This window comes from Crinia signifera, chromosome 5 (assembly GCF_055691185.1).
Source record: "Crinia signifera chromosome 5, ASM5569118v1, whole genome shotgun sequence".
Classification (NCBI taxonomy): Eukaryota; Metazoa; Chordata; class Amphibia; order Anura; family Myobatrachidae; genus Crinia; species Crinia signifera.
Window position 1 is genome coordinate 46,263,244 of NC_139221.1, and position 63,197 is coordinate 46,326,440.

The 63,197-nt window shown below is 46.0% G+C and overlaps 2 protein-coding genes across 2 annotated transcripts; one reads left to right on the top strand and one right to left on the bottom strand.

Annotated features, from left to right (window-relative positions):
• Positions 1 to 28,654: 28,654 nt before the first annotated feature.
• PFDN4 (prefoldin subunit 4) lies at positions 28,655 to 39,564 on the bottom strand. The gene is made up of 4 exons (XM_083187139.1): positions 39,361 to 39,564; positions 39,094 to 39,201; positions 37,565 to 37,702; positions 28,655 to 28,863 (listed from the first exon to the last, which is right to left on the bottom strand). The coding sequence occupies exons 1-4, from the start codon at positions 39,388 to 39,390 to the stop codon at positions 28,732 to 28,734; spliced, it is 408 nt and encodes a 135-aa protein (XP_083043265.1). The 5' UTR covers positions 39,391 to 39,564; the 3' UTR covers positions 28,655 to 28,731.
• Positions 39,565 to 39,590: 26 nt separating this feature from the next.
• On the top strand, positions 39,591 to 60,703 carry SDCBP (syndecan binding protein). Its single transcript, XM_083187138.1, has 9 exons — positions 39,591 to 39,777; positions 45,284 to 45,345; positions 47,399 to 47,483; positions 48,772 to 48,872; positions 50,587 to 50,748; positions 53,114 to 53,289; positions 56,636 to 56,807; positions 58,815 to 58,906; positions 60,103 to 60,703. The coding sequence occupies exons 2-9, from the start codon at positions 45,295 to 45,297 to the stop codon at positions 60,155 to 60,157; spliced, it is 894 nt and encodes a 297-aa protein (XP_083043264.1). The 5' UTR covers positions 39,591 to 39,777; positions 45,284 to 45,294; the 3' UTR covers positions 60,158 to 60,703.
• Positions 60,704 to 63,197: the final 2,494 nt, after the last annotated feature.

Below are 63,197 nucleotides of genomic sequence, written 5' to 3' on the forward strand. Positions count from 1 at the left end.
CTGGTGCTGGTTTACGGCTGTGGGGGGGACCCCACGCCGTTTTTTTTTTAATTTATTTCTTTTTCTTTTTTTTTTTACACCTTGCAGCCTGCACGGATCTGACTGATCCGTGCAGACTGCTAGAAATAATTCGTATTAGCAGCCGTATATACGGCCGCTAATACGAATCATTACACCATCGGAGGGTTACAAAGCAGTCGTATCTGACTGCTTTGTAACTGACCCTCCGGAACACGAGTTTGCATACGACTTAAACAGTCGTATGCAACCGTAGGGAAAATACAAATACGAAAAACTAGGTTTTTCATATTGGTAAATTTCCCCCTTAATGACAGTGCTGGACTTAACGACAGTACCACTGGACTTAACGACAGTTCCACTGGACTTAAACGGCAGTATCACTGGTTTTAACAGCAGTACGACTGGAGTTAACAGCAGTACGACTGGAGTTAACTGCAGTGGCGTAACTACTGTAAGGCAGCCCCAGCAGCCGCTTGGGGGAGCAAGCAGCAGCAGGGTCTGTGTGGGCGCCGGCACCACTCGACGCACTGCTGCCTGCCGCTGCCCACTCACGGAGCACTGGACACGAGTCAGCTGCAGCACGGGTGGGGCCATGGCAGAGATGAAAAATTCCCCCACTGATTCAATTGACTGTACATAGAGCCGGCTATTGGCTACTGTGTACAGGATGGGCGGGCGGATGGGCGTGCTAGGGTGGTCTGGGATGCGTCGGAGCCAAGCGAAGCAGCAGTGTCTGCTGGTCTCTCTTCCTCTCTCCTGCTTCAGTTTCTCTGTTATGCGTGTGACATCATCACGTCACAGGCTGGGGAAACATGCTGGAGAGGAGCCTGGAGGGGGGGCGGCACACACTTTTTGGCAGGGGGGAGCAAAATGTATAGTTATGCCACTGGTTAACAGCAGCACTAGACAGCAGCACAGCACCACTGCATGGACTATAGTAGCACCACTGCATGGACTATAGCAGCACAGGACCATAGGACTGGACTGCACTAGACTGCACAGGACACAACAGGGGGCCACGGATATTTAAGCGGCCATTGCCCCTGCCCCGTCCCCCGGCCTGAGGGAGCTGCTGCAGCATGCAAGCCCCTCTCACTGCCAGGCATTACTGTTCCCATGGGACTTACTGCTAAACGGTGCTGCAGCCGGGCTGGCCGGACTCCCGGAGGCAGTGACTGAGTGCATGCAGGTCAGGGGTGGCGGCAATGGTGCGGTGGTGCAGCCAGGCTGGCCGGACTCCCGGAGGCAGTGACTGATGGCATGCAGGTCAGGGATGGTGGCAATAGCGCAGTGGTGCAGCCGGACTCCTGGAGACAGTGGCTGATATGCAAGGCCCGGAGCAAGGCCTCCCCCCCTCCCCAATTTTTAGTATGCGGGGCTCTTGCGCGGTGATAAAGGGTGTGTGGCCTAACATTATACAGTAATGCCCATTGCACATTTTTGTGAACTTTGTAATAGCCATTACACATAAAGCCACATGCCATAATGCCAATTACACATAAAGCCACACATGATGCCCATTCCATACTATATAACAAATCGTAATGCCCATTACACATTTGACACATAAGTGCCAAAAAATAGTGGGTACCTGGGACCCCTCCGTCCAAAAAATGGGGTCATAACTGTCTTTTTCTGAGTCCCACACAATAGTGCCACTTGTGCACAGAGGCACCTTGACCTACTGTGCCAGGATTACGCACACCAGTGCCGTCTTTACCATTAGGCACAATGGGCAGTTGCCTAGGGGCCCCAAGGATTCTAGGGGCCTACCCCAATGGCCAAGACGGCACTGCCCCAGGGATCTGCTGTGACTGGAAGCTTATTTGCCGGGTGTCGGGCAGGAAGCACCAGGCAGGCATCAGCCGCAGCCGCTTACTGAGACCTATACATGTTCCTGCAGTGCACAATGCACATCAGCCGACCCAACCTAAGATCTATAAGAGGGGGCGGGGACAGCAGGCTAAGCCACCAGCAGCGGTCGGACCTCTGTGTTGTGTCCCTGCCCTGCTTCTCACTGATAGCTGCCCTCCTGTCACTCTGCTCCCAGCTGCAGCCCTCGGTCCATGGCCCTGCCTACCTGGGGTCACTCTACTGCCACCACACTCGTCACCATTACACAAACAGTGTAACGTGACACAGAGCTGTCAGCAGGGAGATGATGGTAGCCACCATGGAGACTCCCAGCCTCTGCCACTAAAGGTGCCCAGCTCTCACATGTCGTACACACGTACACTGCCAGGGTGCATGCCTGTCTCCCAGCCACTGCTGGAAGCCGACGGCTGGAATCCTGTAGCTGTAGCGCTATTTTGCCCGGCAGCGGGAGGCGCTGCTGATTTTGAAAAGACATGCCGGACACTGATTAGCTGAGAGAATTCAGCCAACCAGCGTCTGGCCAGTCTTTTCAACATCAGCTTCCCGCCCGCCGCCCTGCAACTAGCGCGGTGCTACAAGCTCAAAGCCCGGGGCAGCGTGCGGCAATGAATAGGCACCGGGGTGGGGGTGGTTCTGGCCACTGACCTGACAATGCTGCTGTCCTCCCCATCTGCCACTCCTGGCTCCCCCTCCCAGCCGGTGACTCCTGCGCCGCCATGTTCCCGCGAAGCTGCCGCCCAGGAATCCATGTCGATCCTGCTAGTGCCCGACCAATCAGCGTGGGGCGTGTCCCAGGGGACCCGCCCATTTTTAAAAATAGAGTCCCTGGTCAGATCATGTATGAGTTCATGTGTCCGGGACTCCAGCCGGCACAGCGGGGAATGACGAGCGGGCGAATTGGGGGAGCAGCGCGGGGGAGCCGGCAGCAGAGTGCACGGCTCCGGCGCCAGGTTATATTACAGCGCCCGGAGCAAGTGCTCCGCCTGCTCCACCCTAGCTACGCCACTGCTCACCTGCCCTCCTAACTCTCCCTAGCAACCTAATCCTACCCCCCATGCAGCCTGACCCTATTCCTCCCCTTAAGTGCATAACCCTGCAGCCTAAATCTACCCCCTTCTCCCTGCTCCTCAGCCTATCCCTATGTCCCCTCACTAGTGCCTATCCCTAACCTCCATTCCCTGGGCGCAAGCTAGCAATCCCCACATACTTACTAATCGGGATGCAGGCTGTCAGGATTCCGTTGATGGCATCCTGATGGCTGGTTATATGAACGCAGTAGGGAAGCTGGCATACACTGAACGCCGACACCCTGACCACCAGGATTCTGACCTTATCCCATACGGAACCCCCTCCCATGAAAATCCTGCGTTTGCCCCTGCATAGCCCAGGACCTACTCGGTGGCTGCGATACAAAGAGGCTGTTCTGGACCGGAGCTGAGATGGCAATAGCCCATTGTATCCTATGGCTATGGGATTGCACTGCCTGGGCTGCAGTGCGTTTGGCGGGGGGTCAGCGCTAACCGCGCAAGCGCAGACCCCCTGGCACCCGGCTCCGGACATCGCAGGGACGGACTCTTTTTGGAGCCCTGTCCCTGCGCCCTCAGGGATGATACATCCCGGTGATGTGTTTACAATGCGATCCTGGGTGGTAATATTCAGCCCAGATTGCATTGTAAATGCGATCAATAATAAATGGGCCCCTTAGTCACCACCCAGTCAGAGGGAAATCCTGCCCTGAAAATGGCTTGTGAAAATCACATCAATCAGCGAATAGCTGGGTTTTCAGTCTGTGCAAAACCCAGATCCTACTGTGCGACAGAGACAGACTGATTGAGGCCGGAGCTGATGTCACAGGACCCTCCCTAAAATGTTTGGGCAGGCCAGTGGTTTCCCAGATAACGGCTGGGTGACACCCCCCAACATCGGCTTCCTGCCAGTCATATAGCGATGAAAAGAAATGCTAATTTTTGTTGCTGTTTGGCTACAGGCAGGCGTACTGTGATCCATATGCACTTGCACAATGCTGAGGTCTGAATACCCCCAATGTGCAGGGCATAATTGTGAGGGGCTTAATGTGCAGGGCAGTACTGTGTGGGCAATACTGTGTGGGCAATACTGTGTGGGCATTATTGTGTGGGCAATACTGTGTGGGGCATTATTGTGTGGGCAATACTGTGTGGGGCATTATTGTGTGGGCAATACTGTGTGGGCAATACTGTGCGGGGCAGTACTGTGTGGGGCATTATTATGTGGGGCAATACTGTGTGGGGCATCATTGTGTGGGCAATACTGTGTGGGCAATACTGTGTGAGCAATACTGTGTGGGGCATTATTGCGTGGGCAATACTGTGTGGGGCATTATTATGTTGGGCAATACTGTGTGGGGCATTATTATATGGGGCAATACTGTGTGGGGCAATACTGTGTGGGGCATCATTGTGTGGGCAATACTGTGTGGGCAGTACTGTGTGGGGCAATACTGTGTGGGGCAGTACTGTGTGGGGCAATACTGTGTGGGGCATCATTGTGTGGGCAATACTGTGTGGGCAATACTGTGTGAGCAATACTGTGTGGGGCATTATTGTGTGGGCAATACTGTGTGGCTCATTATTATGTTGGGCAATACTTTGTGGGGCAATACTGTGCGGGGCATTATTGTGTGGGCAATACTGTGTGGGGCAATACTGTGTGGGGCAATACTGTGTGGGCAGTACTTTGTGGGGCAATACTGTGTGGGCAATACTGTGTGGGGCAATACTGTGTGGGGCATAGTTTGCAGGTCATTGCTGTATAGGACATACTGTAGGACCTAATTCGGCATGGATCACTAATATGAGAAGTTGCAGATGACTGTGAGTAGATTGCAGCTGCCAGGGGCGTAACTAGAGCATTCAGGGCCCCATAGCTAAATCCCCCCCCCATTACAATGCCTCTGGGGGGGGGGGTCAGAAAGTCATAGAGGATTTCATGGAAAAAGAGGGAGAGTAAGAGAGAGGTGGGGTGGTGTGAGAAAGAGGCCCTTATTCTGATCGGTGCGGATATATCCGCGTGCGTTCGGCCTGCCGATGTTTTGTGTCTGCGCATGTGCAGAGGCGTCTCTGCGCATGTGCGAGCGGGGCGTACGGCCAAATCCCGCATGATCTGTGAACACTCCGAACAGGGGGTGGAGATGGGCGTGAAGGGCTATTTGGGCTCATTACCATATGCATACGCCCCGCGTTTCATGGGTGTTCCCATGCAAACGCTGGGCGTACGTATGGTAATGCGGTCGTGACGCACGTGTAGGGGGCGGACATATGACATCACCGGATGTCAGCTGCCCGCCCAGATCCCTGCTTTTGCACGGAAACATGTCCGTGTGGTCTGAGGTTGCGGGAGCTGGTGGAGCATTCGGTCCTGCGACCATCGAATGATGGGGGAGGTTCCCTTAGATGGAGGAGGCGTATTCCGTGAAAAATACACGTGCGGTCCGTTCGGCCAGCTTCTTACCGCGTACGGACGGAGTTGGCGATCCGTATGGAAGGCGGGGTTTCGCACGCACGGTCCTGGCCGCATATTCGGCTCCGGCCGCACCGATCAGAATAAGGGCCAGAGAGAGGACATCAAGGAGAGAGACAGGGTGTCAGAGAGAGACGGAGGGATGCGACGAGTGAGAGAGAGAGAGTGCATAACAGAGGGAGAAAGAAAAAGAGGGGAGCAAGAGAGAAGGAGAGAGAGAGAGGATGTCAGTGACACAGACAGTGCGATTCAAGGAGGGAGAGAGAGATGGGCAGCGTCGGGGAGGGAGAGAGAGATGGGCAGCGTCAGGGAGGGAGAGATGGGCAGCGTCAGGGAGGGAGAGAGAGATGGGCAGCATCAGGGAGGGAGAGAGAGATGGGCAGCGTCAGGGAGGGAGAGAGAGATGGGCAGCGTCAGGGAGGGAGGGAGAGATGGGCAGCTTCGGGGAGGGAGAGAGAGATGGGCAGCATCAGGGAGGGAGAGAGAGATGGGCAGCATCAGGGAGGGAGAGAGAGATGGGCAGCGTCAGGGAGGGAGAGAGAGATGGGCAGCGTCAGGGAGGGAGAGAGAGATGGGCAGCGTCAGGGAGGGAGAGAGAGATGGGCAGCGTCGGGGAGGGAGAGAGAGATGGGCAGCATCAGGGAGGGAGAGAGAGATGGGCAGCGTCAGGGAGGGAGAGAGAGATGGGCAGCGTCAGGGAGGGAGAGAGAGATGGGCAGCGTCAGGGAGGGAGAGAGAGATGGGCAGCGTCAGGGAGGGAGAGAGAGATGGGCAGCGTCGGGGAGGGAGAGAGAGATGGGCAGCATCAGGGAGGGAGAGAGAGATGGGCAGCGTCGGGGAGGGAGAGAGAGATGGGCAGCATCAGGGAGGGAGAGAGAGATGGGCAGCATCAGGGAGGGAGAGAGAGATGGGCAGCGTCATGGAGGGAGAGAGAGATGGGCAGCGTCAGGGAGGGAGAGAGAGATGGGCAGCATCAGGGAGGGAGAGAGAGATGGGCAGCGTCAGGGAGGGAGAGAGAGATGGGCAGCGTCAGGGAGGGAGAGAAAGATGGGCAGCGTCGGGGAGGGAGAGAGAGATGGGCAGCGTCGGGGAGGGGGAGAGCGATGGGCAGCGTCAGGGAGGGAGAGAGAGATGGGCAGCGTCGGGGAGGGAGAGAGAGATGGGCAGCGTCAGGGAGGGAGAGAGAGTTGGGCAGCGTCAGGGAGGGAGAGAGAGATGGGCAGCGTCAGGGAGGGAGAGAGAGATGGGCAGCGTCTGGGAGGGACAGAGAGATGGGCAGCGTCGGGGAGGGAGAGAGAGATGGGCAGCGTCGGGGAGGGAGAGAGAGATGGGAGAGTTGGGGAGACACAAAAAGTCATGAAGAAAGAGAAAGAGTCAGTCAGGGGGCAGGCATAGACGGTGCAACAGAGCACGATATGGAGACATAGATGGACAGACATGCAAACAGACGAACAGATGGGTGGGATTCGAGTCTCACATTATTATTATTATTATTTATTAACAATTTCTTATATAGCGCACACATATTCCACAACGCTTTACAGCATCGCTGACTGTTCCGCACGAAGCCGGGTTTGGCTTCGCCACCATCAGGCTGGCGAAGCCCTATCTAAACAGCAGGGACAGCGCTGTCCCTGCTGTTAGGTCTGGGCTGCGCTGGAGATCTCGCGTGAACAGCGAGATCCCGCGCATGCCCAGTGCGGCCGGCCGGGGGACAGGAGACATCGCATCAGTATTAACTGATGCGCTATCTCCAGAAAGGGACATCGCCGAAGGGGGGAGTTAACGCTCCCGCTTCGGCAGACAAGATGTTAATACATCTTGTCGATGTCCCTTCCTGCTTCGCCTCGCTATTGAGGCGAAGCAGGAAGTATCATAGCGGCGCGATAAGCGCTGCTATGATACATCTGCCCCTTAATTCCCTACCACATGCACACACAGACATTCTAGGGTTAATTTTTTTGGGAGACAATTAACCTGCCAGTATATTTTTGGATTGTGGGAGGAAACCGGAGTACTCGGAGGAAACCCACGCAAGTACGGGGAGAATATACAAACTCTGCACAGTTAGAGCCATGGTGAGAATCAAACCCATGACCTCAGTGCTGTGAGGCAGTAATGCTAACCATTACACCATCCGTACTGCCCAACTACATACATATACTGCCTTCCTCATACATACATACATACATACATACATACATAAATCCACTGACTCCCTCATAAATACTGAACAAACATTCATTCACTGCCTCCCTCATACATACATACATACATACATAAATACATACATGCATACATACATATATACATACACTGTCTCACTCATACATACATACAGATGGGTCTTGTCCCATCCTTGCTGGCGGGTCGCCAGAACGTACGCGCTGGCGACCCGCCAGCAGCCTCGCCAGCGAGGAGACTGAGACGCGCGTGCGTCTCACGCGCACGCGCGTCTCAGTCTCCGTCGCTGGCGCGACGGAAACCCTGTCCGTCTCCGCCTCAGGGAGACGGACAGGGTTAGGGGGGGTTAGGGGGGGGTGCGGGCAGGCGGCGGGGACCCCGGGTTACCGCCGGCAAGCCGGCGGGGACCCGGGGGAACGGATCGAAGCGCCGTCGGAAGGGGACGCGCGCGCCGCTCGTGCGCGCGCGTCCCCTTCTCACCATCGCCATGGCGCTGGCGGGGGATGGCGGCTGGCGACGCCAGCGCCATCCCCTGCAAAGATGGGACAAGACCCATCTGTACATACTGTACATACATACGTACATGCATCCATACATACATACATACATACATTGTTTCCCTCATACATACATACATACAGTACATGCATATATACATACATACATACATACAGTACATACACTGTCTCACTCATACATACATACAAACAAACATACATACTGTACATACATACTGTACATACATACATACATGCATCCATACATACATACACTGTCTCCCTCATACATACATACATACATACATACAGTACATACAAAGTACATACATACACTGTCTCCCTCATACATACATACATACATACATACATACACAAACTGTATCCCTCATACATACATACATACATACCTACATACATACAGGGCCGGCGCTACCCACTCAGCTGCTCCTGCAAAGAGGGAGGCACCATGCTGAAAAGGTGCTGTCTCCCTCCCTGCTCTGCTAAAGCTGCCTCAGCCCTCACTGTCACTGCCTCCAGCAGGCCGCCACAGCGCCTGTCTGACAGCGGGCAGGTGGCAGTATAAAGAGCTGCTCCCTGCACCGCGAGTGCACACAGCCTGCACGCCGCCCGCAGTGCCTGTCTGACAGCGGGCGGCAGTATGGAGAGGCTGAGCAGCTCCCTGCACTGCGCACACACTGTCCTCCTCCTGCGACCTGCCCCCTCTTCCTCACGGACACTTGCGCTGAGGCATGTAGCGCTGTCTGTGAATGCCTGGATGACATGTCATGTCCGGATCCGCCCCCTACCCATTGCTCCCTGCGCCTGTCAGCTGTCAATCAAAAGACGAACAGACAGCAGCCCCGCCTCCCTCTTCTTCCATTTCCTCCTTCTCTCCCCTCCTTACCCCCTCAGTCACGAGGTGTAATGGCGTCCTCAGAGTCCTGCCTACGCAGATAGAAGAGGAGGGACTGCACAAGAGTTAAACAGCAAAAGAACAGTGAGTCTTTTATTATACATGTTTATAACAATTTTTTTAATAATTGTAGTTTTTTTTATATTCATTTAGACACTTTTTAAATAATGGGCTGGGTTATGTGCCTAAAGGTGCCCATACACGCTGCGATGCGATGTGCGCCTCTGCGGGCATCGCAATGCACAGTACAAAAAGTATGTGCTGCAAACACGTTTTTGTACTGCTTTCGGATCGCATGCCGTGCGATGCGATGCGATCTAGCCCATAACGTATGCGATTCTCGTGTAGTGCCTGAAACATTTTGCAGACACAGCACTGAGATGGTGTATGCATACATGTACATGCACCTGAGATCCTCCATAGGATAGCATTTGGCATACGCTCCCACAATCGGGCTGCAGCTTGTTGCAATGGCAATGTGAAAGGGCGCAAAATTTATGGTTTGAAGGAAGGCCCGGACACCCTAGCACCAGCCCTGCATACATACATACACTGTCTCCCTCATACATACATACATACATACATACATACACACACTGTATCCCTCATACATACATACATACATATATACATACATAGTCTCCCTCATACATACATACATACATACATACATACATACACTGTCTCCCTCATACATACATACAACATACATACACTGTCTCCCTCATACATACATACATACATACATACATTCATACAGTACATACATACACTGTCTCCCTCATACATACATACATACATACATACATACATACTGTACATACATACATTCATACTGTACACTGTCTCCCTCATATACATACATACATACACATATTACATCCTATAGATTGTAAGCTTGCGAGCAGGGCCCTCCTACATTTTGACTGTCTGTATCCCTGTCTTCTTTGTAAAGTGGAACGGAATATGCTGCGCTATATAAGAAACTGTTAATAAATAAATAAATGGTACTTGTTTCCTAGCACGGCACCAGCGATTTTAATTGCATTGATCGGGACCTAAAAAATCGCGTTGATCGCATCACATGCAACCAAATGGCATGCGATGCAATTGACGCGATCGTGGCGAGCGCAGCGAGCCCCGTGAGCGGACGCGCATTACTTCACAGGTATTATGCGGCCCCTCGCGGGGCTCGCCACGCTTCGGGTACTTTATAATGTCAACTCCACGCTGACGTGGATAGTGGGGTTATGAAAAGGTCGGAGGACACGTACCGCCGCCCCTCGTGGCCTCGCTGCGCTCGCCACGCTTCGGGTTGGCGTCAATAGTGGGGTGGCGTTAACAATGTGGGGCCATTTCACATACTTAATACCCAAAAATCGGGCCCATTGGGCCATTTCATATTGTTCCATACATGTATGTAAACTCGCGTTGATCGCGTCGGTCGCATTGCATGCCATTATAATGGCATGCGATGGACGCGATGAACAAGATTTTATCCATGCCGGCAATAAAGGCTAAAAATAGCCTAATATTGCATCGGTCGCGTCAATCGCATACCTTAAGTTACCTTAATTTAAGGTTTGCGATTAACCACGACGGGACCCGTGCTAGAAAACAAGTACCAAATAAATAAATAAACTGTCTCCCTCATACATACATACATACATACATACATACATACACTGTCTCCCTCATACATACATACATACATACATACATACAGTATATACGTACATCCATACATATATTCAATATCTCCCTGTACATGCATGCATGATATGATCTCCCTATATAGTCGGCAATGTCTGGGGAACACATGGGCAGAATTCCATGGGTGGCAGACAGTACCCCCCCCCCCCCTCCCTCCATTAGGGTCCATGGCACTAACACCACCCCCCCAGGAGGCTCCATTGCAGACAGTAGCCCCCCCGCCCCCAGCTAGGGGTGCGCTGTAGTTGCCGGCTCTGCTTTTCATAGGACCCCGTGCTCCTGTCCCTTATTTGCAGGTGGGCGGAGCGGTTGTAAGCAGCCAGCACCATGAATGTGACTGTGTGTATCTTCCGGTGCTGCTGCTGCCGACCCGCCGGCGGAGAGACAGGGATGGGAGGGAGCCACAAAAGACAGGGCAGTGCTTCTCTTAGCAAGGAGTACTGCTAACACCCGGCTACACCGCGGTGGTGGATAAAAAAAAATACTTGGTGCAGGGGGTTCCTTGCTGTGCCCACGGTCACGGGCCCCCTTAAATGGCAGGTGCACCCCCTGCACCTTCTATCATTACACCACTGGCTGCTGCCTAGAAAGAGAACCCACCCCGTGCAAGCCTGCAAATGAATTATCAAAACTACCGCAAAATACTATTTTCCATTAACATCTAAAGGATTTTGCCATATGCAAATGTGAGAAACTCTGAGGCTTCACAGAGTGATAATGTCTCAGAGTGATGATGTCACAATGCACTACTGATCACATGGTCTGAGCTGTTTGGCTCTGGGCTCATATCTTCACGGAAACTGGATGAAGGAAGACGTTATCCGTGAAGATGGGCTGTTGTCTGACCAAGTGTTGTGATGACGATGCTGATGTGCAGTGCGCTGCACCTGTGAGATCCCAGAATGCTGATGTCTGTGTCAGAGATGGTGATTTCCCAACTGAGGATCAGAGAAATTTGTTATGGAAGTGGAAGATAATTTCCACACCACCGGCATTTAGCTGCAGAAGGAGCAGATGGCTCAAGCGCCATAGGTTTACCACTAGAAAGAGCAGAAGGCGCAAGCTCCCCAGGTTTACACCTACACTGACCCCCATAGAGGAGGAGGAGGAGCCTGAGTTACTGTTGGCCAGGGTATTGGCAACTTGGCGCCTGACATCGGGCTACCAGAAGTGGAGGGATTTGTATCCTATAACATCATTATATTGATGCTTATGATGAACTGCCTAATCAGACTGTATATACATATATCCGTACTGCTGCTGGTCGGTGGTGACATGGACAGTATATACCTTTGTGTATATTTGTATATATGTAAATTTGTAAATATTGTAAATATTGTACATAGTTATAGATAGATCTATCTATCTATCTATCTATCTATCTATCTATCTATCTATCTATCTATCTATCTATCTATCTATCTATCTATAGATAACCAATGTACAATAAAACTCTGTACAATAACAGTCCGTGTGTGTGTGTGTGTGATGTGTGTGACACAACCCTGGTGCTCACGCTGCTGGCGCATACCTACACATATCCGATATCACACTAAGACCAGTCACTACCTTTGCTGTGCAGTGCTTCTCAGTGTCAGTAGTGGCGTAGAAGGGAGTGTGTGTGTGTGTGTGTGTGGGGGGGGGGGGGAGGAGTGGGTACTTTCTACCTGGGCCTGGGCTTGTTGGAGAGTCCTGCTCCTCCTCCTTCATTGCAGGTTGAGAGAGAACCAACTGTCACTGCAACTGCCTCTCTCCCCAGCTCAGCACATGCTGCTCAGTACTATGTCCTGAGCTGGGGAGAAAGGCTGCTGCAGCGCCCCTGAGTGTCAGTCCCCAGGGTCGTAGCAGTGCATGTTTTCCTCAAAGCCTAGCCAGCATACTTACCTACCATCTCGGAATGTCTGGGAGGGTCCCAAAAATCAGGTCCCACTCCCGGAGGGCGAGGCTAAAATGACGCAAATTGCATCATTTATTACCACCCCCTCCTCGAAGAGCGGCAAATCACGGCATTTACGGCACGGCATCTGCCCCCCAGACAAGCTGCAGAGAGTCTCATCTCCGGGCTTTTCCCAGAGAGGAGACAGCTGTGGTAGGCAAGTATGCTAGCCAGTACACAGGTGTAGTCATTACTAACTAACACCATATTCTGGGGAAGATGTATGAAGCAGTGATAAGGGGGGAGAAGTGAGCCAGAGGAGAAGTGGCCCATGGCAACCAATCAGCACTTAAGTCACATCTTTTATTTGCATAATATGAAATTATACAGAGCAGCTGATTGGTTGCCATGGGCTACTTCTCCTCTGGCTTATGTTATCTCCCTTATCATTACTTCATACACCTACCCCAATATGTGCTGCATTCATTCCTAACTGACATACTGTAAAGATCCACAAGTGGTCTGTAGATCATTATGGGGCAGATGTACTAACCAGAGTTAAGTGCAGAAATGCACTGAACGCTGGTTAACTGGGGGCAATTACGTTTTCCATAATGTATTACTAGTGCACCTAATGTGCGCTGGTGACAGCCCGCCGAGTTACGCTCAGCGTGGCTGTCCCCTGAAATCCCCCCCAGTGATTAGCGGCTGGGGCGATGTATTGACAGCCGCCTAGGCGGCCCAGTCGCTTCGCCAGCTCAGGGCTAGCACTGTCCTATCCCCCACTGTGGGGACAGCGCTAGCCCTGCTGCTGGCTCCAAGCTGCGCTGGAGATCTCATGATAAAAGTGAGATTTTGCGCATGCCCATTAGAGCCGGCCCTGGGGAAAGCATGAGTGCACATGCACTTGGCCGCCAGGGCTGCCGACAAGGATTTAATACTCACAAATGGTGACAGGATATCAGACATATATGTGGGTGAGAACCTGGGATCCAGTGATCATCAAGCAGTATGGTTTAGTATCAAGGCAGGGTCCAACTCCAGTCACACAAAAACTAAGGTGTTGGATTTTAGGAAGGCTGACTTTGCAAAAATGGGGAGATGTTTTAGCGATTCATTAGCGGATTGGAGGAACTTGAAAGGAGTGCAGGAGAGGTGGAAAAAATAAAAAGTGCAATACTAAAAACAACGGACCTTTGTATCAAAAGGCTCAATATAGTATCAAGGGTACTATAATGGAAACTACTGAGGAGGAAAGAGATCTAGGAGTCACTATTTCAAGTGACTTAAAGGCAGGAAAGCAATGTAGCAATGCAATGAGGAAGGCTAGTCAGATGCTTGGTTGCATAGGGAGAGGAATCAGTAGCAGAAAAAAGATGAAATAATGCCACTTTATAGGTCATTGGTACGGCCTCATCTGGAATACTGTGTCCAGTTCTGGAGACCATATCTTCAGAAGGATATAAATACATTAAAGTGTACAAAGAAGGGCAACTAAAATGGTGCATGGCCTACATCACAAAACCTACCTAAAAGACTAAAAGATCTTAACATGTATAGTTTGGAGCAGAGAAGGGAAAGGGGGGACATGATAGAAATCTTCAAATATATCAAGGGTTTTAACATAGTACAGGAGGGAAATTTTCTTCAAAGAAAAAGAAGTAATATAACACAAGGACATGCACTGAAACTGGAGGGAGGTAGGTTCAGGGGAAATGGTAGAAAGAATTACTTCACAGAAAGGGTAATGGAATAGCCTCCCATCAGAGGTGGTAGAGGCTAAGACAGTAGAACAATTTAAACATGCTTGGGATAGGCATATGAATATCCTTACAAAGAAATAAGGATTAAAAAGGGTTGAGATTACCTGAAGGGTAAAAAAGGGGCAGACTAGATGGGCCAAATGGTGCTGATCTGTCGTCAAATTCTATGTTTCTATATTTCTAAGTAGAGCCATTAACGCTGGGCATAACGGCTCTCCTTATTGGCTGGGGGGGTCAATACATTTCACCATAACGGGTACCTGCTTCTCCACGTTATGCAGGACCCGTTATTTTAAAAACGTTATAGCCATCTTAATACATCTGCCCCTACAGTATGTAACTAGAGGCAAACTCACAGGCTGGGCCTCCTATTTAATGTCTTGAAGCTCTTAGGTCTACATGTGTAGCTGCAGCCATGTAAGATCCAACGGAGTCACACCGGGAACCGACAGATGAGGAGGGAGCTGTACAGAATGCTGGTCAGAGGCACCCATCATAAATACATCACTGGCTGCACTGCACCCAGATGTGATGATCCATTGGAATGGCCCTAGAGCCGGCCCTGGTCATATTGTTCAACAATGGAAACTGATTCGCAACATGATGAGTTGGTGAAGCTGGCATACAGTCTGAGACACCTAAACTGCAAACTATGGCAGGGCATGCTGGGATGTGTAGTTCCACAGCAGATGGCGGGTCGCTTACACTAAGTGCAGTGTATTTGGCCAATGAGTAGACAATCCTATCCAATGATACAATACAAATCTGTTGGACAGGGCGGGATCCCCAGCAGCCAATGGTGCACATCGTGGTATGTACAGCATCACTGGTCTATCAGCTAGAGGAGAATAATGTGTATAACTGGCCACGGCCTCACAGCCAGATACACCACTAGGTATGGGGAGAAGTGGCAATAAGGCAGATGTATAGATCTGCGGGTCTATGGTGGTATATAGAGGTGTATGGCGGTATATGAGGGTTTATGGGGGTCTAAGGTGGTATATAGAGGTGTATGGCATGTATGGCGGTATTTGAGGGTTTATGGGGGTCTATGGTGGTATATAGAGGTGTATGGCAGTATATGAGGGTATAATGTGGTATATAGAAGTGTATGGTGGTATATGAGGGTTTATGGGGTGTATGGTGGTATATAAAGGTGTACGGCGTATATGGCGGTATATGAGGGTTTATGGGGGTGTATGATGGTATATAGAGGTGTATGGCATGTATGGCAGTATATGAGGGTTTATGGGGTGTATGGTGGTATATAGAGGTGTATGGAGGTATTTGGGGGTATATTAGGGTATATGGGGGTGTATGGGGTATATGGGATCTCCTGCCAAAATATAACACTAGTGAGGAACCACTTCCAGCCACTGTGACCACCAGAGGTTTATAGAATGCCGGGAAGACCTCAGGTAAGACAAAGACATGAAGTAGCCTATCGTGTCATACTCTATGGGGGACATTTACTAAGATGGGAGTTCTATTTCAGATGGAATATTGCTCTGGGAAACCAATCAGATATTTTCTATTATCTTCTAGAAAAGAGGTGGGCAACAGGCGGCCCGGCCCGCGAGACACTTAGGTCTGGCCCGTCGCACTGACATATATTACTATGACAAGCGGCCCGACTATAGCCGCTTGTCAGCGCCATGACAGACATAACATAAGCTTTGCAATATGATTACTTTTTTACTGCTGCCGCCGCCGTTAATGCCCTTCTGTGCCTGCCGCGCACAGCATTACTGGAAGCGTGGGAGGGGACGGGGCGACGCGGCAGCCGCCTCTCCGCCATTGGTTGGCGCGGCCGCGTCACCGCGTCCCCTCTCACGTTCCCGGCAGACACAGATGGACATTAACGGCGGCAGCAGTAAAAAACTAATCATAATGCAAATGTTATGTCTATCCTGGCGCTGACAAGCGGCTATAGTCGGGCCGCTTGTCATGTTAACGGTGGTGGCAGCAGTAATAAAGTGTCACCGTGTCCCCTCCCAGGCTCCCTGAAATTCTGTGCAGGGTGGGTGCAGTAGGGTTTTGGCCGGCAAATCTTTGAGGCGGCAAAACGGCTGCTACGCAGTAACGCAGCTCTCTCCTGGCTTCCCCCTCTCAAGGAACACCACACCGCACCGCACAGAGAATTAATAATAAATAAAATCAAAGTAAGGAACAGGCAATTATTTTATGTGTATCAGCCTGATGACAATGTTTGATGAGCATTGAAACGTTGCTGACAAGCCTCAGTGTCTGAGTATTTAATTTCTTTGAGTGTCCGTATGAAGCTGTCGGAGTGCTGGGATATATTACCGCTGTAATGTGGATGACATGCTTCGGACCAAGTTGTGTTTATTGAGCAGAGTGCCGGCTGGATATATACACACACACACACACACACACACACACACACGTGTAACATTGTATGTACGTACGTGTACACAAGTATGTATAGATGTGTATATATATATATTATATATATATATATAATATATATATATAATTTCGCAGATGAGGCGGCACTCACAACAGCAAGAAAGTAGTCGACAGCCTTTATGTCGTCATCAGCGTTTTGAGATTTTATTACTTATCTCTTCTTCAGGATACAAATCACAAAGTGAATATAAGCATCTTAAATACCCCACACCACGTGCAAACAGCCACTGCCGTTGGAGTACGTCAGGGGACACCCACAATGACGTCACTCCTGAGCGCTACGCCAGCACGGCTGCATCTAATTACAACTAGATACAACAAAAACAAATACAACATTTACAAAAGTTTTAAAATACGTAGAGAATTACAACATCAGTACCGGGCATATGCATTTATAGATATATATAACACACCTCATATGTTGCTAATCCATAATGCAACAATTATACATTTAATCATTAAATACGCCCATTAAAGATAGATAATCCAGACAGCTATTATAGGGTATATATTATAATGTGCTCAATTTACTATACGCAATACAAACATTGCGCAAACTGGCAAGGTACATCCTGGCTGTACTGTTAGATACTTCATATAAATCAGTGGAGTCCAGCATACTCATTAAGACCGCCCGGGGACAATGTCCCCAACCTGTGGATCCACATTGATTCACGCTGCAATAATTTCAGTCCCCGATCACCCCGTCGCAGACTGCTGGGAATGTTGTCTATTATAATGTATCGTAGTACTGCCATGCTGTGTCCAGCCTCGGCAAAATGCCTTGCCACAGCCTGGTCACTGGTACCCTTTTCCAAGGCCTTTTTTATCGCGGAGCGGTGGCCCGCCATCCGCTCTCGCAGGGTACATTCAGTTCTGCCCATGTAGCATAAGCTACATGGGCAAATTATCATATATATATATAATGAATTTGGTTTGGCATGATACCCTATACCTGATGTTAATAGGCTTACCACTGCGGGGGTGATTGAAGCTGGAGGCGGCAATGAGTGATCTACATGTGTAGTACACATCCCTGCATATCTCAAATAACAGGGCCCTAAATACACGGCATTGCGCTTAAGGTTTGGGTACAGCTGCATCATCGACAAGGGCATAACTAACATAGGTGCAAGCGGTGCAGCTGCTATGGGGCCCAGAGATGAAGGTTGCCCATCTTTAGTATGCATTTCCAGGCTCGCCCACAACAGTAATATGTTTTACATACATTTATTACCATCAGTTACTAAATAGGGGGCCCTTACAAACGTTTGCTATGGGGCCTACGAATATCTAGTTACGCCCCTGACCATTGCCAAGGGCAACAGAACTATTCTTAGGCAGCAATAAGGCCAATGTTACTTTCCCTTCAATGTGACCAACATAGATAGAAGCTCACAGATCCCTCCACCGTTGACTTTTCCCTCCTCTGCCATGAGCCTGATTCAGATCTGCTCACATGACAGTGAATTAGTAGCACGGTGCTAACAGTTAGCCGCCACCTCACCAGAGTATAATCCCTCTCTTCGCAAACCTGTGAATGGGCAGCTCACTCACCATCAAATGATTTCACCACAATGGGCAGCCTGTGCGTAGCCCTGGACTCAGCGGCTGCAAGGAAATCAGCCTGATCGAGGCCAGAGCTAACGTCACACACCCTCCATTCAAACGCCTCGAAACACCTGCTTTTTCCCTAGGCACGCCTGCGTTTTTTCTGGCACTCCCAATAAACTTCTGCGGCTGAGTGGGCCCGATGGACAACAAGCACTCCCCTGCACCATGCTTAAGTTTTTTTTTTTAAGAGAGCCGCGGCCGCCTGTATGGGGCAGCTCGCCAGAGGGGAGAGTAAGGACTGGGAGGAGCCGGGCGGGGGGATGGGAGGGGGCGCGAGTCCGGAAGAGAGACGGTCTGCGAGGAGGAGGGATTGTCTTGTCTCCGAGTCTGCCTAGCTGCCTCTGGCACGGCAGTGGGGGACTGACAGTGAGGGGCAGCCAAGGGAGGAATCCTGACAGTGAATTGTGATGGCAGTGTCCGACACAGCCACTCACCACGGTCGCCACCTCCCCCAGCCTCCTGCCGGCTGATGGGGAAACCTTCCCCGCCGCCTCCACATGCTGCGGTCCCCGGCAACCACCCCCTCCCCTCCAGGCTCCTCTGCTCCCCAGTAGTGTCACACTTGTAGAAACAGGGCAGCAGCATTTTGAATCTACTGCTGTCAGTGAACTAATCCCTGCTCGCAGATCGGCAGTCGCTCCTGATTGGCTGCCGGTCCGCGAGCTGCGATTTACTTCAGGAGACCTGCAAATTCAAAATTCCGCAGCGCTGTCTCAATAATACCCCTTTCACACTGACTGTCTGACCCATGTAATTGCTAGGACAAGCTGGTGCATCCCTTGTCCTGGCTCAGCATGAAAGAGTTTACCCAGTCGTACGGAATGGGATCATTCGTCAGACTGCATTTAGGTCTACAAGCATTAGGTCCACACCATTAGGTCGACTTGCATTTAGGTCGACCTGTCTGAAGGTCGACATTGGTTAGGTCGAAAAGGTCATTAGGACGACAGGTGTTAGGTCGACAGGGTCATTAGGTCGACAGGTATAAGGTCGACAGGATCATTAGGTCGACAGTGGAAAAGTCGACATGTTTTTTTTTTTTTTCGGCACACTATTTTATTCTCCTACCACGCCCTAGTGGATTGTAGGGCATGAAATACTGCCTGTCGGCACATGTCGGCTCAAAAAAAGTCAAATGATCCCATGTCGACCTTTTGCCTGTCGACCTTCCCCATGGCGACCTAATGACCCTGGCGACCTAAGTCATGTCAGGATTAAAAGGATTCAGTCATGTCAGTGTGGTATACCCATCTCTAGTCGAGAACATTTGAACAGACCGTCACTACAGTATATCATCCTGAAATACTGACACTAATAGTTGCCTGGAGATCACACTATCAATGGCTTTACCACACACAGCCTGGCAGCCATTGGTGATGAGATAAAGCGAGGGCTGCCTAAGCCAGAGCGTACTTAAGAGGATTACATTTTTTGGGTTGGCAGGAAAGAGTTAATGACTGCTAGTTGCCTAAAGTTAGTTTCAGTTTTGTGGTCAGACTATGGGAGAGCTTAGGGGCGTGAGCTTAGGAGAGGGGTATATAGGCAGGTCCTTACAGGAAATACTTCCTCTTGGAAAAGTTCTTCAGCCCCACCCACCCTCCCTTGCCTTTGGCATTTCAAATTTATAGTCAATTCATTGGTACATTTACCATTATCAGAACTGGGGCGGTAGGTCGTCACAGTCCAGCGGTCACTTGTGGCATGAGAGGGCGCTGGGAGGCACTACCCCTGGGAAAGACGGCGGGGTGTCCTGCCTTTGTGGGGGGGCGCTGTGGGCACTTCGTCAGCGGAGTGTCCACACGAGCCAGAGAAGGGGTGGTGAGACTTCCCAGCGTTAGGTTGTGCCTTAGTCGGATGGGGCCGTCTCAGTCGTCCCCATGTTAATATCAGTCAGTTGGGGCGTTTAAGTCGCCGCCATTTTTGATGTGACTAGAGCTGGGCGCCGTGACGCCTTATTGCCAGCCCTTTACGAAGAAGGGTCATACCACATAATAAATATACTATGCCCTTTAAATCTAATTGCTTTGGTGTCCGTGTCTTTATTGTGTCAGTGTGAGTTATTCTTTAGTTAAGCTAGCTTAAAGTGTATGCTAAGGTTCAAGCCAAATAAATGTATAGACACCTTATAGTGATTACCATGTACCACAAACAGCCATACATGGTAATCATCATCATCATCATCATCATCATCAATGGCTGCCAGGCTGTGTACTGTACTAGCAGGATATATCATCAATTTCTGGGGGTACAGTGTGTATTACAATTATATGATTTCCTTCCTTTTAAATTAAGGGGGTAAAATCTGGGTATCTAAATATATTTTGGGGTAAAAGGTAAAAAAGTCCCCTGATTCCCTGTTCTGAAGAGAACAGTATGTGATTCGTTGTCCATAGCAACATATCATCTTAGTAAATGAACCTGTGTTTGTCCCAGTCATGTGGATGGTAAAATATGAAAAAGATAAAAAAAAGGGTACTTGTGTATTATCACGGCGCCCACAATTTCCATCGTAGGACATTGTACAAACAAAAATCGCGTTGCATCGCATGCGATGCGATTGGACCCGATTTTTAATTGTACAGGCACCCAGATGGATAATGACTATGTTAAATGCCCCCCCATTGTTAACGCCACCCAACTATCAACGCAAACCTGAAGCGTGGCGAGTGCAGCGAGCCTGCGAGGGGCGGCGGTACGCGTCCTCTGACCTTTTCATACCCCCACTATTCACGTCGGTGTGGAGTCGAGGAAGACTTCACATATATTGCGCGTCCCCTTGCGGGGCTCGCCTTGCTGCACTCGCCACACTATATAAAATCAACTCCACGCCGACGTGGATAGTGGGGGTATGAAAAGGTTGGAGGATGCATACCGCTGCCCCTCGCGGGCTCTCTGCGCTCACCACACTTCGGGTTGGTGTTGATAGTGGGGTAGCGTTAACAATGGGGAACATTTAACATACTCATTACCCATCAGGGTGGGGATACAATTAAAAATCAGGTCTGGGGGGGCATTTAACATGGGAATAAGCCCAAATTTGGCATGATCGTGTTGCATCGCATCGCATGCCATTATATTGGCATGCGATGCAACGCGATATTAAAATTGTATACTCAGCCCGGGGAAAGTCTGAAATCGGGTCCCATCGCATTCCATCGCATACCTTAATTAGTGGTATGCGATGGGCTCCATGATAATACACAAGTACCAAAGAAAGACCCTCGTGTTGACATTTCATGTGTCAACCATAGCCATGTCAGCATTTTGTGTGCACCAAAGTTGTCAACATATGTATGGCAACCTATTGACTGTTAATCTAGACCAGGGGTGGCCAAACCGGTCCTCGAGATCTACCAGCGGTCCACGTTTTCCAGGTTACCTAGCTGGTGCACAGCTGTAGTCATTACTAACTGTCACATTATAAAACATGGGTCTTCAAACTGTGGCCCCCCAGATGTTGTGGAACTACATGCACCAGCTAGGTAACCTGGAAAACGTGGACCGTTGGTAGATCTCGAGGACCGGTTTGGCCACCCCTGCTCTAGATTAACAGTCAATAGGTTGCCATACATATGGTGACAACTTTGGTGCACACAAAATGCTGACATGGCTATGGTCAACAGTTTGAAGACCCATGTTATAAAACCTGCTGCATTCATTCCTACTATAGATCCACAGGTTGTCTGGAAAACATGCACCGTTGGTAGATCTCGAGGACAGGTTTGGCCACCCCTGATCTAGACCATAGGTTCTTAAAGTCGGTCCTTAGGACCCCACACAGTGCACGTTTTCCAGGTCTCTCGGAAGGCGCACTCATTAATCAGACATATTTTAGATGATCCACAGGTGGAGCTAATGATTTCACTTGTGATTCTGTGTGGAGACCTGGAAAACGTGCACTGTTGGGGGTACTTGAGGTCAGAGGTTGGGAACAACTGCCCTAGATGGTTTATAATTCCATAATGTGTAATATTAATAGGGGTGAGGAATTCCCTTTATACTGTATTCCTGAATGCAGTCCCTATTTTAGAAGGGAAAGGGAGGGCTAGTTGCCTGCACCACACTTATTTTGCACTAGATAAAAGCCCATCACAGTGACAGCTTCTGCAATGTACTTTCACTTTGAGCTGTGACAGTTTTTAGCCCACAAAAGCTCCACCCAACCCCTAGTCCCTATCTGCTCCTACCTCCAATCTGTCCTCACAGCTCCCTCTCTCCATATCCAGTTTGAAACAGATCAGCGTCCCTGCAGAAATTGCTTTCAGTTTCTGTTTACCTATTTTAGCACACAAAGGAGTAATTTGGTCCGTCTAGCGACCTCTAATGGTCATTGACAATACTTATCCTTATAGAGGTGAGGCATAGTTAGCCTTTATTATAGATCTTAAAATAATATACCACACTTGTTGCAATGATAAAAGCATTATCTTTATTAATTGAAATAAATCCTTATTAAGGCAGTAGCACTGTATTTATCTCATGATGTAAGGGTTCATTAAAGATAAGTAATTACTTGAATGTAAGCTAGTCCCTATAATGCTCACACATGCCGAATAAATGCGTCCACTGTCACTATGCTCAATCACATGATACTGTATATATTACTGTAGGTCACATTTAACAATGTATATATTTTTTGTATTGTCATTGTATTGTCAATGTCATCTCTGGGTCCCTCAGCCATGTGTGTGGGAATTTGTGAGGGATTACATTTATATAGCTAAACCAATTGCCTGGTACAAAGGCTGATTTTTCATTTCAATGGAGACCGTGATCAGAGTTTATATTTACAGATCTCAATTAGCGAAGTGCCTCAAGTAAAACACAAATCTATCCATTTAACAATTGATGTTTCTATACCAGGCATGTCCAAACTGTGGCCCCCCAGCTGTTGTGAAACTACAAGTCCCAGCATTCCTTGCCACAGTTTTGCTATTAGAGAATGCTAAAACTATTGCAAAGCATGCTGGGATGTGTAGTTTCACAACAGCTGGATGGCCGTAGTTTGGATATGCCAATTCTATGCTATCCACATGTGCCATTAGCACTAGACGTAATCAACCACCTATTTTAGGACAGTCTTTAATTGTCAGACTACTTCCATTACTTGTGTATTATCTGGGCGCACAATTTTTTCATCTCATGCCACTAACTAAGGCATGCGATGGGACCCGATTTCAGGGGTTTTAAAACCCGAATGTACAATTTTTATAACGCGTGGCATCGCATGCGATGCAATCATACCCGATTTGGGCTTATTCCAAATGTTAAATGCCCCCCCAGACCAGATTTTTGATTGTACACCCACCCTGATGGGTAATTACTATGTTAAATGCCCCCCCATTGTTAACGCCACCCCACTATCAACACCAACCCGAAGCGTGGATAGTGCAGTGAGCCCGCGAGGGGCGGCGGTACGCGTCCTCCGACCTTTTCATACCCCCACTATCCACATCGGCGTGTAGTTGATTTTATATAGTGTGGCGAGCGCAGCAAGCCATCGAGCCCGAAGTGTGGCGAGCGCAGCAAGCCCCGCAAATATATGTGAAGTAATCCGCGTGCGCTCGCCACGCTTTGGGCTCGCCACACTATATAAAATCAACTCCACGCCGACGTGGATAGTGGGGGTATTAAAATGTCAGAGGACGTGTACCGCTTCGCTCGCCACGCTTCAGTTTGGCGTTGATAGTGGGGTGGCAATAACAATGGGGGGCCATTTAACATAGTCATTACCCATCAGGGTGGTTGTACAATCAAAAATCGGGTCTGGGTGGGCATTTACCATAGGAATCAGGCATCTGGGTGCCTGTACAATGAAAAATCGGGTCCAATCGCGTCGCATCGCATACCATGAGATGCGACCGATTTTTGGGTGTACGATGACAAAATCGGGCGCCCAGATAATACACAAGTACCCTACTTCCTGATCACATCACATGAACTACTGATACAGACTATATAGTCCATATCGCACTGTGTGTATACAGTCGGGTCGGTTCTCAAGAAAAAAAACAGACAATTTTGACTAGAAAGTGTACAATCTATAGTACAATCTAGTCAAAATTGTACATAAACAAATTCGTACCTAGTCAAAATTGCAGAGCGTGTAATGTCATTATCAGTGGTGTAGTCCGTATCAGTGGTTATGGCCTCTGGGGCGTTCCATGGAAATTGTTCATAGCCAAAGTCGCACTGTGTGGTACGTACGGACCTCAAGACCCTGTTGTTCATTAAGATGATAGGTCAACCATTCATACTTGGGTTAGTAAATACCGAGTGCACTGGTAATAGCTTACAATGATTAACCCTATATGTCACTAAACAATAAAAATAAAAATGGGTAAACTATTCCTAATGCTTCTCATATACTGTATATGCTACAGTACAGAATATGGAGACCTCGGATCATCATGTATGAACAATCTAATGCAAGGGCTCCCAGTACGGTCATACAGTTAATAGACATTATAAAATAACGGGCATATCAACAAGGTCATTTCCTTTTCTCTAGATGGCACTCATGCAAGGGGAACGATGTTCCATTCATTCTCCAATAGCTAAAATAATCAAAAACAGTGAGATGGACACAATGTACATGCAAATGTTGTGAGGGTTACAGTAAAAATAGACATCAATGAAAACTTTAGTTCTGCCTACAATAGGTAGCTGTAGAGCTACATCCAGCCTGGGGGTACACATTGCCAATGGGCTTGCAATATACAGTATAACAGACGTGCACTTGAATGGGCGATGTGTCTGTCATTGTGTACCCAGGTTAAAGGTCATGTGTTGATGATGGACCTTATTCTAGTTCACTCGCAAAGGCAAATTTCTTCTCAAATGGACAAAACCATGTGCACTGCAGGTGGGGTAGATGTCACTTGTGCAGATAGAATTAGATTTGGGTGGGGTTTTACTTCAAAGTGAGATCTATATTGCAGTGTGAAAATAAAGCAGTCAGTATTTTCCCTGCACAGAAACAAAATAACTCACCCAAATGTAACTCTCTCTGCACATGTGACATCTGCCCCACCTGCAGTGCACCTGGTTTTGTCCATTTGAGAAGGAATTTGCCTTTGCAGAATAAGGGCCGATCACTCTTTGAAGCGCCTGTCACCAATATAGAAAGACTAGGCTAATTACTGTTCCACAATTGTTGTACATCGATGTGATACATTACAGTAGCGTATGGGCACCTTAAGGTTCTACTGTAATGAAGAACCATGTTGTATGGTACTGGTGCAAAGCAATGATGGGAAAGTCAAACATATAAAAGGATGTATTGTTAAAAAAAAAAAGCTACACAGTATGCAACAGCCAAGTAGTCGCTAACAATGTACATGGTTGGTAAATAAGCACATATGGCAGATAGAATGGACAAGTTACCCCTATTTTAGGGAATTAGGAGTGCTGGTATTCGAAGGCACCATTCGGGTACCTTAGATTAAAGGATAACAGGATATTATAAAAACATTCCACGTATAGTGGGGTGTAGATCTCCAACCTGCACTAACACCAAAGAGTAGTTACATATCAAATAAAATATCAATACCATAGTCATGCCCCCTTTCCCACTGCAGCTAAAAAACGGTAAATTGCCGATTTTCAGCGCAATTTACCGTTTTAAGGCTGCAGTGGGAAAGTGCCAGAGTTGAAATACCGTTTAAAGTTAAATGGTATTTCAACCCGTTTTTAAAGCAGAGTCCTACACGTTAAAATAAAGTTTAAGAGGCAGTGGGAATGCCTCTTAAACGTTATTTAGCCTCCAGGCAGTCCCAGTGCCTGATGAGACCTAGTAGTTCTCACTTTGTGCATGTGTAATGAGTGCACGTGCATAATAAAGAGCCGCTTATTACATATGCGCAAAGTGAGAACTATTAGTTCTCATCAGGCACCGGGACTGCCTGTACCCTGCATGGACCCCCGCTGCCAGCATCCCCGTGCAGGTAAGTACAAGGGTAGGGGAGGTGGGGGCACAGGGCAGGTATGGGGGGTTAGGCACTGTTTACACCTTTTTTTGGGGGGGGGGAATTAGGCGCGCTTTACACTGGGGGGGGGGGGGGTAGGCACTCTACATTTTACACGGTTCACTGCAATGGGAATGGTACTTAAATGGTATTTAAAACGGTAATCTGCTGCAGCAGGAATGCTAATACCGTTTTAAATACCATTTAAGATTACCAGTACTTTAAACGGTACTCTTTACCTAGAACGGCGCCCATCGCGGTGATCGCGGCATCGCGGGCAGTACATAAACGGCCGCGACGCCCGCGATCACCGCGATTTTCCCATAGGGAACAATGTTAAAAAGCCTGATTGACCGCGATTTTGCATTCAATGCCTCAATGCCCGCGATTTTCCCATAGAAATCAATGTTAAATGGGCTACAGAGCCCAAATAGGCACAATTAACCCTTAAATGTCCCCCCAATTTTTGTACGCCACCCCACGATCCACGCCAACCCGAAGCGTGGCGAGCGCAGCGAGCCCGCGAGGGGCGGCGGTACGCGTCCTCCGACCTTTTCATGCCCTACTATCCACGTCGGCGTGGAGTTGAGAATAGAATAGTGTGGCGAGCGTAGCGAGCCACCGAGCCCGAAGCGTGGCGAGCGCAGCGAGCCCCGCGAGGGGACGCGGATACCTTCACAGGTAAACGCGCCCCCTCGCGGGCTTCACAGGTGTCCGCTTTTCGCCACGGATACCTGTGAAGCCCGCGAGGGGACGCGTATAACTGTGAAGGTATCCGCGTCCGCTCGCCACACTATTCTATTCTCAACTCCACGCCGACGTGGATAGTAGGGCATGAAAAGGTCGGAGGACGCGTACCGCCGCCCCTCGCGGGCTCGCTGCGCTCGCCACGCTTCGGGTTGGCGTGGATCGTGGGGTGGCGTACAAAAATTGGGGTGACATTTAAGGGTTAATTCTGCCTATTTGGGCTCTGTAGCCCATTTAACATTGATTCCTATGTGAAAATCGCGGGCATTGAGGCATTTTAAAGTAAAATCGCGGTCAATCAGGCTTTTTAACATTGTTCCCTATGGGAAAATCGCGGTCATCGCGGGTACACGATTTTTATGTACCCGCGATGCCCGCGATTTTTTACCCCCGACGCCCGCGATTCTAATCGCGGGCGCCGTTCTAGGTAAAGAGTACCCTTTAAACTGGTCTGCAGTGGGAAAGCAGCATCATACAATAATGTTTACCTATCAAAAAATAAATAAAAAAAATAAAACTGTCCAAAGCAGCCCTCCCAATTCCCATAACCCCCCACCCTGTGTAATCTATCCCCAACTCAGACATACCTGGATCCCATCTTACCCCTAACCCCACTATCTATACTAGCTAACTTACCCCTCCCACCCACAGACCCCCCCCCCCCTCCCCCATATAGAAATGGGGCAAAAGCTGGGTGTACCTAATGACCTGTAATGTTTACCTTATATAGGAAATATAATCTATTTTTGATTTACATTTTAAATAACAAATGTGGATGACGTTGGCATTTTTAGCAGATATTTTGCACATCTTTCATAGATGTTTGCACTCAAAGGGTTAATAGTATCCCAGCAGGGTGTAGTGAGGGTTTTTAAATGAAATTTAAAGCAAGATTTTATACGGCTATTTGTCAGGGCTTTTATCTAAAACAATAAAAAAACACACAAAAGAGGATAGAAGGATCTGTAGGTTTCTTCCTGCCGATACATTCTTTGTTATCATTGCTATGACAGGTGTTTCAAGGATTGATTGGCCATAGCCTCAGAATGATTGTCTCTGAGAACTAACTCATCTTTTGATGTCAGCACATTGGAGATACAGGTTGAGTAACCCTTATCCAAAATTCTCGGGACCAGAAGAATTTTGGATAACGGACTATTTCTATATTTCAGAATATTTTTATATTTCAATGATCTTGCATTTATGTTGTACAAACATATCAAACACACGAAACGCACAAATAAAATATATTTGTGTGTATAAAACAAGGTTTCAAATCATGAAACAAAGTTTGTGTACAATTTCAGACACTGAATACCAACCAGTCATTTCCTTGCAGATATTTAGTGCCAGTTTCATATCATGTCCCCAGTAGTGCTGTTACACATGTCCCCAGTAGTGCTGTTACACATGTCCCCAGTAGGTTTTCAGCAAAAAAAAAAAAAAAAAATCTGGAATGCATAGTTTTCGGAGTAAATTGGATAAGGGATACTCAACCTGTAACAAGCTTTTAGGCAGAAGCACTAGTCATACAATCCCACAGACACAAGAAGATCAGCTATTCTTTTTTTATTTGTGTATGATCAATAAAAGAGGAATAAATAAAAGAAAAAAAAAAAAAACACTTTATTTAGCTCTCATCTGCCTCCAGGTTGATATTGTTTCCAAACTTGGCGTAAAGATGCACTTTCAGATCTGCAAGAACTCGAAGTATAGATTCTACTTTCGACTGCAAAGATTTTATTTCTTCCTCCAATTCTTTCTGGTATAGAAAGAAAGAAAATAAAATGTTAACACACACCGCTTAATTTACTTAGATGGGATGTTGCTATGGACAGCCAATCAGATACCATAATCTTCCAGATCTTAAAAGGTGTAGAGCTGGGGAACCACTGGTAGATAAATCTGCAGATATATCTACAGAACAATTGGGCAGTGTGTTCTCCATACATTTGCATGCGCTTGCCCACTGAGCCAACAATCACCAGCAGCTCCCGGGCAGCTGTAAGGGCAGTCGGTGGATCGCCCATAAAAACAGCAGGATGCGCCTAGATCTTCAGATATAAATCGGGCATAGGCTGTGTTGCACATCTGACACGATATATCTGTGGACGCCGCCGTTCACAGATATATCGCTTGTACAGTGTGTACACACCTATAGGAGTTAATAAAAGTGAGAAATCAACAGGATTTTGCTTATTTATGCTCCAAGCTATGCGAGGCATACATAGGAAACAATGGTCCAAATGTAATAGGGTGTGAGAATCAGAAAGGGTGTGAGAATCAGAAAGGGAGAGTTTGAGAAAGGTTTTCACATTTCTTTTAAAGCAGCAATCATTTACACTGATAAACCAGATGGATTTTGCCATGTAATTGATTGCCGCTTTAAAAACAAGAGGGAAAGCGCTCCCAAAATCTCTCACTTTTCTGATTCTCCCACCCATTACATTTGGTGCAATGTTTTTCTACCCTGCATCATGTAAGGTTCGGTTAGTACCTCATGGTGAACTGTCCATAAAAGAGTATATGGAGCCTTCCCCTTCATAGTAATCTATTGTTCAGCTTATTTGCAGTTTATCATTGTCCTTAGATGCAACAGATCTGCAGGGTAGGTACAGTTATCTAATGTATGGAAAGTATCTTATCTGCTAAGCAACAAAAGAAAACACATCTGACATAAAAGCATTCTGCAAAGTTGGAGTTCACCTTTTAGTAGAATGGTTATTAACTGGTAATTCCAGGTGAACAGAGTGTGAGTCTGTGTACAATGCAATAGAGAACAAGGTCGGCATGCAATGCTGTCACAAGCATAGAAAATAAAGCAGGGATGGCCATCGATGATTCTAAATCATCAATGGTTCATGGCCGATGTCGAATACTTTAGCCATCGATGGGGGAGAACCAGATGATTTCCATCCATCGATGGAACAGCAAAACGATGTTTTGCCTTTTTTTTTTTTTTTCAAAGTGCCGGGACACGGAGCATAGCTCCGCCCCTGACACCCACAAAGCCCAGCCCCCATGTTTTAATTGCCCCACAGACCAATCAATCGAACACAATGGATGACCATCGATATGTAAAAATATCGATGGTCATCCATAGCATAGTTTAGCACTAATCGATGGTCAGTTGCAGAATTGCCATCGATGGCAATGGCAACGATGGCCATCCCTAAAATAAAGTACATTTCCAAATAGTATAAACATTTGTATTGCTTCTACCGTATATTGATGCAACTTATAAGATGGTATAAGGAAAGTATGGGAATGGTTGGGAAGTTGAAAAAAAAAATTAGGAACTGAGAAAAAAATAGTCAGGGTGCGAATAAGAACAGAAAGGAAGTGAGAGGAGGGGCATAGTCAATAGCCCCGATAATATTTCAAGAGAAATAAGAGATGCATGTGTTTTTTTTTTTTTCTTTTCATGATTTTTGTCTGATTCAATTAATTCAATAAACCCAAATTTTTGCCCAGGGCAGAAAAAAAAAAAATCCTAGATGACTGCTAGCATCACTGGCAATTGTAAATTACCACGGGCAACTAACCTCATCCCACAGCCTAAATTCAGTAAGTATTTTCTATGACCATGGCTTTCTTAAGGGCCCCATACATCAGCAATTAATTGTGACAATTTTCAGATATGGAGAGGATTACCACAATTAACTTTAGATGTGTGGGCTCCCCCTTTTGGCAATCCCAATCAAAATCGCCAATCGATTGCTTAATCAGGTTTTTAAACATGCTTAATAATCTGGTATTATCATCTGCAGATCTTTTTTATATGTGTGGGCATTCCCAATTCGTCTTCTTCATCTATTTACATTATGAACAGCTGAAATGACAATCGATTGGGGCAATTTCCAGATATGAAGATGCAATCTTTAGATGGAAAAATCTGCCGATCACTGAAATAAATCTGTAATGTGTGGGCAGATAGATTGTAAAATCCATTTATCTGGCCAAAAAATCCCTATATCTGAAAATCCATTAATTGTGATTGCTGATGTATGGGGCCTATTAGAGACACCGGTTGATATTGTAAAAGTCTTTGGAAAATGAAGCCAATGGAATTTTGGCATTGACCATCATGTCAGAGCAGTTTTTATTTTCCTCTATCCTTGGTAACACCTTCCTCAGATAAAGCCTTCATGTTAAATGTTTCAGTCAGTGCTGGTATATGTAGGTCTATCGCTAGAACTAAAACAGGTTTATTCAGATACGCATACTCTGAGAACGAGTCAGCAGTAAAGCAGATTTCCAATACAAAGAATAATACCCTTTTTTTACTGACGACCTGGGAAAATGCCTGGTTTTATAAAGCTGGAAAAACTCCGGGTCTCAGTCTGACCCCAGTGAAGAGCAGGGTTGGGAACTTGACTAGTTTTCATATAGAGTGGGAATATAATAGTGTGCCTGAAGCATGAAAAGTGCAGAAGTCACACACTTATACGGTGTCCATGTTGACAGACACCAAAAATAGTGAAAAACTCATGTCGACCTTTTGTCAATGTGTCGACCTAGACATTTTCTACCATTTATAACATGACCCTTTAGTGTATAAAGGGATTTTTGTAAGAACTTACCGTTCGAATCCCTTTCTCTGATATGGTCCTGGTGACACAGCTCAACACTGGGATGTAGGAGGGTCCGAAGGAGCCAGGCACCTATCCTAAAGCTTTAGAGGGTAGGCTCCTCCCCTACTGCATCCCTGGACTCTTCAGTTCATCTTTCAAAGCCACTGGAATACATTAACTCAGTACAAACGCCTGCACATATTATATGCACATTTTATAACAGAAAACTGTTAACTTTTAACCATTTTAACATGAACATCATGAAACTTCTGGCATACTTACTGAGCGTAAGGGAGGGATCGCTGTGTCACCAGGACCATATCAGAGAAAGGGATTCGAACGGTAAGTTCTTACAAAAATCCCTTTTTCTCTTTCAATGGTCCTGGTGACACAGCTCAACACTGGGACGTTCCAGAGCCGGTCCTTTGGGAGGGTACGCTCAGGTCTGCAGCTCTCAGCACTGCTCGCCCGAATGATGCGTCCTCCGACGCGAACTCATGGAATCTATAGAATTTGGCAAATGTGTGAACAGATGACCAAGTGGCAGCTCTGCAAACCTGCTCAGCTGTGGCCCCATGTCGAACCGCCCAAGAGGTGGCAACTGACCTGGTGGTATGCGCATTTATTTTGGCCGGTACTGGTCTACCCACTTTGGTGTATGCAAAGGCTATCACAGACCGCAACCACCTAGCAATAGTCTGCTTAGATGCAGGCCAACCAATCTTGTGTACGTCATACAATACCAACAATGTGTCAGTCTTCCTGACACTCTTCACTCTGTCCACATATATGCGTAAGGCACGCACAACATCCAAAGTTCTCAACTTGTCCCTTTTCTTAGAACCCTCTGGGGGTTGAAACACAGGTAGAACTATCTCCTGATTTAAATGGAAGGTAGATACCACCTTCGGTAAAAACTGAGGCACTGTTCTTAAAACAGCCCTGTCATCATGAAAAATTAAGAAGGGAGATTTACATGATAAAGCTCCCAATTCTGAAACTCTTTTAGCAGATGCTACTGCTAACAAAAACACTAGCTTCCACGTGAGAAACTTAAAGTCAGCCGACCTTAAAGGTTCAAAAGGTGCCTTTTGAAGGCATTCCAAAACCAGTGATAGATCCCAAGGTGCTACTGGTTGCTTGTATGGAGGTTTCAACCTGGATACTCCTTGTAAAAAGGTTTGAATTTCCGGCAAAATGGCTATCTTTTTCTGGAAATAGATGGACAAGGCCGAAATCTGCACCTTCAGTGACTGAAGGCTTAGGCCCGATGAAAAACCATCTTGTAAGAATTCCATCATTCTTGATAGCTTAAAATGAGATGTATGAGCCTTTCTTCTCTCACACCATCGAATGTAAGTCTTCCAGACTCTATAATAATTTGCCGAAGATACAGCTTTTCTGGCTTTTATCATAGTCTGTACTACTGCCTCAGAAAACCCTTTTCTTTTCAAGATGGTGGTTTCAATAGCCAGGCCGTCAAAATCAATCGATCTGAATCCAGGTGATTGAATGGGCCTTGTCTTAGAAGGTCTGGTCTCAGAGGTAGACGCCATGAGTCCACAGACAACCTCTGAAGCCTCGAGTACCAGGATCTCCTTGGCCAATCCGGGGCCACTAAGATCACTGGAACCTTCTGCCCCTGTATTTTCTTCAGAAGTCTCGGTAACATTGGTACTGGTGGGAATGCATAAAGGAGATCTCCCTGCCAGTGAATAGTCATGGCATCCACTGCCTCCGCTAGTGGATCCCTTGTTCTGGCATAGAACCTGGGCACTTGACGGTTGATCCTGGATGCCATCAGGTCCACATCCGGAGTTCCCCACATCGAAGTGATTTGGTGAAACCCTGAGGGTGTAAGCTCCATTCCCCTTCCTTGAGCTCCTCCCTGCTCAGGAAGTCGGCTTCTATATTCTCTATTCCTGGGATGAATATAGCCGATACAGCTGGAACATTCTGTTCCGCCCATAGGAAGATTCTGGACACCTCCCACATGGCCAATTTGCTGCGTGTACCTCCCTGGTGATTCAGATACGCCACAGCTGTGGCATTGTCGGTCTGAATCCTCAAAGGGAGGTTCTGTAACCTGTCTCCCGCCAAGGAAATGACTTTCCAGACAGCTCTCAGCTCCAAGATGTTGATTGGTAACGCTGATTCCTCTGCCGTCCACAGGCCCTGAAGCCTGAGATCCAGGACTATTGCCCCCCAGCCCCTGAGACTGGCGTCGGTAGTTACTATCAACCAGTCCCAGGTCTGTAATGACCGACCCCACTGAAGGGAATCTACTTCTGTCCACCATTTCAAGGATTCTCGGGTGTCCGAAGACAGCACTATCATCTCGGATTTCATGGTCAAAGTGTCTCCTGACCAAGCTGACAAAATGAGAGTGGAACCTGGCAAATTGAAGCGTCTCGAATGACGCCACCATCTTCCCCAGGAGCTTGAGGCACCTCCATACTGAAATGCTCTGAGCCCTGAGAATCTCCTGGACTAGGGTGACCAGATCCCTGGCCTTTACCTCCGGGAGGAATACCCGATGAAGATGGGTGTCCAGTATGACTCCCAAGAATTGGAGCCTTTGTGACGGTACCAACTGAGATTTTTGCAAATTTAAAATCCAGCCGTGAGTCTGCAAAAAACTGATGGCCTCTGCCAAGTGACTCTGCAGCATGGCTGCTGACTCTGCTTTGAACAGGAGATCGTCCAAATAGGGTATTACTGTGATTCCCCTGAGCCTCAGCACCGCCGCCATTACTGACATTATCTTTGTGAATACCCTTGGCGCGGTTGCTAGCCCAAAGGGTAACGCCCGGAATTGTAAATGCAGGTCTCCTATGGCAAACCTCAACAAGGTCTGATGCTCCGGGTGTATAGGAACGTGCAAATATGCGTCCTGGACATCCATGGACGCCAAAAATTCTCCCTGGTCCAGACTCAGGAGTACTGACCGTAGAGACTCCATTTTGAAATGGTCTACCCATAAATGAACATTTAGAGACTTCAAATTTAGTATTGGTCTGAAAGACCCGTCTGGTTTGGGCACCAGGAACAGCGTGGAGTAAAAGCCTTTCTTCCACTCTGTCTTGGGGACTAGTGTCACCACCCCTTTTTCCAAAAGGGAGTGCGCTGCTCTCACAAGAGCTGTACGCAGCCGTGCCTCCTTTGGTAAGGATGTGGGAATGAACCTCTTCGGAGGTGGCCCTCTGAAAGGGATTTTGTAACCCTGTGTTATGATGTCTAGCACCCAGGCATCCTGGTCTAGAGAAGCCCAAGCGTCCCTGAAGAGTGTGAGACGCCCGCCCACTTTTGTCACTGTCGGGCAAAGCCCCTGACAGTCATGCAGAGGGTTTATCCTCTCCTTTATTGGCAGGCTTCTTGTGAAAAGAGCCAAATTTTGACTTTTGTGTCTTGCCTCTAGAGGGCTGAAACCTTCCCCTGAAAGAAAGACTGTCCTCGAAAGGACGCACCACCTCTAGGGGAGGGCCGAAAGGACGGCTTAAAAGCAGAAAATCTGGATGTCTGCTTTGCTGAGGAGGCCGGCAGGAATGTACTTTTGCCGCCTGTGGCCTGTTTTATAATCTCCTCTAATTCGGTACCAAAGAGTACCTTTCCTTTGAAGGCTAATGTTTCCAGAGCCTTCTTGGACTCATTGTCTGCTTCCCAGGCTTTAAGCCAAAGCACTCTCCTGGCATTAATGGAGACTGTGGACACTCGGGTTGCCATTTTAATAGCTTCCTCCTCTGCTTCAACTGCATATTCTGCTGCTGCCTTAATCTTTTCTGCAAGCAGTAATGCACTCGGGTCAGCCTGCAGCATGGTGCATAATTCACCAGCCCACTCTATCATGGCCTTAGAAACCCAGGCTGAAGCAATAAGGGGTCGTAAGGTAAACCCCACCCCTTCAAAGATAGCCTTGAGGTTTCCCTCCAGCTTTTTATCCACAGAATCTTTAAAAGCTGCACCGCCCTGTACTGGTAATACAGTAGCCTTGGACAAACGTGCCACTGAAGCGTCCACAACTGGGACCCTTTCCCAGAGCTCCGCATGAGACTCTGGCATGGGGTACAGATTTAGGAATCGTTTTGGCATCTGAAGCCTCTTATCAGGAGTTTTCCAAGCCCCTTCTAACAATTCCTGTAACCCCTCATCTGAAGGAAAAGTAACAGCCTCCTTCCGCTGTCGCTTAAAAACACCTTTAACAGGAGTCTTATCCTCCACAGTCAGCTTTAAAGCCTGCTTCACAGCTACAATGAGATCCTCTATACCAGCAGCAGAGTTCTCTTCCAAATCATCACCCTGATCCCAGGGGATGTCAGTATACTCTCCTTCCTCTTCATCTACCACAGTAGTTAAAGCATAAGACCTTCTAGGGGTCCCTGCCACATTTTCATCCATTTTGTCCAGCATTTCACTGAACCTGTTAATCCCTTTTGCAGTATCCTGCATCACCTGGATAAGTGCAGGATCTGCCTGGGTAAGAGGCAAGGAGCCAGACGACTGCTGAGATGATGGCATAGGTCTCTGTGATTCTACCAGCCCATCACTCTGCCTGTCCAAAAGCTGCACCAAAGCGTTTACTGACCTGCCTAGGGCCCTGGCCCACGCAGGTTCCATATGCTCTGCCCTATGGGGATCACTGCCCATGGGTCTCACATCAGCGCAAGTAATACATAAGCCCCCCTTGGCCATCTGCTCAGGGACAAACTTTTGTGTGCAAACATTGCACGCGCTCAGTGCATTAAGGGCTCCCTCCCCCAAAACCACAGCCTGATGCTCAGACATGATGCAAGTGATAAATGTATATCTATCAGTATACACAGTGCAAACAATGTACAAGCGTTTATACAGAGGCAATGCACCCAATCACTTATCTGTCTGTTGGTTTCAACTGCGGGGAAGCGATGCCCAGGAAATCCAAGTCACTCTGCCAGGATCAGTAAGCCAGCTCAGCTCCGCTGCAAGCGTTCTGAAAGGCGCCAAAGTCAGAGTGAAGGAAGAGACCACAGGTCCCTGCTGCTGCGGGGTCCGTGACCTTTTGGCGCCAACCACCCCCAGCAAGCCGCTACTTAGGTAGGATTTCCTAGTTCCAGTGTCTCCCCCTCAAATGGGGATCACTTGGAACATGCCTGTCACAACGCTGCTGTCCTCTCATCTAGGAGCTCAGCGTGTAAGCTCCGCATAAAATGGCCGCCGCCATCACGGAGCGCCTGTCCCCCATGATCCCCACCTAAACGTGGAGCCGGTTTCAGGGTACTCCGGAGCCCAGGCAGCCTTTTAGAAAAGGCTATAAGCGCTGCACAGGGGGACCAGACAGTGTCTCCCCTGTGCACAGTGAGCTGACAGGACGCGCTTCTGTCAGCTCCTGCTGCGCAAGCAGTGTGAGGATTCACTATGAGAATCCTCACACTGTGCCTACCTAGCTAGGGTGAAAGTTAATAAAACAATAAAAATCCCCTAACTACTCTAATTCTTCGGCTGCTCCTGCAGCCCTTTAGAATAGCACCCACTCCAGTGGGCACCTAACACGAACTGAAGAGTCCAGGGATGCAGTAGGGGAGGAGCCTACCCTCTAAAGCTTTAGGATAGGTGCCTGGCTCCTTCGGACCCTCCTACATCCCAGTGTTGAGCTGTGTCACCAGGACCATTGAAAGAGAAATGTGACAGGCAGCAGGTAAGCAGGACAATACGGTATTCTTTGAAGACAAATGAACCAGGAAAGATCAACTCCATAATGCCTGGGCGATATCATACAACACAAGGAAACGCATACACACAGGAACTGCATAACGCTTAAGGACCTCTACATGTGTTTTGATGATTAATAATGACACTGAATAAATGCTTCTGCATACTATGAACACTTCCCGTCTTCCTCCACAAGATACCAACCTTTGCAGCTTCCAGCATCTCCTGAGTTTCCTCCTGGGAATGACTTATAAAGACGTCGCCAATTTGATAAGGAATAAGCTGGGCATCTTCTAACATCATGATGTCATCACAGGCATCTTCCAGGTTCTGAAGCTCTTTCTGTGGGGACATTTCACAAGGAAGTCCATGTTATTTTACTACATTTGTCAATGATGAATACAGCTGCCAGTTGTATCACTTCTAGGGGCCCATTTATCAAATAATATTTTCTACTTATTCTCCCACAACATGTGTTCAATGTGTGAGTGTGTGTACAAGTATTTAGGATCATCAAATCAGTGGTTCCCTACCTTAGTCCTCAAGTACCAACAACAGTACATGCTTTTAAAATGTGTCAGTGAATTAGTGGATCTGCAGGGGGACCTGGAAAACGTAAACTGTCTGGGGTACTTGAGGATTGAGGTTGGGAACCACTGACAGAAATGTATGGGAGGGACAGCATCAAATCTGATTTCACCTGCAGCTGTCACCCCCAATAGGTTTCTATGGAGGATGCAATACTGTCAGATTAACCAGTATACTGCTCATGGTTGTTGAATATGGCATTTGCTTATGGGATACAGATCACATAATAAGCTTGCAGTGGGGTCCATTTATCATTTAAAATTTGTGGTCAATACCCCGAAAACACCAGTTTTCAGGGTAAAGCCGCAAATATTAAGTATCCCTCGAACGCAAGATGGAAGGATTCCTGCTGTGATTCCTCTTGCTTCACTTGTAGCAGCTTCCCCATAGGTTTCTTGGGGGAGGTGATGCTGCCTGATGTATCAATATCGGGCAGCATCGGGTCCAGGGATACCACCATTCTGGGATGGCGGTAGCCCATTGTAGCCTATGAGATACAGGCCACACTGTCGGCAGACCACCTGGTACCTGGCTGAGGGCATAGCAGGGAGGGAGTACAGAAAGGTAAATCCCAGTGATTTGCTTGCACATTACAATGCGATCCTGGGAGGTAATATTCCACCCAGATCTCATTGTATAGGCGATCCTTCTTAAATGGGGTTTCCCCACATATGCCTGCACATTAGACCCGCTACCACTTTCAGCACATCACTGGGATAGACTTCTGGATGAAGGCTGTAGCTAGAACTGCACAGTTTACTGCAATTGTGGGCACTATTGCACCTAGGGCCTGATGCAGACCCAGTTGTAGTTTTGCAAAATGTCACCAAAGTACAACTGCTGACGCTAGACTGCGGGGAATCCAGCTTACCAGATCCCTCCCCACAATGTGAGTACATTGCAAAAGTGCGAGCGCTTCTCATCATAGCTAAGCGCTTGGACATGACTGCGAAGCCAAGCTGCAAAGCCAGGTGCAGGCTGGGCATGTTTGGGGCCTTAGCAACTGTATGTCATGTCAGGCCCCTAACTAGCAATGCAAATGTTGAGAAATGTAGTCCCATAGTACCACATGTTTCATTTGCGACAGAGTCTAATAATAGTGTAATCTCCTGTACTGTGACATACACAGGGAGAGGACAAAGCACCTTTTTCACTTCGATCTCATCCTTCAGCTCGGTCATCCTGCTGGTATTTCTTGCAAAGATGTTAATTTTCTGCTGGTCCTCAAACGTGACGTTAACATCCTCGGCGACCTGTAAATATAGAGCAGGCGAGAGTTAGACCCCAGGGGACATATACACACAGTGTACAGTAAGCATGGTGTCCCTCCTGGAGAGGGTCATGCTGGGAGGTATGCACAATGTACACTGTATGGATCACTGCGGTGCGGGGCCGCTCTCCCCGACACTCACCCCCGCCGCCCGGCACTGCAGCGTAGCCATCACTGCCCCTGCCGCGCTGTTCCCCGCCGTCTCCCGGCACTGTATACTATGTATGGTAGGGCGCAGACCCTGTGATGTCAGACCCTGGCTGCTACCAGTGAGTCGTGACTAATGTATTATAGACACCCAGGGAGCTGGCCTTCCTCCTCCTCCTTCCTCTGCTGCCCCCTCCCGTCTCCCGTAGGTACAGTCACGAGTAGTCCGTGCTCTGAGTGACGTGTGCACTTCCCTTCCCCAGGACCGCCCCGGCTCTCGCTTTGTCTTCCAGCAGTTACATACACAGTGTCCTCATCCCCAGCCAGCAGTAGCCGACTCCTCCTCATCATCCAGGCGTCGTGCGGCCATTCCTACCAGAAGTAACGGTGCTGCCATTACCTGTCCTGCGAGGTATGTGTCCCTGCGGCGCTGCTGTCCCTCTCTATGGCTGCCCTGGGGTGCTCTGTGCGCCTTCACAGCCTCTTATCCTCCAATGTACTGGGGTTAGGCCCCTAGTTATCCCGATACCCCCCATGTCCCCATAGGCATTCCTATTCATTTCTGCCTCCCCTCCCAACACAGATCAGGGCTTCTGCAGGCAGCTGCCAAAATGTAACATTGACATTCCTGCCTGTTTCTGTTCTCAGACTCCCCCTCACTTCTGCTGCTTGTGTATTTATAGTATCTATAATAATAATAATAATAATAATAATAATAATAATAATAACAACAACAACAACAACAACAACAACAACATATGTAGCCATTCTGATTTACCTGGGAATATGGCTTTCATTTGGGTCCCTGGTCCAATGGGGTCTAAGTAAAAACTGGACCCAGAATGCTGGACATTCCGGGTCCACAATCCAAAAATATGCTGGTAGGCTAATTGGCTCCCAACAAATTAACCCTAGAATGTCTGTGCGCGTGTACATGTGTTAGGGAACATAGATTGTAAGCTCCACTGGGGCAGGGACTTCTGTGAATGTTCAACTATACTCTGTAAAGCTCTGCGTAATATGTATGCGCTTAATAAATAAATACCTGGTCCAACAGAGCTTACAGTCTAAAGTCCAATTCATCTGCCAGTATGTCTCGATCCAATTCACCTGCCAGTATGTCTTTAACATATGGCTATAGCAGAGCACCTGCAATTGACCCAGCCATGGTGGAGCATGTACAAACTCCAAACAGATCGGGCATAACTAGGAATTGAACTTGTGACCTCAGTGCTGTTAGGATAATGCATAAGTTTTTTTTATTTTTTATTTTATTTTTTTAGCTGCACATGATGGTTCAGCACCTCTTTTAATCCGGACACATCAGGTGATGGTGAAGTAAGAGTGTGAGTGGAGAATTAGGCTGCAGGAGGGATAAAGCTGGTGTACACACTAAGCAATATTACAAACAATATCGTTCACTTTGGTCCTTCTGATCGATATTATTTGCAATATTGTTAATGATCGATGTGCAATCCCACAGGCCATTAACTATTTTCTCCATTGTCCGAACATGCAGCTCAATTTTGACTATCGTTAACGACTGCATGTATGGAGTGGGGACAGAATGAAGTCTCTGAACGATATCGCCCAGTGTGTATGACCTATATTGTTTGCCTGGGAGTTCAAGGGAAGACACTGCTGATATCAATCATGGAGAATATTGGCTAGTGTGTATCCAGCATTAGTCCATAGCGGGAGGGCTCACTTATTCCACGGGGTGTGAAAGTGCTGCAGGGAGGGTGTTTGGCTACAGGTGGACTCCAGGGTAGTGCTACTGTGGATGCCACTGATAATCTGGAATTTCCTGAAACCAAGGGTGCCGGATTGTTGGTGCTGTGCCTATATTTTTGAAGGGGCAATCCAATTAGAACACCTGTTAAAATGTGTGTGTTTTTACTGCTGCAACAATAAAAAGCAAGCTCTTATGAGGGATTTTGCTTCCCCTACCTGGGGGAAGCCGTGGCTTGTGCCATTTTATTGGTGCTAAGAGGATAGGCCCCACATCGTGAAGCAATTACCTGCGATCAATGATAGCTGGTAATTGGATATCCCCTTTGTTTTAAGTGAAGCTAAATTGTATTACATGTTTCTGTAGCAAGCTCTAGCTTATTTCTTTGCGCTTTACAATGATGGCCTATAATGTTACAAGGCATCTGTATAAAGTGCTGCATGTTTTTGTGTGACCCTTTGAGACCTAATGCTTTAGTTTATACATTTATTGTATCCATTACTTCTAGCCGTGACTCCATGACCAGGCTGAGCTTTGACCAGTGCTGCCAGTTTCGTTTCTTGTTTCCTGTAGCGGTGCATTGGCATGTGGATAATGGAGCACTTTAGTGAGTGTAGTACTAATAATATTTGCCGATCCTAGAATAAACACAAAGCACATTTGGATGCATACTATGTTTTGAATTGACTTTATGATCCTGGAATGGAGTTGTACTGTGAAGGCGATACAGTATGTGTACAGACATATTTGAGTAAATACTACAAAGAAGTTGATGTAAGGGGTGTAAAGACTTTTCTTTTTACATTTTATTTATTTAAAGTTTATTATCTAGCGCAGTAGATTTCGTTTCGCTTTACAATTGTAGACCATGACCATGGGTTACAACAGACAGACTTGGAGGTAGGAGGGCCCTGCTGCAAGCTTACAATCTATAGGGATATAGGAGGGAAACGATGGACAGGCACCAGTAATAGCATAGCAGTGCCACCAAATTGCAAGTCTAATTTTGTAATTTCTAATCCCTTCGGTTTTATTGAAGTAAAAACTTGTGTATAATATTTTTGTTCAATTTTTATTTGAGAGAATTACCAAATATACAAATATTTTGAGTTTCTACCTAAGGTTTGGGTGGCACAGTGGCTAATGTTGCTTGATTCTGAACCAGCTACCTATCTGTGGCTCTAATTAGATCTGTATTCATAAGATGAAAGTATATTTATTATAATCCTTGACTGACTACACTTCCCTCCTAGCCACTAAGAAAATATAATCAAAGGGTTTTCCCCTTTCTAAAATGTTTTATTTCTGTGCAATGTGTCATTCCTTGCTGTGTACTCGCACTGTGTAGTGAGAGAATATTCTTGTTTTGCAGCTTTCCATAACTCTAGTGGTCTGTGAGGGAAGTGATGTCAATGTCCTGTGTTAAGGAAACCACATGTGATGTATGGGGGAAGGGAGGGCATCATAACAGTGTTTCACTGCAGACTGTGGTCTGTAATGAAATATTTCTGCGTCCCATGTCAAACAGTGACGTGACGGATCAGTCTGTGTTACAAAAGAGAGACGATTGCCAGAATGCTTCTTCTAGATAACCAGATGTTTATAATTTTCCATCCCTGACCTATCACATACCTGGACATATTTGCCCACACAATTGTATAATTGTCCATCTTATGAGGTATACAATTGGCTGTGTGTTCTTTGCAAGCAGGTGAGCCATTTGCTACATACATTGAGGGAATTGTTGAGGTAGCAATCTCATCCTGTAAAACAGTCTACACAGGCTTCTCATACAAGTAGATAGCATTCATTCTAGCACCCGCCATCTTTGAAACCCCATGCAGTTCCTCTTCCCTGCCTGGGGTGTCGCTGTCTGCTGTGGTGTTTCTAGCACAGGTCTGGTTTGCATATCAGTGCTGATATACAGACCACACTGTGCTAGAATCACTAAAGCAGACAGTGACACCGCAGGCAGGGAAGAAGAACTGCATGGATTTTCAAAGATGGCGGGTGCTAAAATGAACACTAGGTAGACATTGGGGTTCCAGTGTATCACACAGCAGGGATAATGGGGATGCCAAAAGTGGAAAAGTAGACAACCATTTAATATATTTCTGACATTTAATGTCCACTCTTTAATAGGTGCTTGGTAGATATATCTGCATTGAGCCTGCATTCTAATTTACTGCGGGCAACCCCTGATGAAATAGGGCGGCATTCGGTATGGCTGGCGAGGGGGTTTTTAATGGTGAAGATGGCTTTTCCCCACCGAAAACAAGCCATCCTCGCTGTCAAACCCCCTCGCCGTATTCAGTGTTTGACCAGAAACTAAAAAAAAGGGGTAGTGCCATCTTGTAAGAAGTATAATGAAAGATGGATTGTCTTGCAATCCGCAGATTAATAATGGATGATTGAGCTACCTGTGCTTAATCTGATAGTGGGGTTTATTTACTAAGAGGAGTTGTATTGAAGATGGCATGTTGCTATTGGCAACCAAACAGAATATTTCTATTATCTTCTAGAATGTGCTAAATAATTAAGGTAGATTCTGATTGGTTGCCCATGGCAACACCACATCTTCAATTCAACTCCCATCTTCGTAAATAAATCCCAGTAAATACATCTGAGTGTTAGGAGTTTGAGCAATAATCAACCCTATGAAGCAATTGGTATTTCCTGAGTAATTGAATGCAAGATGATAATAACGGATCACATTGTTTCCTTATCTGTGCAGCGTGGAGAAACAGTATACTGGTGTATTCATGCTGGGTATACAGTGTCCGATAAGATGCCTGTCAGGCTGACACCACCTGATATTGTAGTCATACAGAAATATATGAGTGTAAGGCATGCAATTTCTGACTTCCTTTCCCTGTTCCTCCTATGTGTAGGAACAGGGGATATATCAGGTGGTCTTCGATTGCAGCATATACGCTGCCCGATGCAGTCAACCGATCCTTGCATCAGCCAGGTATATTGGAAGAATTGGTAGTGGCACTTACTGGTCCACTCCGGTGATGATCTGAGGATCCAGCCAATAATTAAATAATGAATAACTGGCTGAAGAAAGGTAGGGGGCAATTTAAATGTTTTTATGGATGCCCATCATAGCAATTTAGCTGTTACTCTGATTGAGCACCCATTACTTTTTAGCAGCAAATAGCATCTAATCCCGTTTTAGCCCTGGTTAGGTAAACTGTAATTTGGGTGCCTAAAGCACAGACTTCTTGGACATTTCTACTCACCACCTCAAGATGTAGCGAGAAGAATGGTCTCTCCCATGGCTAATGGGTGCCCTGAACGGAGCAAAAATGGCCGCCACTTTCAACGTTTTTTACATTCAGACAATCCCCCCCAAGTTATCTTTTTTTGGGGGTGTTTGTCTGAATGTAATACACTTTGAAACCATTGAACTTCAAAGCAGTTTTCACCACTGTTGAGGCACTGCTGTTTTTTCGCTGTCTTTTTTAGCAGATATTTTGAGGATCTCACAGCAACGTTGGTACTCCATGGCTTCAGTTTCATAATGCTTAGGAGAATTACAGTGCTGCTGGTAAAAGGGTGCTTGAACGGAGCCGGGTACAGCGGCTAGTGTAGAATATGTGCGTGATGTAATATAATCTGCCACAAAAGCTGGAATCCTGGACTGGGCGTATACAATGTTTAAAAGGCCTCAAAGAGAAAAGTAAAAAAATACAAGTCATTTGGAGTACAGTGATTCCATAATAGACACGTTACATTCTTTGGTTGTAAGAAGTGGCGGAGAATTCCCACATTTGGGTAATAGCTGTGACGCAATGTGATGGACTTTGCTAATGAGTATCATATGACTGTCATCTGCCTGCGATCACCTGACTCACTAATCTTGCTGCTTTTTACAAATTTCCCAAGATTGATACATTTGTTGTAAAGGAATTTACTACAAACTGTACATATAATAACTCATGTTTGCATACTGAATATACTTCAATTATGTTTCAATTTGATTATAAATATATTTGGTGACTTGCTTTTATGTAAGTGGACCTCATACGAATCCTCTTTAAAAAGATTTTTTTTTTTAATTGATCAGTGTTATTTTTGTAAACGATATTGATTTATGGTACTGTTGGGAGCCTTTGCATATACAGATCGCACTTTCTAATAATAGTCGTCTGAATGTTTTTTTTTTTTTTTTTTTAAACAGGAGCACTTACAATGTCTTTGTATCCATCTCTCGAAGACCTGAAAGTTGACAAGGTCATCCAGGTTAGTTAAATAGCACCACATTTATTTGCATTCATTAAATCCGATTGGAGAGATTTTTAAGTTGCAAAAATAAATCAGTTATGGCTTTTTAAGGGCCGGATTCCAGATGAACTGCACATATTTCTTGCACTAGATCTCATCTCCTCTCATTCCATCACAAAAACCTATGCAGGGATATGAGATATTGTATACAATATTTGTACCGAGTACGGGCACCTTTAGATTTTTTTTATAAAGTGGCAATCCTTTTATAAGACATGTTTTTCCTTGTAAATGATTGCGCCATTAAAAAAAATGTCTGAGGTAGGCCGGCATCCCGCACGGCTGCCAAACTCTGACTTCATTAAGTCCCACCCTAAAAGATGGATCTATGATATCGGTGGTAATCGAGGGGCTAATTTATATAGTTGGTTTTATTATGCTTTAAAATCCTTGAAAGAATTTTCCATTGTTATTTGGTAGCATTAAAAGTGATTTGGATACTAGCTTTCACTTTGGGGTGCAACGTCTGTATAAAGTATCCTTTATCCCTCTGATAGGTTCCCTTTTTTAACACTAAAATTCTTGTATATGTGTTAAGATTCTCACAGCCAGGACCACTGCTACAAACGTATAGGGCTCCATGGGGAGAATTTAACTAAATGCCCTCTTGAATAGTGTAGAGCAGCGGTGGGGAACCTCCAGCCCGCGAGCCGTATACGGCCACCGCAGCTGGTCTGTCCGGCCCGACGGCTGCGGAGGGAGGCAAGTACAGGGGAAATCTCACGAGAGCTACCGACCTCTCGCGAGATTTCCCCTATACTTGACTCCCTGCACAGCCGTCGGAGCACACAGATCGGCAATTCTTAAACTGCGGCAGATTACATTCCAGCTTTTCAGTTTTTAATGTTCTGGATTGCATGGGGTATTCAATCCCTGCCGCTATTTCCGATGGGGGAAATAAGTGGCGGGTGCCTATTCAATGCTGTCTTTCCAACGGCATTGAAGTGGCATCTCCTCAGAACGGACCCGACAGTCTGGCCCGTTTTGCCGAAAACAGCTGTAGATTGTCGAGATCACGGCCGGATCTCGACAATCTGTGGCTGTTTATGCAGAAACACCCCCTTTTCGCCGACATTGAATCCCACCTGCCGATAAACAGGGGAGCGGACCAAAAATGACCCAGGGCCCTGACGGTCAGGACCCGTGATTGAGTTCCCCACTTTGAGTGCCAACGCTGCTGTAAGAGACCCTCAAAATATCGGCCAAAAATGCCAGCGTCACTCACAGCGACTGTTCTTTTAGTATAAATAAATACAAATACAGCCGAGCTGTGAGCGGCACTGGCATTTTTAACTGATGTTTTGAGGATCTCATACAGCAATATTGGCACTCGAAGGGTTAAACATTCATATCTCACCATACACACAAGTTACAAGGAAACAGAACCATAAAAATAGCCTGTGTATTATGCGAGAGAGCTGGAAGGAAGCCAGTGTCAGACTTGGCATAACTCTGATCTTTATGAACGCATACAGAGACTGCATGTGTTCCTGTCATCCACAGGGATTAGTAAATTGACCCATTAGTTTATGGTATATATGCCCATTTTAGACTCCATTAGATCAATTGCTTGTGCATTAGTAATGTACGGCCTTGTCGGCAGAGATTCTGAAGTGACTGACCAGGACCATTCCCACTGCTGTTACCTCCCTGTGTTGCTGATCAGGTGCACTTCTGTCTGGTAAACACTCATCCCACATAGAAGGAACCTTCTCACATTGTTCCGGAATGTAGCCTTACTCCCACTCGTCTTACTCACATTGTCCAGTACTGAGTGCACCCCCACAATCTTAGATTAATGTTTCATGTAAAAAGTATTTTCCCTGTATATAAATGTGAAATCACAAATCTCCTAAAAGGACAAATTGTGTTCTCTAATCTGTAACCTTGTCCTATCAAACCAGATGGTAAAGGCACATATGGCGGGGAGCCATGATTTTGTATCCTAAATTTCTGCCTTACAATGGGCACGTTATAGTTATGTATTATATTGCTGTCATTTGTGTGACAGGCTCAGACTGCGTTTGCAACAAACCCAGCTAATCCAGCAATTTTATCTGAAGCTTCTGCGCCTTTATCTGCAGATCAACATGGAGGTAAGGACTCGTTTTATTTCCAAATTAAACCAAATTGTCCATGTTATATCTGTCAGAGCCAGGGTTTTCTTAGATCAGTGGTTCTCGACCCCGGTCCTCAGGGACCCCCAACAGTGCACGTTTTTCAGGTCTCCACACAGAATCACAGGTGAAATAATTTGCTCCTCCTGTGGTTCTTTTAAAATGTGTCAGTGAATAATGAGTTTTTCCAGTTGACCTGGAAAACGTGCACTGTTGGGGGTCCTTGAGGACCGAGGTTAAGAACCACTGTCATAGATGTATTCACTGATTGGTCAGTGCTGCTAAAAGTCTAGTATCATCAGGATGTTGTAATGCAAACTTGTGTCTGACTATTCCTGATACTGCATAATCTATTATGCCTAATTTGGGGAGGTGGTGAGCAATCATACCAGAGTTGTTCACTCGCTGGGCAATTCGCAGAGGGGAGGGGCGGTAACAGCGTTTTATAGGCGTTCCCATGGGTACGCAGGTGGGTGGCTGAAGTCAGCCGCCCACCCTGCCTTCGTACCAGGCACCCGCAAATAAAAACAAGAAAAAGTGTGTGTGTGTTGCACAATTATCAGCAGCTGGCAAGGGGTAGTCACTCCCCTATATATCGCAATAGAAAAAAGAAAGATACCAACTGTATGTGAGGTAGAATTTATATTACCATTCCATGCTGATCCACTAACTTGGGGCAACTAGGGATATGGCTGTTGTCTCAAATCGTGTAGAGTTGTCTCCAAAGTTCCCAGGGTGCTCTATGATTTCACGAGCTCTAGTGTCCTGATGGCACTCCACTTGTGTAATTATGGACAAAGCTGGATATCCCGTAAATGAAGCAATTACCAATTCTTTGTGGTGCTCTGTGACTTCAGGATGGTGTCAGGGTATCAAAGCAGGTGGTAGGCAATTCCAGTTGGATGAATATATGCAGCTCAACATCCAGCTGTGCCCCTAATCGTAAGTAAAGAGAAAAAAGAAACTGGGTAAAACCGTGCTGTACTGTAGATGGGCCCGGAGATCTGTATTTGCAGTGCAAAAAGAAAGCTGCCGAACCTAAAGCAGACAGTATTCACTCTGCATAGAAAAAAAGTCTTTGCATTGTGCTTATGTATTGCTGTGAGTTGAAACAGAAGCTGGACATTGGTGATCGTTCTGTTTCAGTACTTCATGAATGTTTGTTCTGTAAATATTAAAGTTCTTGGATTATAGAGCACATACAGAAATGACCAGTCTTGTGATGGATGTATTTTGTTGTTTTCTACATTTTTTTTTCTTGGTCCAGGTTTATACCCTAAGCTGTATCCGGAGCTTGCTCAGTACATGGGCTTAAATCTCAGTGAAAATGAAATACACAAGAATATGTCCATGGTGCCTACACAGGGGGTACGTATATCTTTGTCTGGGATGTGTGCTTTATAGACCATGTGACAAGAGCCGAATTTCCCATTAGGCACGTGCCTAGGGGCGGCACATGTTTGGGGGTGGCACTTGATTATCAAATGAGGGCTTATAAGTAATCAATAAAAATAAGACAGGTAGGTGGGGGGGACATTATTGTTGTGCCTAGGGGTGCCCTCATCCCTAAATCCGCCCCTGCATGTGACCTGCAGTGAGGTTAATAAGGTTGCGTGCTGTGTGGTTGTAATGGCGGGTAGAACTGTGAGAGTGGGGGAGTTGATCCCTTTCATCGTTCCATGTGATCAGGTTATTTGGGAACCCGTCACAAGTGAATATTAATGTTTTATGTGTAACATACATACATAGTAGTTAATGCTGAAAAAAGACGTTAGTCCATCCAGTTCAACCTATCTAACTTGTAACTACTGACTTGAGTAAGTCCTATCTATAGGATTTCCTTAGTGGCCAAAAATGTATCCAGTTTTGATTTCAATTCATTAACAGTAGTCGCTGTAACCACCCCCACCGGCAATTAGTCCCAGAATTCTACTGCTCTAATGGTGAAGAATCCTCTTCTTAATTCAGTACGGAATTGCTTTTCCTTTAGCCTCAGTACATACCCATGTGTCCTAAGTATAGGCCTGTTAGTGACCAAATCATCTCCCAGTTCCATATGATTCCCAATCCTGTATCTGAACATACTAATCATATCACCTCTCAACCTCCGTTTCTTTAGTGAAAACATATTCAGCCTGGTTAACCTATCTTTGTATTCTAGTGCTTTCGGTGCTGCTGTTAACTTCACTGTGATTGGTCGGAGTACTTCCCTCCATATAGCTTTAATATGTCTAAAACACCACTTTCCTTTTATATGAAAGCGCTAATGTAACAAATAGACCTTGAAATAGTTACTATTCCAGTTCCTTTGCTGTGTAGAGTAGGAGATATTGTTTCCTAATACTATTTTCTTTTTTTCCCTGGAATATCAGTTGTAATAAGTTCTTAATATCTTTACATATTTGTGTATATTATTAGCAGATCTTCTACAGATGGTCTATTAAATTACATTTACATACCTCCCAACTTTCATCCAGAAGAAGGAGGGACGGTCAGATGCACGCTGGAAATTGTAAGGGCGTGGCCTAGTAAAAGGGGCATAGTCTATACTTTTACCCGTTTTTGCCACTGCAACTGCCCCCTGCAGCGGTACACGAGAACGTCCTCAAAAACCGGGACGTTCCCGCAGTAACGGGTATGCAGTTATAGTTCAAACATACTTGGAACCCACTGGGGCATCCAGTTACAGCCAAAGTGCATGGGGGGGGGGGGGGGGGGGGGGATGGCACTCACCTATTTAATTCTGCCATTAATGACGGCATAGTTTGATTATGGCATTAAAATGAGATTGTGTAGGATTCAGGGATCTTCTGCTGTTACTGACATGGCTCTTTACAGTGACACTTCTGCTATTTAAATCCATATTAGTCATTGTCCGTCAGAAGAGTCATGTGACGCGCTTTAAGTGACCTTTGCCACAATTGTGTCCACCGATAAGTAAGCATTAGATCTGTGTCAGGGGTGGGTGGCTAGGACAAAACCGCTGATCAGCCATAATGACTTTCTGCTTAATGATCTGAAATGTTTTGTTGCACTGGTTTTATATTCCAATAACACTGGGCAAATCTCTGTACTTCTCAAGCTCCAGGTAGCAAGACCATCAGCCATAAATAATATGGTAGCACCAATAAGTGGGAGTGATCTTGGAATCCGCAGAGCAGAAATAAAACAAGGAGTCCGTGAAGTGATACTGTGTAAAGATCAGGATGGAAAAATTGGCCTCCGCCTTAAGTCTATTGACAATGTAAGTTTGTTTTGTTTAATCTCATTAAAAAAAAAAAAAACTCATGTAATTGCACATCTATACTTCATGGGCACAAAGAACATCAGAGTTAACATCGATTTCTGTTTTGCTCTCAAAGTAATTTGTATATTTTATTCATGTATTCTTAATCCATAGCTCAATAAGAATGCCCTGCATTACTGACTTGAATGGTCTACTTTATCCATTCAGGTGCTTCATATGTATTTGTTGCATAGGGATTCTATCTCGGTTGCTTGTTTGTTTGGTACTTGTGTAGTTTCACGGCGCCAGCATGGCGCCGTGCTACTTCCGGGAGTACAGTCGCCACGAAATATGTCCAAAAAAGTAACTTCACTCCATGCCAACATGGATAGTTCATACCTCCACTATCCATGTTGGCATGGAGTTGATTTTAAATAGCGTGGCGAGCGTAGCGAGCCACCGAGCCCGCAAGGGGACTCAGACGCACGGCGCCATGCTGGCGCCGTGAAACTACACAAGTACCGTTTGTTTTGTATCGGGAATAATAAACTGGCACCTATAGGTTTGGTGACATTATATAGACCTAAAACTAACAGAGGAATTAATTTTCTTTACTGCGCTTCTCCATTATTTGCCTAATTGGTTGGTAACCCAACAAATACATGCAAATACTGTTCCTCCCCCCCCTTTTTTTTTTTTTTTAACCTCTCCTATCCTCATTGGCCTTTTGCATATCGGTGGTACTGATAGCCTATCCTATTTACTTGTCAAACCCCTTTACATGAATTACATGAAAAAGTTGGCTTAATTTACGACTTAGGGGGTTTTCAATCTTTGCCAATATTTCCAGACGGGAAATATCAGCACTCACCTATTTGTTGCTGCCATTACCGACAGCATTGAAGGCTGTTAGATCTGACTTATTTTTTTTAAACCCCTGAGTGGTATGCCCGGAAAAGCTGCCGTAACGGGCTGTCCTGGAAGATTTCCGGGCATATCACTAATATAGAAAAGGTGTGCGCCAGTGGTGTCCAGGTGTGCACCACTGGCGCAGCACCTCTAGAGCCCCCAACCCACACCCTTCCAGTCTCCCTTCCCCTGTCACCTTCGCTCCGGCGATCGGTACGCCGGAGCTCTGTTGACCCGCCTGTTAGCTAGCCAGCCGTCACTCATTTTACAGTGACGTCGGCAGCAGGCTCGGGTATGGTCGGGGGGGACTCGGGGGCGCTCAGGCACCCGAGTCCTCCCGAGCCGCCGCGAACATCCCCCAGCCTGCTGCCGACGTCACTGCTGAATGTGACAGGCGGCTTAGGTAGGGGGGACAGCGGCAGCACTGCAGGGAAGCTCCGGTGTACTAACGCCGGAGCGGAGGTGAGGGGGGGCTTGCAACTTTAAGTGGTGGGTTTTGCTGGGGCAGGACAAACCTGCCCTAATAGGTTTGTCCTGCCCCAGCAAAACCCACCACTCAAGGGGTTAAAGTGCAGGTGCCCATACATGGTACATTTATTGTATACAATTTTGACTAGATCGCATCGCATAGGTTTTGCAATGAGATGAGATCTAGTACAAAAAGTAAGTGCAGCACATACTTTTTGAGCTGTGCGATGAGATGTGTGACGGGAGCGTGCATCCCATTGCACCCAGTAATTGTACTGTGTATGGGCACCTTGAGATCTGTTTTGTCGGATCCAGCCGTTGATTGTCGAATTCACGGCTGTTTTACGACAATCTGCGTCCGTTTCTGTAAATTCACAGACTTTCTGACACTCAAAAGTCAGTACATTGAATACCTACAGTCAATGTGCTGTCGGAAATGGCCGGGATTCCGACTGTCAGGATTTCCAGGATTAAATACCCTCCTTAGTTTCAAATGAATCTCCCATCGCACAATCCATTTTCCAATTTTGTTCAGTTTTTAGAAATGGGGGCTTCTCATTTTTTCCACATTTTGAATGGAGAGGGTCTCCGCTGTGTTGGAAGCATCTCTCTAGAACTAAAATTGTATTAAAAATGTCTTTGCTATGCTGTTTCCGTGCCACTCACTAGTCTGAGACTTGTATGTACTTACAAGACTGGCCAATTTCTCCTCTGAATCTTAGATTATGTTTTTTGATATGTATTGTGATTTATCACATTAAGAGGAAAATACAATTGCCGGCAAAGGATTTCCGTGGCCGAATCTGTGATTTCTTGCTGCACAAGTGTTTTCTAGGGTAGAAGGACTGTTGCCAGCATTTAAATGTAGCAGCAATGGCTATTTGCATTTTTCTTCAGCAATTGAATCCCCCCCCCTCCCCTTAGTTTGGTTGAACAAATCATGTTCTTTCTGTAATTTGAAGCAAAGTTGCTTACCTGCACACGGTCTATCATGTTTTATTTTTAGGGTATGTTCGTGCAGCTGGTACAAGTCAACTCTCCATCCTCTTTGGTTGGTCTAAAATTTGGAGACCAAGTTCTGCAGATCAACGGCGAGAACTGTGCCGGCTGGAGCTCCGACAAGTCTCATAAATTTCTCAAGCAAGCTGCAGGAGACAAAATCTCTATGGTCGTTAGAGACAGGTCGGTACAGTAAACTTGTTACCATATATTTAACATCTGTAAGCATGCTGGGGCTGTAAATGTAGCTTATCTAGACTTTAGTAAAGCTTTTGACACTGTCTCACATCGCAGACTGTTAAATAAATTGAAAGCTTGGGATTGGATTCTAAGATAGTTGAATGGATAAGAGCGTGGTTGCAGGACAGAAAACAGAGAGTTGTAGTAAACGGAGTACAGTCAAAGGAGGGAAAGGTTACAAGTGGAGTACCCCAGGGATCTGTACTTGGACCGGTTCTTTTTAATATATTTATTGGTGATATTGCAAATGGAATTGAGGGTAAAATGTGCCTTTTTGCAGATGACACAAAGGTATGCAACAGGGTAGACACACCAGGAGGGGTAAAACAAATGAGTGAGGATCTAGGTAGATTAGAGGAATGGTCAAGAGCATGGCTACTACAGTTTAATGCCAAAAAATGCAAAATCATGCACTTGGGTCTCAGAAATACAAAGACTCAATATAGTTTAAATGGCACTATAATGGAAACTACTGAGGAAGAGAGGGATCTAGGTGTCACTATTTCAGGGGACTTAAAAGCAGGTAGGCAATGTAACAAAGCAATGAAGAAGGCAAGTCAGATGCTTGGTTGCATAGGGAGAGATATCAGCAGTAGAAAGAAATAAGTAATAATGCCACTGTATAGGTCATTGGTACGACCTCACCTAGAGTATTGTGTTCAGTTCTGGAGGCCATATCTCCAGAAGGATATAAATACATTAGAGGCTGTACAAAGAAGAGCAACTAAAATGGTGCAGGGCCTACATCAAAAAACGTACCAGGAAAGACTAAAAGATCTTAATATGTATACTTTAGAGCAGAGAAGGGAAAGGGGGGGCATAATAGAAACTTTCAAATATATCAAGGGTTTTAACAAGGTACAGGTGGGAGACATTCTTCACAGGAAAAGGAGCAGCAGAACACGAGGACATGCACTGAAACTAGAGGGAGGAAGATTCAGGGGAAATGTGAGGAAGAATTACTTCACAGAAAGAGTAGTGGATAAGTGGAATAGCCTACCATCAGAGGTGGTAGAGGCAAATACAGTAGTAGAATTTAAACATGCTTGGGATAGGCATATTGGTATCCTTACAAAAAATAAGGATCAAATATGATTTGAGGTAACATGTTTAAAAAAAGGGCAGACTAGATGGGCCATGTGTTCTTATCTGCCATCAAATTCTATGTTTCTATGCTGCACTAGGGTGTGAGAACTGTGCCATTTCAAAGTGCGCGTGTCTAGACATTCTCACATAAAAACTGCATGGAGAAAACACGTTGGTCACTATTAAGCCCACTGGAAGCTGATGCTTGGAAAGCTAGTCTGCTACCTTGTACAAATGTGCACAAACACTTGCCCCTGTGTGTGTTCATGTGTGAGAGAAAGATGTAGTTTCACTCACTGCCAACAGATGGCAGTGTTTCCTAGACACACAGACACTAGGCATATCTATAGATGATTACCGTCCAGATCTTGTTTAATTGAGAACAATTGCATCACAAATGTAAATTTGCCAATAATGGGGCTCACTTGTAAATTGTACTAGCACAAAGATGGTTTTTAGATAATGCTTGGGAAAACATTTACACTGGGAGATTTGCTAAGCGTTCGGCGCGATGTGCCAGCGATCTGTCAGTGCCAGTGTTCTCCGGTGAGCACACTGGCCCTGACCGGCAATTGGGTATATTTATCCAGCATGCTGGATTTCAATAGCCGGGCAATAGAGACGCACGCGGCCGTGCATCGCTACTGCTATGGCCCCTACACACGAAGCAATATAGGGGCATTTTCTAAGTGATCTAACTTCATTACTGCCCTGAAATTGCCCCATTAAGGGAATGCAAGATATAACACCTTCTTGCTCGGTCACAATTTATTAATTTATTCAAAGGCCGGTATCCTATTACATGAGGTCATTTACCACTCAGAAAAAACTGTCTGTACTATTCAATGATAGCTTGGTATTACCGTTTGGCAAATGACCCATTATCGGATGATAATACATGGGATTCGGGATACGTTCCTGGACTTATGTGTTATTGTATGAAAAATGGGTTCCTAGGCTTGCTTATCAGGGATGCTGCTTTGTGTGACTGAGCAAAATTCCCTACTATTTGCCTGCTTATGGTGCTAATTGGATAGCCCTTGGAGGATCCACTAGTTTAGGTAATTTACAGAAGATAATCGGATACAGCTAGGGATGCCGATCCCGGGATTGGCATCCCTATTTGTGTCAGGGGTGTCCCATACCCACCCCCACACCGGCCGACCTGCACATTTACTTACATTAGCGGGCGACCGGGAGTGGAGTGGGTTCTGAGGTGCACGGTGCCTCCAGGTTTGTGCACCTCCTCCTTAGCAGACAGTACAGCAGCCGGAGAAGACGCAGCCCGGAAAGGAGGCGGGCGGGCGTTCAGAGGAGAGTGGGAGGGCGTGGGCACAGAAGGGGCTGCATCAGAGTGAGTGGTGTGGCCTGCGCAGCGTGACCTCTACTGTCAAGCTACACAGGCCGCACGCCGGGATTCGGGAACAGCCAGGCAGCGTCTGAGCGAGTACTCAGACACTGCCCAGCATTAGACTGCGCATGCGCAGTCTAATCCCGAAATCCCGGGATTGAAGTATCGCAGTCTAATGCTGTGCAGCGTCTGAGCACTTGAAATCCCGGAATTTTTGGGGCCAAATCCCGGGATCCCGCCGATCCCGATCCCGGGATTGGCCACCCTAGATCCAGCCCAAAATGTGATTTTCACTAAACAAGGTTTCTGACTTTTATCTACACTACAAAGTCTTAAAGCAGGCATGGGAACCTTTGGCACTGCAGCTATTTTTGAACTACACATACCAGCATGCCCTGCTACAGTTGTGCTGTTTAGCCATGCTAAACCTTTTGCAGGGCATGCTGGGATGTGTAGTTTAACTACAGCTGGAGGGCCAAAGGTTCCCCATCCCTGTCTTAAAGTATATTTATTAACAAAGTACACAAAATAACAACCTTGTCACAGTGACTGATTGTCCGCGGTGTTATCGCCGTCAACTTCTATCACTTCTACGTCTGGTCAATTATACCATTATTTATTCATATAATTAGATTTTTTTTAATGTATTTTTATAAATAATTAACAGATGTGAAAAATTCTAAATGTACTAAAGCTTCTAAAAATGAAAAGCGGTGATGTTGCCCATATGAAATTTGATCGTTTATTGCTTCCTTGAAAATGATAAACCGACTCTGGTTGCTATGGTCTTTTCATTTTTGGATATTTAATATACCACTTTTTTTTTTTTTTTTTTTTTTTTTTTACTCCCAGGCCATTTGAGCGCACAATCACATTGCACAAAGACAGCAGCGGCCATGTTGGTTTCGTTTTCAAAAATGGCAAAATAACGTCCATTGTCAAGGACAGCTCTGCTGCCAGAAACGGACTTCTCACAGAGCACAACCTCTGTGAAATCAATGGACAGAACGTCATTGGAATAAAGGTATGACAGAACTGCGTTTATACACCTGACCCTAAACGGTGTAAAGGAACAGCTCAGAAATGTCAGATGTGTGTACAAATGACCACAATTTTAAATGTAAGATTTAATTATTGAGAAGCACCAACACATTTATACTCCATTGGTGAGAACACTGAGAACAGCTGTAATCCATAAACACTGGTGCTAACCTAAAACATACTAACTAAATAGGATGTACACTAAAGTTCAATTGTGACCATGTCAACTTGCATAATGGCCCTTATTCTGGTTGACTCAATCGGATGCAAATTCGCATCCTTGCAAATCACCCTAACCCCGCCTTACACGAACATCCATTCACATGCCAGTGGGAACCTCCCCCATCTTTCGATGGTCGCCGAACATTAAATGATGGTGAATGACACGTAAGGATGGTCCATGCTAATAGCCCAGGCCGGCATCCCCATGCCCCTCTCCACCCCCCGCTCGCAAGGCTGGGTGTGTGAACCCAGTGAACAGACTTTTCACTGAATAAACCTGCGCAGGAATGCTGTTGCGCATACGCAAAACATCGGTCCCCATGTGAATTCACGGCCGCTGCGAATGAACCAGAGTAAGGGCCAATGTACACTCCAGTGTCAACCGTTTTAATGTTGACATATGGGTTAGGTGGGGCTGGTAGGATTGGGCATTTCAGTTGGGGATAGGTGAGAAATACTGGAACACCAGATGACTGGCTGTCTGACCTGGCAGTGATGATCACATGACATCTGGGGTCAGTAAGATGCAGCTACCTGGAGCAGGAAAGCCACTGCTGGACCATTAGAAAATGTTGACGTTAGGATATTAACATATCATCCCTAACTGACTACATGATCTGATTATTATGCCCATTTCAACATTTTCATATCATCGTTGACTGTCCTCACTTATACCTCTTTCAGACATGCGACCCGGCAATTAGCCGGGTCATTTTGCCGGGTGCAGTCTGACCCCCTATCACACTGAGCAGCAAATTACCGGGTTAAAAATGTCAACCCGGTAATTTGCTGAGTTACACGGGTATTTCTTCAGTGTATAAGGGTCAACCCGGGTTGCCGACCCTTTCACACTAAACAAAAATTACCGGGAGAAGCAGTTCTACCCGGTAATTTCCTCAGTGTAAAAGGGGTATTGCCCAATTCAACTACTAGACTAAACATACATTCTAACAATCCATTCACCCTTTCAGTAATACCCAAGAAAATCACAGCAACACTAGGAACTATATAACCTTAACCTTCTTCACAAAAAACTCCTGCACCTAATTAGTCCAAGCAAGCAGCATGTTTTTCACTGTGCAATACATCCTACTTCTGGGACTCTGGAATCTAGAATGACACCTTCTGTTTATAGAAATGGAACTTGTATATGGAGGAGTACAATAACGTGTTCTTGTGTATCCAGCAATAAATGCTCTAATGGCTCTCATTAATTGTATAGTATTTTGTCCCCAACCTCTTTTGGTTTTATTCATTATGAGTAAACAGAAGGCACTTTAGTACATGTTAATTAAATTCATGGCACCATTAAAAATGTAAATCTGGGGTAGCCAACTCCAGTCCTCGAGAGCTACCAACAGTTAATGTTTTCCATATCTCCTCACAGAATCACAAGTGAAGTAATTATCTCCACCTGTGGGTCTTTTAAAATGTGTTAGTGAGTAATAAGTGCACCTGTGCAGCAGCTAGGTTGTCTGGAAAATGTGAACTGTTGGTAGCTCTCGAGGACTGGAGTTGGCTACCACTAATCTAAATGAACACATTATTGGATTCATGTTACAGTGTATAGTCCTCATATATGATGGTCCGATATGATTGTAGTGGGGTAGGCTATTTATTGGTACATTTTGTTCTCCAGATATGCTGGATTGGACGACATATCATCTAGTGTGTACACAGCTTTAGAGCCTATATGTGGTGGTCTGTAAAATGCCAGCATTGGATTTCTTTCCAAATAAAGTATAAGCGTGTTGCTTTGTTTCTACAGGATTCCCAGGTTGCTGACATACTTGCAGGCTCTGCAAACATCGTCACTCTCACTGTGATGCCATCATATATCTTTGAACACATGGTGAAGAGGTGAGTTATATATACTGCGTGTTGACCATGTCGGTCTGCTTATTTCACTACAAACTTAGATGATTTATCTGGTGACAGTACTATGCAGAATGAATAGATGTAATGGGACCTACACACAGAGCGATGTACACCGGCGATCTGAGCGATGCTAGATTGCTCATGACACTGGCGATCTGACTAGATTTATACTGCGTTTATTATAAATCTAGACAGGCGATAGCGCCGTGGGGGCCACACATCGCTATGGCCCCTACACACGGAGCGATTTTGGGTAATTTTTTAAGCAATCTAGTCAGATCACATAGAGACCTTTACTGGAAGAGATGTTACGTATTGCGCCATCCATAGAACTAGGTCACTAGCGTTAACACTTTGTCGGCTGCACAGAAGGGCCAACCAGGCAACGACGTGTACACACCGAACGATATGCCTGATATCTCATTGTGATTCAGCCAGAAACTACTCTCTTCTCAGTATCTACACAACTTTAGACTACTTCATTAATGTGTTAATTACCGGATGAGTCTAGTTGAAATTTACCGGTTTGCACCTAATTCTCATATGAATTTTGAATTCACTGGCTGGTAGTGCATGCTGGGGATTGTAGTCAATAGCTGGAAAGCCACTTGTTTAATTATGCACTATGGGGGGTTATTCTGATTCACTCGGAAAGGCACAATCACTCTCTAATGGACAAAACCATATGCACTGCAGGTGGGGCTGATGTAACAGGTGCAGAGAGAGTTAGATTTGGGTGGGGGGTGGGTGTACTTAAAACTGATATCTATATTGTAGTGTAAAAATAAAGCAGCCAGTATTTACCCTGCACAGAAACAATAAAACACCCAAATCTAACTCTCTCTGCACATGTTACATCAGCCCCACCTGCAGTGCATATGGTTTTGTCCATTAAAGAGTAATTGTGCCTTTCCGAGTGAACCAGAATAATCCCTATATATAGAAAATCTGTCCAGGTTTGTGCTGTTCCTTTGCTACCTATTCCCTTACAACAGGGCTGGGCAACACCGGCCCTCCAGATGTTGATGAACTACACATCCCAGAATGCCTCGCATCAGTTTCAGCATGGCCACATAGCAAAACTAATGCAAAGCATCCTGGGATGTGTAGTTCATTAACATCTGGAGGGCCGGTGTTGCCCAGCCCTGCCTTACAATGATGTATGTTTCCTCCAACAGAATGGCTTCCAGTGTGATGAAGAACTTGATGGACCATTCCGTTCCTGAGGTTTAAGCGACACGTCTCTGCTGTGTCCTGACTTAATGCCTTGGCAGAGCTAGAATTTCCTATTGTACAATACACATTCAGCAGTGTATCCTCCTTTGAGAGTGAGCGTTTTACTAATGCATGTTAACCTCGGCATTGTATAAAAACCTCAAGACATCATTGCAGTTAATTCTGTACTGTATATGCTAACGTACCTGTACTAGGTAGAACGATGTGCATCTTTTTAGTCAATCAAAAACCTGTTTACAGTCACATCTGGATGAGTCGGAAAGTATATTTTGATTACTACTTAGATCCACAAGTGAAATGTTCTACGTTGATTCTAGCTGGCTGACCTTCTTAATGTACATCTGTATAATCTGAGCGAGAAAAATGCACTATTCTTTTAAGGAAGAAGTAAATGTGTCTGACAATATGCTGTAATTTTATATTCCAGGAGAAAGCTATTTTCCTATGTATGGATCATGTTTATCTCGCATGCCATTTTTTTTTCCAGCTATACATATGCAATACGTAACAAAATAATTAAAGTCCTAAAACCATTGCACAATCCATTTCTGCATTCGTAGTATATACACAGGACACCTCTTACTGTTTTATATATGTGTGCACAGTGTACAAGCCGGTATTAAAACATTAATTGGTCAAATATTGACTGTTAATTGTAACATGACCTGTTATTTCTTACACTTATACCAGCATGTTAGCCGACACCCTAATCCAATGGTGCCTAACCTTGTCACTCCAGCTGTTGTTGAACTACACATCCCAGCATGCCCTGCATCAGTTTTATAGCATGGCCAAATAGTAAAACTGTAGCAGGGCATGCTGGAATGTGTAGATCAACAACAGCTGTAGTGTCAAGTTTAGCCATCACTGCCCTAATCTATGTTGCTCTGGGATGCAGTCAGCAATCCAAGCGACCAGGATGCCAGCATTCAGTGTATACCGACGGCGATATCGCGAATGCCATCACATGACCGGTGCCAAAACTCCAAAAATATGGGGATCCTGATGCTGGAATACTGACAGCCGATCGGTAAGTATGCGGGACTAGCTAGAGGGTGGCCGAGGAAAGGGAGGTTAGGCTTAGGCACTAGTGGGGGAGACATAGGGTTAGGCTTAAGTGGCATGGTGCGGGGGGGGGGGGGGGGGGTTGGTTAGGGCTAGGCTGCTACTGGGGGAGGGGAAAGGGTTAGGGTGCTGTTGGAGGATATTTTTTTTCAAGGCACCCCTACACTATATGTTCTTTTGAAAAATAATATGAAATTAAGTAGATTGGTTTTTATAGGTGATACCTAGGTTCAGTTATGTGGACGAGATTCACTTTTGTTTTATGATTGGCAGCCATCAGCACAGGTTTTGCCTATTATATTAACCATATATAATTAAAATTGATCCTGCACCATTTCAATATTCATGAGGCACCCCAGGGTGCCACGGCACACAGATTGGGAACCACTGATATAGAGGGTTCTTTGATGCATATAAGAGACCTTATATGATCCATTTTACAAACACACTGTTAGTAAAACAGTGTGTTTGTAAAATTGATCAAACAATAGAACAGACTTTTTCAGTTCTAAAATTTTTATTGCATGAACCAGTGGTTCCGAAAGTGTGGCCAGTCCAGGTTCTGAGGCTATCCATGCTTAGGAACAGGTGACTTATCTCAGTCGGTCCTATTATACAATCTGTGCTGAAGCAGGGATATCACTAAAACCTGGACTGTTCGGGTGCCTTGATTGTTTTAGAACGACTGACCTAAACCTTCATTATGATTTCTAAGAAAGTAGGGATGACGGGCGCTATGCAGATATTTTTGCAATTAAGCAATGATCGGTAATGAATGTGCGTTGCACTGAACATATGCCAAAGTAATAGCTGTAATAGTAACGCTGTTTGCAGCACTTACCTTCACACTCAGTGACTGACAATCAAGCACTATTTGTGGACATTGAACGCATGCCTGTTGAGGCTGCTATACTGCATGGCCATTGAGTAACTCAATGACTTATCACAGGAACTGCGTGTGCACTGCAAATGTGTAGGCAGTTGCTGTGCCTTTGCGATGGCTTTGCTTTGGTGGGTGTCTCTACTCTTCTCTACGATTGTTTCACCTTATTGCTTTTTCAAGGCAATTTGATGTCTTGAAAAATAAATTGGGTAAATACGCTAGGGTAAAAAAAGTATGACCATGATTTATAAATGAAACCTAATGGAGCCTACAAAAGTAGCAATTTAGGGGCATTTTGTAAGCGATCTTACTAGACTTCTATATAAGAGAGAAAGATCCTGTATTAATATATATAATCCTATTCAACTGGTGCGGGACTTCCTGTGTTTAACAAATGTACAGTATTAAAAATTGTCCAAAATATATATATATTATTTTAGTAGATATTTACTTTTAGTCGATCTTTATTGATCTTAGACTGATTTTTTTTTTTTTTTTTTTTTAAATCTAACCCATAAACTCTATGTAAGCACCTCTTGAATTACAACTTGGTGGTTATGGGGCCTACACACATAGAGATTTAGCATGCGAGATTCCTCTTGAGCTTCCCCGAATCTAGATCGGTCATAGAGTGCCAGCGATTAAGCATACAAGATTTAAGTGATGCAAGTTAATGCTGATAGCTATCGCCCACTACAGAAAACACGTGCGTTGTGTAGTCTCTTCCTAAGCGATCTAACAGGATTTATTCAGCAGGCTGGTAATACATCTCCCAGAGATAGGGACCCGTGGGGCCCCGCATTACTATCGATATGGGCCCTACACACACAGAGCAAAGTGTGTTTAATTTCTAAGCGATCTAGTCATATTAGGTCAGATCGCTTAGACCAGGCATGTCCAGCGTTGGCCCTCCAGATGTTTTGAAACTACACATCCCAGCATGCTTTGCAATAGTTTTAGCATTCTCTAATAGCAAAACTGTGGCAAAGCATGCTGGGATGTGTAGTTTCACAACATCTGGAGGGCCAACGTTGGAAATGCCTGGCTTTGACAATAGCTCTTTATCGCTACGTGTGTAGGACCCATTCA

Excerpts from the sequence above, each read along its gene's own strand:
- SDCBP (XM_083187138.1), top strand. The coding sequence starts at position 45,295 with ATGTCTTTGTATCCATCTCTCGAAGACCTGAAAGTTGACAAGGTCATC. Across the intron at positions 47,484-48,771 it reads ATCTGCAGATCAACATGGAG|GTTTATACCCTAAGCTGTAT; the intron begins GTAAGGACTCGT and ends TTCTTGGTCCAG. Across the intron at positions 56,808-58,814 it reads AGAACGTCATTGGAATAAAG|GATTCCCAGGTTGCTGACAT; the intron begins GTATGACAGAAC and ends TTGTTTCTACAG.
- PFDN4 (XM_083187139.1), bottom strand. The coding sequence starts at position 39,390 with ATGGCTACGCTGCAGTGCCGGGCGGCGGGG. Across the intron at positions 37,703-39,093 it reads ATGAGATCGAAGTGAAAAAG|AAAGAGCTTCAGAACCTGGA; the intron begins GTGCTTTGTCCT and ends ATGTCCCCACAG. Across the intron at positions 28,864-37,564 it reads AGATGCTGGAAGCTGCAAAG|AAAGAATTGGAGGAAGAAAT; the intron begins GTTGGTATCTTG and ends TTTCTATACCAG.